Raw genomic sequence first — 72089 nt, 5'->3', positions numbered from 1 at the left:
ACAGCTGGTTAATGGCTATTATTATTATCACTGTTATCAAGCCCATGTTTATTGCTCAAACACTTCTGAATACCCGACAACGTTTTGCGATTCGGCTCCAACGAATCATTCCAGCGCTCGGTTCAGAAGAAAGACTCGGACGCGATTCAGCGTCACATAGCGGGTCTGAGACTGAGCCGAATGGGCGATGGCTCGAACCGACAGCCATCACGACGAAGCGGACTATCGCTGACTATTGTGTCGATGAATGTAAACGCGTCAAGCGCGTAATGACACCGCGGCGAGGTGACGTCATTGTCGCGTCTTTACTGTATTGTTTGCTGGACTCGTGAAGGATCTGATTGGTCTTCTGATGCGCATTGATCTCTATTGATCAGCTGTTCAATGTTTCTTGCGCGTTATAACTACAAGTAGAGCTAAAGGCCTTTTGCGTTTCAGTTTCAGATCAGTGTTGCACTTGAGAACTAGTATGCTGCTTGAAATGTGTTGACAGAGATTTGGCTGGGGGTCCGAGTGTGTCCGACACCCAGCCACCCTACAGAGTGTCTGATCCAGAGAGAGAGAGAGACAGTGTGTGTGTGAGACCCGTCCATGCCCGTGTCCTGCTGCGGCTCACTCCATCACGGGTCCTCCCCGAGGAGGAGACTGGTCCAGACTTCAGGATTCAGGCCCTGTGTGATCCAGCCGTGTGCCGGCGTCTTCTCTGCTGGCCTCAGGATGATCCGGACTGCTCAGAGTTTGGGAGGGGTTGAGGACAGAGATGAGGAACAAGAGGACGAGGGGGAAGATTTGAGGGATGGTGGGATTCCCTGCATTATTAATCGGGGCGGTCTGCCCATCAATGAGGAGACCTGGGAGCAGATGTGGAGGCACGTCGCCCGGATCCATCCCGATGGAGAGAATGTGGGGAAGAGGATCTGGGCATCCAACGACCTTCCCAAGGTGAAGCGAAATCCCAATCTATGATCTTTAGTCATTTGAATAAAAAACGACAGTTCAGAATGTATTGACTCTGTTTGCTACTATGGGAAAATATTCTTTGTGTAGCATAACAGTATATACAAAATATAAATGTGGTGTCCCAAAGAAACTTTTTTGTCTGGTGCACACAGCGGCCTGTATCACACGCATATACATACAAACTTCTCTGTATTTTTAATCTACAGATTCCAGTACCAAGTGTGCCTACATTCCAGCCCAACATCAGTATTCCTCAGCGTCTGGAAGCCATACAAAAATACATCAGGGATCTACAGTATCCTCCTCTGCTCTTTGAACTTTGTCAATGCATCATGTGTACATTATGCTTTTAGTAGAAATGCTTAAAAGTATAACATCTCTCATTTTTTGTTGTGAGTTTTTGTAGTTGATTAACTTCAATGTATATGGTATATGGTATCAAGTACTTGGTGTGTAGTAGTTGACTGTATGTAATGCCCTATTTGTTGTAGTGTACTTAACAGTGTCTCCCAGATACAATCACACTGGAACACAGTTTTTTGAGATAAAGAAGAGCCGACCCCTCACAGCGTAAGATCAAGTGCACTCAAACATGCATGCTTGAATTGTACCTAGTCACAATTTGAAGCCATCGCTTTCATGCAAACACAGCTCTCGCGGTATGTGATTATGAATATGTGCGAGAGGAATCACGGTTTGGCATCATCATGTTCTTTTCGTGTAGTTACACCAGATCAAGTTATGCTATCCTCCACAGATTAATGGACATTGCCAAGGAAATGACACGAGAGTCTCTGCCAATCAAATGTTTGGAAGCCGTGATCCTCGCAATGTATCCTTCACTTGCACCTGGATAACAAGCACTATCGACTTACAGTGAGTCATCCGCCAGTGTGCGCGCTAATACATTTAGGGTCGCTTTCCCGGAAAGGGATTATCTCAATCAGGATATGTGAGTCGTACAAAACATATTATTACTGGTGTGTATCTCTAGACTAAACAATTGCACTGATATATTTTCAGATACAGTATGTCAGTGCTTTTTGTTTTACATCAAGACACCTCTAACATTTAAGTTGCGTCTAGGCTGAAGCCGTGTCCGGGAAAACCACCTCCATGTGTTATAGTTATCAGTCATATTGTGAATAGGCCTTTATTTAGTTCAGGTGGATTTTATGTTACTCTCCAGGATTGAAGGCTCATACAGATCTGTTATGATTTAAGATCAGTCGAGCTCTTAGGGGAGTCTAGAGGGAGAGACCACACACTTAATGAGGTTGCTACAGTCCACAATACACATGACATTCAGTATTCATTTCTCGACAGAGTTCTCCTGGGGAAAATGAGAATACGGTAAGAACTACAGAGAACTACAATAAAACCTATAGTAAAAACTACAGTGAGAACAAGAGTAAAACTAGACTTAGAACTAGAGTTAAACTCACATTAACAACTAAAGAAAAACAAGAACTACAGAAAACTACTGTACTGCAGAGTTAACAAGACTTAGCAATGCAGTAAAAAAACTAAAGAAAGACAGTAAGAACTACTGAGAAACTTGCGTGAGGATCCACAGAAAACTACAATATAACCTTTAGTAAGAACTACAGTGAGAGCAAGTAAAAACTACTCTTAAAAACTACAATAAAACTCACATTAAGAACTACAGAAAACTACTGTACTGCAGAGTTAACAAGACTTAGCAATGCAGTAAAAAAACTAAAGAAAGACAGTAAGAACTACTGAGAAACTTGCGTGAGGATCCACAGAAAACTACAATAAAACTCACATTAAGAACTACAGAAAAACTACTGAACAACAGAAAACTACTGTACTACACTTAACTAAAGTAAGACAGTAAGAAACTTAAGATTTTCCAAAGTAAGAACTACAGTAAAACTTGCATGTAGAACTTCAGAAAACTACAATGAATCCTGTAGTAAGAACTACTGTGAGAACAAGACTTAGAACTCCAGTAAAAACTGCGCTTAGTATAACATCTATTTTGAACAACTTAAACCACACCAAACCAGATCCAAAGCTTCTGCCCACCACGTCTGTCAGTGCATTAAGTGTTGATCTTAACAGCGTCGACCGGTCAGTTACCTCACCAACGGTTTGCCGAGCGTGGAGCGGTTTCCTCTCAGCTTTAAGACGCGCTTCTCAGGGAGTCACTTCCGTCACATCGTGCTCGGGGTCCACAGCGGCGGACGCTTCGGCGCCCTCGGGATCAGCCGGCGCCAGGACCTGATGTACAAACCGCTGGAGTATAAAACACTCGCCGACCTCGTGCAGGACTTCCAGGTGGCTTATCAGGGCTACTGGCACACGCTGTGTAAGGTGAAGATCGGCCATTACGTGTCACACGACCCTCACAGCGTGGAGCAGATCGAGTGGAAACATTCGGTGCTGGACGTGGACAAACTGTCCAAAGAGGAGCTGAAGAAAGAGCTGGACAGATACACTCGTGATATGAGGTTAAAGGTAACTCTGGCCTGAATGCATTCTTCAACATCAAACTGTTCTTCTGTTCTTTCAAAATGAGATGTTTGTGTTTCAGATCGGTAAAGCTGCTCCGTCATCGCCCACTAAAGACAGAAAGAAGGATGTGGGATCTCCGCTGAGAAATCCTGCCAGTCCCATGCGGAAGAACAGTCAAAGTGACAGACGGTACATCCCGGGATTTATCAGAAACCCATTTAACATGTGTTAGCCTCCTCTTTCAATCCTGAGCTTAAGGCACAAACAGAAATCAAGTGTCATTTTATTGACCGGAAAGACATAAATGATGAGTTTCTGAAACACTCCTCCACAGACAGGGCTGAAATCAGGCTGTAATTTCTATTTTTTGTAAATATGTTGCTCTTTGTTCATTTAAGTCAAATGTTTCCACAAGCAAACATGAAGCATCAGTGTGTCTGTTGAGAATCTTATTCATACATGAATTATAATAATAATAATATGTGACCCTGGACAATCAATCTCAATTTAGTAAAATTGACCATAATCTGACAGCTGAATAAATAAACGTTTCATTGATGAATGGTTTGCTAGGATAGGTATTTGGTCGAGATACAACTATTTGAAAATAGGGAATCTGAACTTCAGGCGTTTTTGTTTGCGATTTTGATGCATTCACTCGCAAAAATTACGTTTTGATATATATTTACGGTTGGAAATGTATAAAATATCTTCATGGAACATGATCTTTACTTAATATCCTAATGACTTTTTGTGTCCGCGTACGGTATAGACACGGTGTAGGACTGGCTCTGTGCTCCAGGGTCACATTAAATAATCATACATGACTATCAAGTATATTTAAATGTTCTTTTAATTGTACTTGAAATTGAAGTAAATGATGTGAGAAGAGACTACTCAATCAAAAGAGTAAAGTATACTTAGAATTCATCATGATACTTTTATAGAGTATACTTCAGTCTCTTGTTGGAGATAGTGTATTTTGTGGAGAAGTGTATTTTTCTGTCTTTATAAGTCAAGTATACTCAAGTGTCATGTTAAGAACATAAAAAGTAGACTCTCTTATTTTTAGTTTTTAAAGCAAATAAAGGAGAGCGTTAAACTCTTTGTTGTGTTTTCTTTCACAGGTCATCCATGGAGAGAAAGCCTTCACAGTCAGGACCTGCAGCAGATGTTAATGGTTATCAGATCAGGGTGTGATACGATATCAACGTTTATGAACGGAGAAAGAGTTACAGCGAGACTCAATTCTGAAACTCAACCACGAGGATAACGTCTTGCACTTGTGCAGTATTCCACTTAAGAGAATGTGGTCTCTTTCGAGGGGACACCCCTAAAAATTTTCATTTATACCACCTGAAGTGATCTGTTCAGTAGAATAGAGACACATCATATTTATATATTATTCAGCCCGAGCTGTTTATCTGTAAATACAGTAGATTCAACTTTTAACTCAACTAGCCAGACTTATGTGGAAATGAGTTTCTAATCCAGTTATCGGTGCCTTTGTATGAACCGAGGGTTTTTGGTGGCGATAAAAACTCTGATCTGATGAGACTCAACACACTGTATTATTTGCACTTCAAGGTTTTTTTGGCCATCATGAGGTTTCATGAATGATCTGGATGTGACCGGGACTACAACAGACCAAATATTTGTAGAGGACTGTAGTCTGTATGTTTCAGGGTTTGACGATGAATCCGCTCATGTTTTTTAGATGTGATGGTGGTTACAGGGTTCAGTATACACAGCCTGCAGGTCCCCTTTTATTTTGATATGATTTTAGATTTTCATACGATTACCGTTGTTATCGTGCTCGAATCATCAGTGCGCATTATTCCAAAGAAAAGCTATATTCATCATTAAAGATTAATTGGTTTATTAACGTTCATGCACATACTAATGTAATACTCTCTTTGTAGAAGTCCAATTCCTGCATGTTTTTTTGGGCGATTTTACCGATTAAGACAAAAGCTCACGTGTTTTGATAATTTCGATATAACTTCTAGTATTCTGTTATCAGAAAAATATATATTTTTTATAGTAACATTAGGATCTCCACAGCGGACCCTATGAAGTGCTCACTACATGTGTAATAATCGGTGCTGTTCAATGATCTTCTGTAAATCTGTGTTATGAGAAGCATCAATTCCTCACACAATCTTTCTTCACTGAAACACACACGAGATCATCTACACTGGATGTCTCTCCTGTCTTCTGTTCATTATCATAATGTAGACGTAAACTATGATGTCACAGCACTGTAATGTCACTCTTGTATTTAACAGAATTTGTGACACTTGAAACACATTAAAACCTCCATAAAAGCTCCAGTTTTATGTGTTTACATGCAGCTACGGTTCTGACAATTTCAAACATCATCTTGTATTGTTTTTCTTCATTTCATAACTTCAGAAATTAGCTTGAGACGTCTGCCATCTTAATTTTTTAGATAATGCGTCAGTATGTATAAATAGCATAACACCAACCGGACATGTAGTCATTTATTTTGCTTCATTCACAATTGAAATGAAAAGAGAAAACAACAATGTTCAGAATAATTCAATACAAAAATGAGCAAATGTATCATAACCACATTTTGCATTTTCATAAAAAATGGAAAAGAAATGTTGTTTTTCATCCAACTTAAGTTTCGCTTCCAATAATTTCCAGTATTGAAAATGTGAAATAAATGTCTCTTAATCTATTATCATATACTACAGTCACTTAATACTACAATCAGATGTGTTAAATGTATAAAGTGTGTGACATACACAGTGCCTGTTTTTAACCATCAAATAACCAACAGAGGTGAAAAATACTCAACAGAGCCGAGACATACCAGAGAATAACAGAGAATCCTCATCACTCCTCAAGAGACCCGAGTAATACTCATCACAGCCGAAACATAGTCAAAAGAGCCGAGAGCTACTAAAAAGTGCAGAGAAATACAGAAGTGTCAAGAAATAGCGCAAAGCGAAGACAAATACTCAAAAGTGCATGTCAAGGAATACTCAGCAGAGCAAAGAAATACTAAGTAGAAATGAGCCATTGAGGACTCGACAGTGCAGAGAAATACTCATGAGAGCTGAAATTTGGCGAGAAGGCTGAGGTGGTCGGAAGGAAACGTTTCATTGGGAAGTCCCTTGAATGACAAGAGATCCGTTTCAGACAGCAATGACAGACGGCCGAGTAGCTTCAAACCGCCGCCTCTCTCTGTGGAGACAAAACATGAGCAATGATATCATGGGTCATGTGACAGTCCAATATGACATGATGACTGTGTATGATGAACATCAGAAGAAGAGTGAGTAAAGACAAAAGCCATATCTGAAGACACTGAAGAAAAAAACGACAGCATATATGTGCATTACACCTTTCACGTGAGTGGAGTAGAAGATGTAGTCCACCATGGCTCCTCCCTCTGAGTTCAGTGTGGTGAGCACACAGTTGTGAGTGACGGAATGGGCGTGAGGGTACGCTGACGTCAGTTTCAGACCGTGAAATAAAGTGTGTCCGAACCTGGCAAAAGTACAGTTGTGTGTTCTCCCACGATAACTTGTGTCAGTACAGTGAACGTCATCTCAGATGAAACTCACCTTACACGGAACATCTGGATCTCATCAGGGTCTGAAAGAAAAAACCGCATGTTTAAGAAGCGCACATGTGATTCCTCACATTACTGATCTATTGTTCACAATAACTCTCTAAAGCAATAGAAATGGAGAAAATGGATTTGGATGAGTCCCGGGCACTAAAGTGTACTGTACCTGGTGTATTGTCTGTGACTCCGGGTATAAAGTCCAGGTCTGGTGGTCGCACACATGACGCCTGACAGAATTGCAGCCGACGAAGAAAATCATGACTGTACTGCAGTTTGTTTTCTACGGAAAGAATGAGTGACGCACAGAACTTGCTCTCGAGTTATTACATTAACATATCTAAGACAAACGAAATCAGATCTAAATGTCTTTTTTGGGTAACACTTTACAGTAAGGTGCTATTTGTTAATGCATTAGCTAACAGAGATCAATAAATGCTTTAGAAGTATTGTTCATAGTTCATGTTCATTTCAGCATTGACCAAAACATTATTCCACACGAATAATCAAGTTATCCAAAACGAAAACAATATTCGTCCGAAGTTTGCTGTTGGCTCCTGTGACACTCACCTGGGCCGCTGGTCCTCGAGTCAGAATGAACCGCATACTGACAGTATTCATTGATGCCGAGTTTGTCCGGCCACAGCGGCTCGAGAAGCCTACTTTGATGAAATTTACCGGACAAATCCACCTGACCTGACACCTGTCGACACACAAACCAAAGATTATTCCTAAGACATAAATGGTGAATCTGACTGGATGAGACACATTTTAAGCCGTTTTAATAACTGACATGCACACACCGTGAGGCTACATTGACACTGCACATCTTGTTTATCTGACATGAAATTAATGTGAACCTCACCATCCAGGCAGGTAAGCCGTGGTAGTAGAGCCGACCGCCGGTGATGAACTTCAGCAGAAGCGCGTTGGGTAATGCGTTAAAATCTCCACACAGAACAACCTCACAGCTTCTACCTTGACTTTGACATTTCTTCATCATCGTGTCAATCTCAGCCAACACGATGGCCAGCTGTGCCAGCTTCACATCCCCTCTCCTGGGGTTAAACAGCAGGTGCGTGTTGGCCACACATATGGGACTGAGAGCTTCCCCCTGCTCTGTGATTGGCTGAAGGAGCAACACAATGCCCACATTGTCACGGTCCAGCAGCTCGCAGTCCGATCTGTAAAACTCGAGCAGGTTGACGGAGAGCTGAGTAAAACGCTCGCTCTGGTAACACACAGCGCAGCCGTCCGTTCTGCTGCCGGTGCGTTGCTTATAGATGCAGGTGTATCCTGAGAAAACACAATCCACTTCCATAAAGGAACACATGACGGCATGAAGCCGTGATTTTAAAACATCAATTCTGAATGTAACTCATGAAAAAGGGCATTCACATCTCCATTGACATAAAAATTTCATTTTGTTTTTAGTTAATTCTACTGTAGCTGTCATTTCATTAACTGATGTCACAACAGAATCACTGTTGAGTTTCCAGAAGAAGGGCGTCACCTCACCCATCTCAGTAAGGACAGGATACATCTGCTCCTGAAAGTGATTCTCCTGAACCTCTTGAAGACACAGAATCTGTACACATCAAGACAAGAACCAAAACTGCATATAAAGTTAATTTGCATATAAATTATTAAAAAAAGAGCGTCACAAATATTATAGCGTGGAAGTCTTACAATAAGTTAACATGTTAGCTAACGTGCGATCGCTAATTCCGTTTGACACATCACACGCTAATACACAGGTACGTACATGAGAATGCGAAGCGCTTGTAACACAAAGTTTATTGAATAGATAAATTGTAACGTTACCTCATGAGAAGGTGAATATAATCATTAAAAGAGATATGAACTTCCTATCATTTTTCTTAAAGCCCCTGTGATCCGGACATACTTATACTTATTTTGTATTTGACTGGGACTTTAAGAACAATCTTCTATTTTTTCTAAAGAGCAGTTTCATCAATCTGGCTACAGGTTAACAAAATCACTCTGAAAGCTATTCTGAATCTTTTTGTTGGGGTACCAGAATCTAGAACAATCTTTATAATTATTGTTATTGTCACTGGTGTGAGTGGCACAGTAGAAAAAACAAAAATGTAAATGTAAACATAATAAACCCATTATCATAAGTCTCGGTGCGACGCGACACGTGCCTCGTTCTTAAATGGATTGGATCATCTTTGAGTATGTCGCGTCGCTCACGTCCGCTGTACATGAATGAGTTTGTATTGACGTACATCAGGCATCCAGCCGTGCAGCTCCCGCAGGAGGAGATGAAATCTGTATTCCCACACCAACACCTTCTCCTGACAGTGTGTGTAGAGTTCCGGATGAGCCTCCAGCAGATCCTGAGCCAGAATGTTGTAAGACATGAGGCTGAATTCAAAGATGTCCGCGCACGGCTCACCACAGGCTTCACTCAGGTCCTCCCATAGCCTCCACGTCACTGGAAAAGAGAAATAAACACACAAATGATGTCACATGCAGAACCTTGTCTTCCCAATCTTTAGCCATCAGAACTATTAAAAACCACAAAAATATGTTGGCATGCAAAATTGTCTTTCTTTTTTATGTTGGCATGCAAAACTCTCTGTTCACTAGAAGGTGTTTTTCTGACGATCTCACCTTCAATATTGTTATCGTCTTGAAATGCAGGATAGTAGCTGAGCGCCGGAAACTGCGCATAAGGGCAAAAACACACGTCTGAGAGTCCCAAACCTGTTGGAAAATGCCAACCGACGGGCTCTTCTGCTGTCTGAACGCAATGAGAATCTGCAAGTAACGACCTCAAATCAAACACGGGATGGCTGGTCATGAACTGAGCTTGACTCTCAACGTCCGAATCGAAACCCAGCAGTGTTTCAGAGTAACGTGTGCTGGGATGTTCTTCTTCTTCATCATCATCATCTTCACGCATGTTGGAGTCTGTTTCAGCAGGCGCCTCTGTTCCTTTATCACGGTCCGGTCTGCTCTCGGCTGGGGTCGTGTCATCCAGGCTGGACTCTAGGACCATTCCCTGACCCCTGTCCGCTGATGATGCCGTGAGCTCCACTTCTGTTGCCACTAAATCCACATCCTCGATGTCCTCCGTCAGTTCTGAGCGGCGCTCGTGTTCACTTGTGTTTTCCTCCGTCACTGGCTGTGTGTCGTCACACATCACCTCCTCATCCAGCTCGTCCTCTCGCCTCCTCTGCGTTTCCCCTATCGCCTCCCCGCTGTCCGGAGGAGCTCGTCCCTGCGCCACTGCACAGGTGTGTTCCTGTCTCTCCGTGTCTTCTGGGCCGGGAATGCTGCTTGTTGTGCCGTGGCAGTGCTGTAACAGATCCGTCTGAAGCTCTGGAAGCCGTCTGGAAGGAGCTCCACCAACATCCCCAAACTCTCTGCCATTAATGTATGCACACGGTGTCGTCCTCCACAGTCCTGTGAGAGAAAAACAAACATTTACATTTATATATCTGCCAGAAGCTTTTATCTGAAGCAACTTACATTACATTTGTTTCTGACTACATCCGATCCCCTGGGATCAACCCCATGAGCTTGGCATTGCTTGCACTGAGCCATGTGTATTTCAGACAACCACTATATAGAAATAACACCATAGTCTGTGAATAAAATGATTGACAGCCATTGCATGTATCATGAATGAATGAATGACTGCCACTCATCTCTTTGTTTATGTTTATCTGCATGTAACAAAACAAGCCACTTAAGATAAACAAACAGATACATGACATCTGAACTGCTCTATGATCTCTTCAAACAACGCCCATAACAGAATGTGACGAAAGCGCACTTTATTATTATTATTATTATTATGGGGTAAAATACATGACGTATGCTAATTGAAATCAGCTGTAGCGGTTGCTGGCTTGCGTTTCTATGGTTACCGGCTATATTCGTCGTCGTTTCAGTATATGAAACGATTCATTTTAATCGCTCATGTTAAATGATAAAAAACTCAAAACTTGTCTTATTTTGTCTAAAGACTCTCTCTCTCTCTCTCTCTCTCTCTCTCTCTCTCTCTCTCTCTCTCTCTCTCTCTCTCTCTCACACGAGTGCAGTGGATCTTTCTCAACACAAACAAGCGATATGAAGTTCACGACACGTGTGTTTTACCTGAGACGCGTCCGATCAGCCTCGTCAACGGAAGCAGCGCGAAATAGATCAGACTCGCAATCATGTTTCACGTTCCTCTCTTTAAAACTTTAATCGGACGCTGCGGTGACGCCATCGGCGTGACGTCAACACGCGCGCGCGGACCCACACCGGCGGGATGACGTCAGAGCGTCTAGTGTAGTAGGCTATAGATTGAAATATGAATAGAAACGAGCTGTACATCATTGATTCGTTTCGTATTTGGTTTATTTTGTCTTTTCTTTTCAACTTTGATTATATATGATGTTCTAAAGAAAGAAAACGGAAGATTATGGCTGCCAAAAATGAGGTTGGTGGCAGGGTTTAGGCCTAAAAAAGTTTACTATTTTGTGTTTCTTGATGAACTTGACATTTCCAACTAGACATACACAATTTAGGGATTATTTATAATGGTCAACAAATAAGAATGAACGTGGCTTTTAACCTCAGTGTCAGAAGAGATGACTTCAGGAGGTCGGCCACGCCCCCTTACACATCAACAGATCTGCTGTAGAAAGAGTCAATAGCATCAAGGTCTTTGGTCTCTACAAACTGCATCATGGGCCGTTTCAGAAAGGAGGTTTAGTGAAAACTCTGAGTATATGAAACCTGGGAAACTCTGGGTTTTCCGTTTTAAAATGTGAGGTAACTCAAGCCCATTTCTAAAAGAGAGGTCACTTATACTCAGACTCAGTAACCATAGTTACTTACTCTGTGAACCTCACCTGGTCTGGAGCAGCTTTTTCTTTGGTTAACCCAGAGTTTCTTTCCATCTCCTCCCCTTTTTAAAGCGCAGGCGTTGTACCTCATTCATTCATTAATACAGTCATTCATGGCACACATTTTGATCACACAGAGACCATCTCAGTGACTTATATGTCATATTTGCATTTACAGAGCATTCAGTATGAGGAGGCTGCATTAATGCATAGAATGTACTTTGATTTCAGGAGAGAAATTTAGGACCCGTGTGGAATTTGATCATTTCCCTGTGAATTTTAATTAAAACTGTACCGATTTTCTTTACAGTGAATTGGAAATATAAATATACGGTATATTTTCCATCATTACATCAATAACATCAGCCACCGTATGTATATTACATCAGAGCATCATTTTCTATTGACAATGACAAAGTATAAAGTGCATGAATAAAGAAATGAATAAATACAGACATATATGCAGAAATTAAGTGATAAAGGTAATAAACAATTTAAATTGACGTGAAGCCATTCAACCTCAAATCTGAACCGGGAGTCAGTCTGAATATGACCGAGAGTCTAAACTCTATAGACCATATGACGTCTTCAGTGCATAATGACAGAACTGATCGTCAATGAGAAAACACGAATTTCTGCTATTTCATTCATTTATTGATTAATTCATTTAGTATAAATTAATAAATGTACCAATAAACAAAGTCATTTTCAGGACTTCATTAAATCCACTGTAGAGTGGAGAGTGTGCCTCGTTCTCAAGTGCTTTCTGCCGCCATGTTGTTTTTTGGTGCCGTTGCCATGGTGAATCGTAATATCAGAGCTCCATTGACCATGGCTTGCCGTTGCCGTGGCGCAAGTGCTTAACTCAAGGTAAACCTACCCAGAGTTGATAGAACTGACTCAAATCAGATGTTCTGAAACTGAAGACTCAAACGGCCCCAGGAATACAATATGCTCATCAGCGGCTCTGTTTCTTATGACGACTCGATGGGTTTGTTCTCCCTCACAGAGTCCTCACCAATCCAGATGCACTATTGAGGGCATTCTGACCGGGTGCTTGACTGTCTGGCTATGGCAGCTGTTCTCTTCTCGACCGCAGCTGAACTCATCATAATTTATAGCATTTTATGAACAGTGTCTACACTTACATTAGTACCTCAGATCGCCATTACATACATTGACTGGCATAGTCCTGTTAAGATGTGTGACACTGCGAATAAATTCAGTTTTTAGTTTACCCCATCACATTTAAGCTTAGTCTATGAATTTCAATGAGAATTTAACTAAAACTGAGTAGAAACCGGCAAGTGCCTCTTTCTGTGTCCACTCTGGGCATCAAACTGCCAGTCACTTTTATTGCTCCCTCCTTTTTAAACCAAACAATATAATTCAAGGTTATATACTGGATATGTGATGTCCGAAAGACACAGTGTTAAGTGTATCTGAGTATTGACATTTTATCATGTTTTACACTATAGAATTGGAACCAATGTGGTGGAATTTCTTCAACAGACAGAACTGAAGAAACCCTTTCCTCTAGTCTTCGCGACGGGAAACATTCAGCATATATCTCAGGCTTTTGTCATTTTGAATGGATAAGCTCTGGTTCAAATGCCATGCTGCTTTCAGCTGTTGATGTTTCAGAGCATTTGACATGTCTGATTAATACATAAAATGAATTACTTAACCTAAAGTAGTTTAACATCCTTTGGACCTCTGTTTTTCCCCAGAACGCAAACTAAGGTAGTTTGTGTCATATAAATACAGTCAAAAGAAAACATTTATACATGAATGTTTTTACTGATTCAGAATTAAAATTGTAACTGTTTATGAATGATTTTAATAATTTACTGATGATGGTTCTAATTGACATGTGACATATGTCTGTTGCAACATGTAATTGTGTAGAATTTTATTCACGAATGTTATTTATATTGCTAATGGTGTATAATAGATATATTTTTATGTATTTGTTATTTTAAAACTGTTTAAGCCAATGTGCTGGGTTCTGTCCAATATTTACCAAGCGCTGGGTTGTCAATTGGGTTGTTTTTAACCCAGTCATGTTTAGAGTGTTGCACACTTATACAAATATTCTAAAAATGATTTTGTCGAGTGAGAGAGATTCTTGACCCTGGAACATCATATTGTATAATAGTAAAAAAAGGTATATTCCCACCCCAAACTATGACTTAATCATAATAATGGTGGTGAATCGTAACAGTAAATTATCTGAGAGAAATCGTGATCCAAGAACTTCTCTAAACATGTATACATGCAACTAAAAGGTGGGCCAATGTATTTGAAAGTAGTATTAAAATAGTACACTTAAAGTAAACTACTTGTACATTCTATTTGAATACTTATTGGATAAAGTAAAAATAGTTTTTCATATATATGAATTCATATCTTGCTCATTCTAATTAATTAATTTACCGTCCATCTACTGATTTATGCATGAATTATTTATGTAACCATCTATATACTGTATGTGTAAAAGAAAAATGTATTATTCGTTTTCTTAATTAGGGGACTTTTGTCTGAAATATGGAGTTTGCTAGAAATCATTCAGTACAACAGGATCAGGCAATCATTTTAAAATCAAATAAAACATTTGAAAGTCATTCAACAGTGTGTGACTCCTGAAGATCATGTGCTGCTGCTGTGATTCGTTAAAAGAAATGTGTTCATTTCATCTCTTCGTGGTGTGGTAGCCTGAGATACCAACACCAAACACCATTCAGTGTGATGTTAAAAATAAAAAAAACATGTTACTTTACCGTTCTGTTTGATAGTCTGCACTATAAGCTTCAGTCATGTCATAAATCATGACCACATGAGAATAAAATACAGTCTTGACTTTACATCTGTAAGCAAACACTGAAAGTGTGAATGTAGTGAAATTTGTATCCATCACTTAGTAGCAGACACAATGATGTTTGCTTAGTTATTTATGGTCATTTAAATTTGGCTTTAGTTTACAGGTAGGTCTTTTGTTGGAATGGGAATAGCTACTAGTGATTGGTCGAAACACCTTTTAATCAAGATATCCAGGACGCTCACTATGAGGAAAAACATTCATATGTAATACAGAATATATTCATTGATTAACTTTAAAAGGCCACATTTTTAAACAGGCTCATCTTGCATTAGGAGTAGATGCATTATTTGCTTGTATTGTATTGCATTGTAATAAAGTGGCCAGTCACGTGTGAGGAGAGTGATTGCAGATGCGTTTTACCTCGAGCAGGGGGAGCTGACGGGAGTTTATTAAGGGGATGGACAAGCAGGCGACAGGGCTCGATGTGACACTGAGCTAACATCCTGTACGTTCTGTGTGACGGAGGAACAGAGAGACTGAGCTAACATCCTGTGTGACGTCCACACGTCAGTGTGTCCACATTCTGACGTCCAACTGAAGCTGGCGTGATCTATAGTTACCCCGGGATGGGCATGTGACGTTCAACCGGAGATAACATGATCCTCAGGTTGGGCAAGTGACGTCCATGCAGGAGCGGGAGCGCTCATTCGTCCATGCAGAGGAGATACGTGAACCTGGCTAGAATGGACGAATCTTGTCCCCTGCCAAATAAAGAGAAGATCTCAAATGTCTGAAACAGAAGTTTCGTGAAATCTGCAGCCCTACAAAATAAAACAATGGAAAGACACTACTTAAGAAATCAGAAAGAAAGTGAGACATTTATCAGTGTTTTCAGGATTAAGGCTAAAAGTTGTCGTTTTGGAGAGCTGACAGATGAGCTGATCTGTGACAGGATAGTATGTGTCATTAACAGAAAGTTTAAGGGGATCACTGTTAAGGGACAGCGACCTAACTCTCGCTAAAGCCATCTCGATTTGTCCCATACACGAGATGACACGTTGGCCACACCACAGACAGTAACACAGAAAGTCAGTTCAGCATTGTAGGAATGATCATGCTGATATGTTGTATATAAATGTACGGGGCCCTTTAAGAAAGGGAGCCTGTTGTCTGCTTCCGGTTTGAGTGTGCTAGGTCACTGTTTTGTTCCTAACACGCTGGAGCACCTGGTAATAAAGTATCTACAGTTAACCATGATTATCATTTTTGTCCAGTGACTGTTGAACTTCCCTCAGGAGTGACATAAAGTCATCAAACAGCAATTTAAAAGACTGACAGAATGACAAGACACGTGAAAACTGTGAGAAAAATCCAGTTTATCACATACAAAATAGTTTTCATTTTCCCGCAAATAAATGCAAATATTTTTACTATATTTTTAAATCAAAATTTGTATTTGACATATTGTTAGTAGTTCACAGAACGAAACAAAAATGATCACAAATCTAACATATATCTGGAATTCTACAATATCTGTAATGTGATAATATGTGGTTATTTGTCTATATAATATCATATACAATTGAATGTTTTTAATAATGTTTTCTCAAGCAGCATTAATCAAATGAAAGTTTTTGTAAGAAATCTAAACAGTCTGAAGAGACTTTAGTAAGTTGAGCATCTCACTGTCATACATGTTTGATGAGTTTCTCTCTCTCAGTTCAGTATCACATGTTCACCCGTTGCTAAGACACAACCGGCCTAAAACAGAGCCGAAAGCACTGAAGAACACAAAACACATTGAGTAAGTGTAGCTGAAGGATGAGATGTGATGATATGAATGTTAATCTTCTCTCTTTGGATTCTCTCAGTTTGATTGAAGATTCAGATCATGTGATGGCGGATGATGAATGGGACGCAGATGCTGGAGGTAACGTGAACGTTTGGATCAAATCCTCTTTTTCAAGTGTTGTAATATGTGAAGTCCACTTGTGTTTTTCTGTCAGAGGTGAAGCACAGCGTGACGGATGTGTTGTCTACTGGAGAATTATACCTGCAGGCGTGTAAACTGGTGCGTGTGGTGCCCGTCAGATATTTTCTCAGACATCTGGGCTGTGACACCATTAATATGAATCATCATGGACTGGGTCCTCTGGGAGGGAAAGCTCTGGCCATCGCTCTTGTGGTGAGACGGAGTGTTGTTGTTTTATTTTTGGTGTTGATGTTGTTCTGATCTTTTATATTTGTGTGTTTATAGACAGACATGAACATCACGACCCTACAGCTTGCTGACAACTGTCTGTTGGCTGAAGGAGCCAGATATCTCACACAGATGCTGAGGGCCAATTTCACTATCCAACATCTTGTAAGTGTGTCAGCTTGTTTTCTTCTCAGACTTTACAAAACATTCAAATCTACTTTTCATCTGCTCGCAGGATCTCTCCAACAATAACATGCGGTCTGCCGGCGCTGAATGTGTGGCTAAAATGCTCCTGGAAAACACTTCCATCAAGTCATTGAAACTTTCAGGTATTTTGTGTATCTTCTCGTCTCATCTGCTCTGACCGTGATGTTTAGTGTGATGACGGGTGTTTATTGTAACAGGGAATACATTTGATGAAGATGACGCCAGATGGTTCGCAGACGCTTTTGCTGTGAGTTTAAATACAAATCTTCCATCTTGTCATTGTGACCAAATAAAGCACAATGTCTGTGTGTTTTCAGAGCAACTATAGAGTCAAGGAGCTGGATTTGAGTCACAATCACTTCAGTGGTCGAGGAGGAGAACATCTAGGTCTAATGATAGGTGAGAATATCGAAAATATACTTGTGAATGTATAACATGTGACAAATGTTACAATGAAGATAATGAGAGATATGTTTATTCAGCCAACAATGACGGTTTAGAGGTTCTTGATCTCAGCTGGAATCGTCTGAGAATGAAGGGAGCTGTAGCTTTCTGTGCCGGACTAAAGGTGAACAAACTGTTGTGGAATTTTCTTATTCCTTAATCAAAGTGAGTTTTTTAAACACTTTAGACAAATGCAACACACAGAGAGCATGAGTTACCTTGCAAGGCATTTTATATTTTATTGTCATTCAGTCTGCATCACAAGCATGGTGCAGACAGAAGGCCCCCTCCTGCTCATTTACAGGGGCTTTTATATCATCCATACATGACCCCCCCCCCCTTCTTCTCCCCTCCCTTGAGCAAGAACGTATCTTTGGTAACAAAAATGTGTCGCCATTTCTTATCTTCACCAGAACCTCTTGGTCTTTGCTCAAGGGCAGAGGAGCTGAGTGGTCTGCCACGTAGCACAACATTTCTCAGAAATTTAAGAACAACAAGATAGACAGTCTTGAAACAATTTTTACAGAGATTAGCATGAAGAAACCCACGTCATGAAAATTTCCATCACATTCCCATCTTTTATCATATATGATAACCAAAATCTTTATGCCTCAACCTGTAAGATGAGCACTGCCCTTTCTCCTACAGATTTCATAGGCCGTTGTCATCGTACTCAATAAATTCTCCTTCCATGAGATTCATGGCCTGTAGCCATGCTCCCTATCATCATTCTATTTAAACAGTTCTAAGAACAGTAAATTAAACATGGTAACATAATTATAAGAAATAACAATCCCACTAGAAGTGGCAATGCCACCTGCCTCACCCACGCCCCTCAACCTTGGCTATTCCACCATTTCAACAGACTGTTAGTCATATCATCCGGCTCCCTTATAGCATTCTTCCTGTGCGTTATGATGTCTATTACATTATCAGCATAATCCAGAATGTAGAAACAACAACTGAGCATTTTGCACACACACAGCTTTTCTCTGCGGTGAGCACATCTAAAACTAACCTACTCTGCAATCCTACTTTCCTACTTCCAAACTGTTCAATTTTGTACTTTACTTACCACCTGGTTCTCTGCACTCTGTCTTTTCTTCGGCCTTGTTGGTGCTGTTTGCAACTGTCAACAGGGTTGTGACTTTGCAGGGTAATTGACCCTTTAGCCTCTTCCGGTCCTCTAATTTCAGAAGACTAACTTTCCATGCCTGCTCGAGTCGCATACACCACCAACAACTGTCATTCACTCCAACCTCTTTCTTTTCTATCAGTGCCAATGTACATGCCTTATTGCCTTTTTGCAGTGGGAGGCGTGTCTTTCCTACGACTTCCTGGAAGCTGTGTAATGATTTGTCAGCTCCATTTGCTCCTGCTCTTCTGACCTGCACAAACATTTTGAGAGCAAAAACACAAAAACACATTGCCTTGTAACATCCCCCCTTTTGACGCGTGGTCTAGGCCATGCGTCAAAATTGCAAAAGCAGAGAAAAAATGTTTGGCAAACAGGTAAGGCCATTTGGGCCCCCCCAAACATTGTCTGTGTATTCACATGAGCACTCCTTCCAAAATGCACGCTTAGCTGGTTCTGCAAAATGTTTGCATCTCTGCAAGAGAAAGAATTTTGTTAGTGATTTCTGGAGACAATCTGTCTGTGGCTCCGATGTTGCTTGCTTTGCTGCAAGGTCAGCTCGTCGGCTTCCTGCAAAAAATAGTTTCAGATACAAAAGTGTGTGTGGCATAGTCACACACAACAATGGCTGCTGGTAGAAGAATGGCAGATAGCATATCAGCAACCTGTGTGTAAGAATCTTTTTACCATCAGCTTTCAAAACGTTCCTGTGTTTCCAAAGTGTGCCAAAATCATGAGTTACACCAAATGCATATCTACTATCTGTGTGAATGTCTACATTTTTATTCTTTGATAATTTGCATGCGCGTGCTCTGCTGTCTGAGCAGAGAAATGGTCCCTAAAAATGATATCAATTGCTTCTTTGCTTTTGGACTTGCGATGTCTGTAATTGCAGACACGCTTTGCGGACAGCTGTCTGCCACGGTCAGTCATTTCGTGACCCAAAAAACGAACAAATTGTTTTTTGCCAGCTGGACTTTGGAGACATTTTACTTTGTGTTCTTTTCTCTTATCTTTTAAACTGGAAACAAAGGCCTGCGCACCGGTAAATTTGGACATGGCACAACTATGCCTTTATTTTTTTAATCTTTTTAAACTCATTAAAAATTGGCCTTATGCCATTGAGGGCTTCTGATTTGAGGCTTCTGTTTTGAGGGGGTATTGCTGTTTGCGTGGATGAAAATTACCCTTCGGCGTTATCACAACAGGCTCACAATTCCTAATTAACCCAACATAATATTTTTCCTGTTACCAACAGTTGAACGGGCACCTTTCCCAAAATTTCTTCATTAATCTTTTTGTGTGTGAAAACACTTCAAGTCCCCTTGTTGCTGACAGACAGGCATGATTCTCACGATGGGCGTGCAACAAATTTGAATATTGCACGTCATCCCTTTTAACCCATTCTATGGCGTGCGCATATTTGTCAGCAAAACACCCACATCTCCCCACACCATTGTAATCAACGTCATGAGGCTCAGTGAGGCAAAACTTTCTACATCATATTTACGTAATTCAAAACTACATCGTACAGCTGTACGAGCGCTGCACTCGGGTCGTGTTGGTATCATGCTCAATCTGTCATCATACACATTATGACTCTGCCCAGCAAATGAATCGGGCAGCAGTCAGACATGAGAAACCTGTGTTGAAATTTGACACTCCCCAACTCACATTGCACCCTTTTGACATCAATTATTTTACATTAGAGCCACTAGCATTTAGGGAAAACACAGCTAGTTTAGACTCTGGCAAATTTAAACACTTCTTGTGAATCACAGTAGGCTATTTGTTGCCCCTGAATCTATCAAAAATTCAAGCGGTTTGTTGCACACAAGCATTGTGCATTTTAGCAAAGTTCAGAAAGCAGTTTTCATTCATCATGGAATGTGAGCTAAGCAGATCTTCGTTGCATACAGTAGGAAAAAGCATTTCTTCATTGCATATGCTAAGGGAAATTATACTCACCACCCTCGGAATGATGCCTCACCTCCTCACTTCCATCTACCTTTTCTCTTGACCTCCGCGCTCCTCGAGGCTCAGGACAATCATTGCGCCAGTGCCCCGTCTTTCTGCAATTGAAACATTTCTCTGGATCATAGGTGCTAGAGGGTTTAAAACCTCCTCTTCCTTGAGCACGTCCACGCCACTGACCTCCTCTCCTCCCGTTTCCTCTTCCTCCGTGCTGTACTCCGATATTCATTAGAGCCATGTGGAGTTCTTTATCTTGGGTGTTTTTCTTTTGAAACTGTTTCTTGTCCGTTTGTCTTTCGGCGTGCACAGCGTGACGGACGATCTCGCTCATTCTCGCGCGATCTGGCTCGATGCATGATTTTTCCACTTCTCGTCTCAGCTCTCCTCTGAGGTTCCGCAGAAAAGTGGATCTGAGATGTCCTTCGAACGGACCAATGTCTGGTCCGTCTGAATCAGGCTGAAGTCCAGAATGTTCTTTAAACACTTCCTCCAGTCTGGCTAAGAAATCCTCCACTCTTTCATCAGTCTTTTGCACACAAGCAGCGATCTTATCCAGATTCAGAGCTTTGGGAAAAGTAGATTTTAGTCCTTCTAAAAATTCTTCCAGAATTCTCCTGTACTCAGCATTGCTTGCGTGCGACCAATCGACATGTTCCCTTCTCTTATCCTCCACAGGCCATTTACCCTGTAGCTTTCTTAAGTCAGATGGTTTTAGTTTGACTTTCAACAGTCTCTCTAATTCTCTCGTTGAGGGGGAGAATTCCTTGCAAAATGTCAACAGTTCGTCAGCCATCAAAACTCCCCCTTTCTCTGCTGAACTTAGATGTTCCGCTGCCTCTTTCATTTCGGCTTTGGTCCAGGGTCTAAAAACCAGTTCGGGTCCCTCTGGACCTGCCACCTCGACCATAGGGAACTGCTGTCCATCTTCATCGAAAGATTCTTTGCGATAAAGGTCGTTAGACGTATTCTGCCATGCGGGTGAAGTATCCGTCTGTGTCTGTCTTTTTACCGCTCCTCTCGTCACGGGAACTCTGGCGACCAGAGGGGCTGGATGGTCTTTATCCTGCTTTGGGGTTACCACGGGCTGTGGCATGTGTGGCACTGGTGCTGGTGGGGGCACTGGCGCTGCCTCGATCGGGTTCAGATGTCGGTGAGGAGGGACACAATCATCCTCCGGTTGGTTTTTGTAACAAGTCATAGATGGGGGTAAAGGAGACAGAGGGGTTAAATCAATATACTCAGGCAAAACAGGGTACAATGGAGCATGCGGCGGTGGGGGTGTATGACACGGCGGTGGAAGTTCTTCCAAAGCCTTCTTTTTAAAAACATGGTCACGTCTATTTGCTTCCTTTTCCCATAATTCTAAACATTTACACGCTTCGTCATATTTTTCCCTTTCTTTTGTAGACATTTTAAATATGTCTTTTTTCCCCATGTGTTCTCTTATTTTCCCTAATTTTGTGGTACTAAATGTACCGTTTTCTGGAAAGTTAGCTTTTTCTATTAAATAGGGTACACCTTGTAAACTTCCCGTTCCCCACCTTTTCCTCATTTCTCTGTATGTTGGTTTATCCATATCCATATGGGACCTTCCTTGTCCCATTTTTAATTTAGAGTAGTCACTTCTCTTTTCAGACTCTTTAAAATCTATCTCGATTTAGAGTAGTCACTTCTCTTTTCAGACTCTTTAAAATCTATCTCGATTTAGAGTAGTCACTTCTCTTTTCAGACTCTTTAAAATCTATCTTCAACTCACCGTTTTTCACTTTTGTGCCTTGCACTGAGTTCTTTTGGGATCACGTCAGCTTGGGGTCCGGAGTAGAGTTCTCTCGTCCCTGTATGGGGTTAGAGCTGGATTTGCTATGTCCAGGATGATCAGTCAACTCTAGTCCGTTCTCCGTCAGCCTTGTGATCCCATACCTCGTCGCCAAATTGTTGTGGAATTTTCTTATTCCTTAATCAAAGTGAGTTTTTTAAACACTTTAGACAAATGCAACACACAGAGAGCATGAGTTACCTTGCAAGGCATTTTATATTTTATTGTCATTCAGTCTGCATCACAAGCATGGTGCAGACAGAAGGCCCCTACCTGTTCATTTACAGGGGCTTTTATATCATCCATACATGACCCCCCCCCCCTTCTTCTCCCCTCCCTTGAGCAAGAACGTATCTTTGGTAACAAAAATGTGTCGCCATTTCTTATCTTCACCAGAACCTCTTGGTCTTTGCTCAAGGGCAGAGGAGCTGAGTGGTTTGCCACGTAGCACAACATTTCTCAGAAATTTAAGAACAACAAGATAGACAGTCTTGAAACAATTTTTACAGAGATTAGCATGAAGAAACCCACGTCATGAAAATTTCCATCACAAAACACACAAACACAGCAACACAACACACATCATATCAGAGGCGACATCATTTTTTTAAATCAGCTTCAGTCATTTCATTGTAGCCTGTATGTCTTGACACGGACAGATGTGTCAAAACCAAGGAAAAGGCCCTATTCATCATGTATTTCCTCCACGTCTTCTAGTTTCTCTTTCGGGTTAGGGGAAAAATGGTTATGGCATGATGCACAGAGTGGAAGGTACTCTAATCTCAAATGGAAAGTCTTCTGCCAAGAAGCTCTGATGCACGACACCGAACTTGCACATCACACACCCAAAGTCAATTTCGAGAGGCTGACTCCTGTAGTGAATCAAGATGGGGAGAGAGGCTGACTCCTTTTTGATACAAGATGGCGTCAAGCATGGCGGAATAAACCTTGCAGTTTTTAGTCTGTTTTATTTGTTAATTTAGTGTTTTTTTGTGCTGGACGCTGTTAGTCTTATTGTATATGACAAACGCACACCTCTAGAAATTGGCTCATTTGTTGCTGACCGCACACCGGACATGGAGTTCAGAAACGGTTGTTTACAAACACGGCAACAGAACCCTTTGTCTGCGGCCGCAGCCATGAAAGCACAAAAACGAGTGAAGACAGCCGGCAGGAAGACAGAGGGAAGACAGCCGGCGTCCTCATCAGACAACAACCTCCGCTACCCACTATTCTGCTGGCTTATGCCCATCGCTGCATTATCTGCTTAACAGAGACCTGGATGTCTGTGGAGGTACCAGATTCAGCCATAAGGCCCATCGTTCTCTGTAAACATTGCGGACAGAACAAAAGAGCTCACAGGGAAAAGTAAGTGGAGTTAGTGCACTTACTCCACAATTGGAAAAATGGACCAAATCTCAAATAATTCGTTCTCTGCATAATAGAGAAGGGTTAAAAGATTCAGTTGTCGGACGCTGTCCGTCCTCCGAAATTCAGAGGGGTGTTTTCCTCCAACGTCCATCCTAAACAAGCTTGGGTGCTAGAAAAATAAGAATGATTTTGGTCTTCTGCATACGAGACCCTTACAATGGTGGATTTTCCCAGAGAGGCAACCTGTTTCATATTATCAGGGTTACGTGCTGATGACTCTGTGCCCTGATTATATGTAATAGATCTTGGTTTCTGAATCAAGGTATGAAATTGGGGGCAGAATGTTAATGGAAGGCAACAGATTAGTGACAACAGATGCATCTCTCTGGGTGGGGAGCAGTAGTGGAAGGCATTTATCACTGCAATCGCCTGATAGTCTAACAATCTATTTCAGGTGCTGCTGGCCTTCCCAATAAAGTCATTCCATGAGGCAGTGTCTTATTCCCTATCTCATTGAACCATGGCTACAGGTGAAACCTGAGACGTTTATTCGGTTTTATTATTTTGTTATAATGTAAGAAAGTATTTTGGTTTCAGGTCAACAGCACTCTGAAACATCTGGATCTGTCCTGGAACGGCTTTGCCAATGAAGGGGCTTTAGCTTTAGGTGAAGCCCTGAAATTCAACAACACATTAGTGCATCTGAACCTTAACAACAACCGCATAACAGATGAGGGTGTGAACATGCTCTGCAAGGGTCTGGAGGCCAATGACACGCTGCGAGTGCTGAAGGTCCGTCTGACGGATCTCTACTCTGTCTGACAGCACTTACTCTCATACACATTTCTCTTCATCAGTCTTTACAACAACATTAGTTTGTGTAGTTTTAATACTGTAGTGTTTGTGAGCATAAAGACTATATCATGTCAATGATATTCCAGCTAATAATACCTTAATTGGAATTTTGAGTTGAGTTGTGGCATTTTTTCAGCTGGCGTATAACTCATTGACAGTGGAGGGCGCTTTAACTCTCATTAATGTCCTCAAGAACACATCCAAAAGTGCCATTGAGGAGATCAACATATGTGTGAGTCATTTACAACACCGCACCAACACAATCTACAACTTACACACAATCTTTCGTGTGTATTGATATTTCAGCAGTAAAGATATGTGAATGATGTCCCGTCGGTGAGATTTCTCTATGTGTTTGTGTAGAACGTGCTGGTGAATGAGAACTTTGTGCAGTTGTTAGAGTTGATCTGTCAAGAGCGTCTCAGTCTAGAGGTACAGTATGGAGGTGTCGGGGGATTCATCGCCAAGAAACCCCGCAAGCGCACGGACCCCATGAAGATAATTCAGGTACTACACTCCACCTGAACACCTTTTATTTCTTTAGTGTCTTACATTCATGTGACGTGATGTTTTCTCAGGATTATCTTGATCAGCGGAAGCTTCGTCTGTGGGATTTCTTCCGTCACATTGATAAGGACGGAACCATGAGAGTGTCTGTGGTGGACTTCAGAAAGGCTGTTCAGGTTTACATCTGTGTCATCAAACATTCATTCTGACAAGAGATCAATATTTACTCAATGCCTGTATGAAGCAGCATTTATGTGTAGTTTTTCTGTTTCCGTCAGCAATCCAGCATCCCGCTTGAGAAATTTCAGATTGAGGAACTGATTCAAAGGCTGGACAGAGACGGCACAGGCATGGTGGATTACAGGTGTGATCTCTCTTACATCGCAAGTGGACTCTTTTTATCTAAACTCTACTTTTATGATGATGTCATAAATCATGAGCTCTGATGTCTCAGACAGACTGATTTCTGTCTTCCAGAGGCCTTGCGGACACACGGAAACAGATGATGCGAGATCACCGCCGGCAGCTGAGGAAAGTGGAGTCTCGACAGAAGAAGGAGAAACAGAAGAGCGACAGAATCCTGAAGACCTTCGAGAGCGCCGTGGGGGCCGTGACCCCTCGCAGCTCCATGATAATCTCACCTAGTGGTGCCAGAGAGGACTGGACCGGCCCGCAGCACTTCTCTGCCACCCCACTGAGCTCCTGGCATCACATCATCATGTCCAACAGCAGCCGTTACTCCGTCCAGAACATGAGTAGCGAGCACGTCCACCTGCCCATGATTGGGGGCGCCACGTCTTACAAACCTCCCAGCTCTGCGGACGTCCGCTCGTATTCCCAACCCAACCTCTCCTCCAGCGGCACCAAACCAGCTGTCAGCAAACCGACATCAGCTCAGAGGATTCACTCCACATCTAACCCTAGTGTGATGAGTCCCACAGCTAACCTGACCCACTCCAGACCCGCACTAAACACTCAAGACGACGGTAAAGCGGGAGTTAAGAGCAAGAAGAAGAAGACAAAGAAAAGGAAAGATGTCAATTCAAAAGGAAAAAGTCAAACTAATACATGAAAGCTGTTCAGATCAGAATACATTCATGTCTTTTCATTTCAAGATGAGTGTGAGAAACAGTCTGCATCATTTCATAACATCTGGATATTAAAAGAGCACGCTGGATGCATTCTAGCAGTATGCTATATCTTCAAATAAATCATTTGAAATAAGGTTTCGGTGCACATACTTTGTGACAAACACACATTTGTTTTACGCAATTGCTGTTACATTAGACAATATCAAATCAATAAGCAATTATTGTTGATTATACAGAGTGATTACCAGATAAAATTGTTCACCTACCTACATAACACGCCAGCAAATATTAAAAAAATATATATTAAAACTAGTCCGTTCTACTTACATAATTTTTTTGTTTTAATGCAGGTACATACAGTGTGCTACAGTAAAAATGTATGTTTTTTGGCTAGGTGGTAGTCAATGATACTGGGTATAACCCCTGTGTGTAACTTTTAACGCACCCTTAAATGTTTTCGAGATGTAGCACCTCAAAATGTCCCATAGGTGCAACGGCCCATTGAAGAGTACTGTGAAATATGCCAACTTCAGGGGTCAATAATTCCAAAATGCTACAGTAAAATTGTCTGTTTTTTGGCTAGGTGGTAGTCAAGGATACTGGGTATAACCCCTATGTGGACATTTCAATGCACCCTTAAAGGTTTTCGAGATGTAGCACCTCAAAATGTCCCATAAGTGCACTGGCCCATTGAAGAGTACTGTGAAATATGCCAAGTTCACGGGTCCATAACTTTAAAATGCTACAGTAAATAGATCTGCTTTTTGTCTAGATGTTAGTCGCAAATACTGGGTATAACTCCAATGTAGAACTTCGGACGCACCCTCAAAGAAAGTCGAGATATGGCACCCCAAATTGTCCCAATAACCCCATAATGCTACAGTAAAACTGTTTTCTTGCATGACGGTAGACATCAAGACAAGGTATAACCTAGCTGTGGAACCTTTAACGCACCATCAAAGACATACTTGTACAAAAACACATTTTCTGTACATACAACAAGTGACATGAAATCTATATACATGTAACTGCATAGCAGTAATATACGCAATGGCTTAGACCAACAAGAGTAGGCCTATAATAAATTGTATAAGAGTAAAAATTCGAATAAGCTTTATTTTCCAATCGTGCACACACAGACAAGCAACGTGTTGTGATTTCAGGAGCTCAGAATGAAAAAATACAGTATAGACAAACACAGGAAATGGAAAAAATAAATATATAAAATAAAAATAAAATACATCAATGATGAAAATTTATTAATTTACATAAGAGGTGAGAGGGACAGTTAATTATTGATATGCAAAGTATAACAAAACGGTGTATACTATGCCTTTTACAAATATACACATCATTTACTTAATTATGCATAAACCGTATTGCAGGCTCTTCACTAGAATATTGCACTTAGAAACATGTAGGTACTTTTGGATATGATTAATATTCTTTGTGGAGATAGGCTGCCTAAAAAACTGTTCTATCAAAGTAATATAGAGAATGGTAAGGGGAGTGGGTGATGGAGGTTCCACGTGAAGTTCACGTTCATCTCAAGGGGGATTCAGCATGTCATGACTTAGACAGCAAGCAGCATCTCTCTCTCTCTCTCTCTCTCTCTCTCTCTCTCTCTCTCTCTCTCACACACACATGCATGCATGCATACACACATACATACATACATACAGACACGCCCACAGACAAACACGCGGACACACACACACAAACAGACACGCCAACAGACACACACACACGCACATACAAAGTTTTTATTTTAAAAACGTAAAAGAAGAGAACACGAGATGGTCGTGAATAAGAAACTGGACAAGCGGATGCTTCGCGTTTTTAAGGTGGAACGGAAAGTGTCAATAAGAAACTGCGAATAAGAAACTGGATTCAGCCTCGTGACGTCATGATAATCCTCGAGCTCATCTGGATCTTCAACATGTCGTCGGTTTTAAATAAGCGTTCAGATCGACGAACACGACAAGTATGGGATGAATTTCGACTCAAAATGATTAACAAATGCACGCACAGTCATCCGTGAACGTGATACACGTTTCATTTGTATTTTACGATTCACAAACAAATGCCTTATGATTAGATTCTGTGAAATTTAGATTTGAATAAACACGAAGCGATTTGTACAAATAGAGGCAGATTTCTGATCGCAATGTTTTATTTTGTGTTCATGTATATTGTTTTTGCGCATACCAATGAGAAGTTGCGCATTTGTGGATCCTGTGACGCGCGTTCATACATCCTGTTCGGTTCATTTGGATTTTGAGACTTTCTTTACACGGTTTTGCATTGGACAATCCACACACACACAACTGCAGATCCATGCGCAACCGTGCAGAAAATAAGAACTACCACTAGATGGCAGGCTTATGGAAACCATAGGTGCTGGTCATATCTTTAGAATATTATCAAAAAGTTGATGCATTTCACTATTTCCATTAAAAAAGTCAAACTTGTAAATAATATGAATTCATTACACGCAGACTGATATATTTCAAATGTTTATTTATTTTAACTGTGATCATTAAAACTGACAACTAATTAAAATACCAAATTGATAAGGCGTTTTAATCTCAAAGACAAAGCATTTTCTCATAAAGTTAATAGATGCAGTTATTACAGTTACAGTGCAGTGGATGAGTCAATGCAGTTATTACAGTTACAGTGCAGTAGATGAGTTAATGCAGTTATTACAGTTACAGTGCAGTTAATGCAGTTATTGCATTAGTCTGACTTTATTACAAAAATCTAAGAAATTAGTAAAGTTTGATCAGAAAACTTTGGCATCTTAAGTCCTCAACATGCAACCTGGACACACTCCCCACATCCTTTTTCAAAAAAATGTTTAAATGTTTAGAGCCAGATCTTTTAAAAATAGTAAATACTTTATTTCTCTCAGAAACTTTCTCAGAGTCCCTAAAAACTGCATTTGTCAAGCCTTTACTAAAATAAGAGCAATCTAGACAAAAACTTACTGTCTAACTACAGACCATCAAATCTTCCTTCATAGGCAAGATCATTGAAAAGGTTGTCTTCAATCAGCTGAACAAATTCCTAAACTCAAATGGCAATCTGGACAATTATCAGTCTGGTTTCCGTCAGCATCACAGCACAGAAAAAGTAAATGATATAATATAAATTAAATTCTGATTCAGGCAAGATATACATACACACACTGCATCATCTGCACTACAGAACTGTGTACTGGTACTGCATTAACTCATCTACTGCACTGTAACTGTAATAACTGCATTAACTCATCTACTGCACTGTAACTGTAATAACTGCATTAACTCATCTACTGCACTGTAACTGTAATAACTGCATTAACTCATCTACTGCACTGTAACTATAATAACTGCATTGACTCATCCACTGCACTGTAACTATAATAACTGCATTGACTCATCCACTGGACTGTAACTATAATAACTGCATTGACTCATCCACTGCACTGTAACTATAATAACTGCATTGACTCATCCACTGCACTGTAACTATAATAACTGCATTGACTCATCCACTGCACTGTAACTATAATAACTGCATTGACTCATCCACTGCACTGTAACTATAATAACTGCATTGACTCATCCACTGCACTGTAACTATAATAACTGCATTGACTCATCTACTGCACTGTAACTTTAATAACTGCATTAACTCATCTACTGCACTGTAACTGTAATAATTGCATTGACTCATCTACTGCACTGTAACTGTAATAACTGCATTGACTCATCTACTGCACTGTAACTATAATAACTGCATTGACTCATCCACTGCACTGTAACTATAATAACTGCATTGACTCATCCACTGGACTGTAACTATAATAACTGCATTGACTCATCCACTGCACTGTAACTATAATAACTGCATTGACTCATCCACTGCACTGTAACTATAATAACTGCATTGACTCATCCACTGCACTGTAACTATAATAACTGCATTGACTCATCCACTGCACTGTAACTATAATAACTGCATTGACTCATCCACTGCACTGTAACTATAATAACTGCATTGACTCATCCACTGCACTGTAACTATAATAACTGCATTGACTCATCCACTGCACTGTAACTATAATAACTGCATTGACTCATCCACTGCACTGTAACTATAATAACTGCATTGACTCATCCACTGCACTGTAACTATAATAACTGCATTGACTCATCCACTGCACTGTAACTTTAATAACTGCATTAACTCATCTACTGCACTGTAACTGTAATAATTGCATTGACTCATCTACTGCACTGTAACTGTAATAACTGCATTGACTCATCTACTGCACTGTAACTATAATAACTGCATTGACTCATCCACTGCACTGTAACTATAATAACTGCATTGACTCATCCACTGGACTGTAACTATAATAACTGCATTGACTCATCCACTGCACTGTAACTATAATAACTGCATTGACTCATCCACTGCACTGTAACTATAATAACTGCATTGACTCATCTACTGCACTGTAACTTTAATAACTGCATTAACTCATCTACTGCACTGTAACTGTAATAACTGCATTAACTCATCTACTGCACTGTAACTGTAATAACTGCATTAACTCATCTACTGCACTGTAACTATAATAACTGCATTGACTCATCTACTGCACTGTAACTTTAATAACTGCATTTACTTATCTACCGCACTGTAACTGTAATAACTGCATTGACTCATCTACTGCACTGTAACTATAATAACGGCATTGACTCATCCACTGCACTGTAACTATAATAACTGCATTGACTCATCCACTGCACTGTAACTATAATAACTGCATTGACTCATCTACTGCACTGTAACTTTAATAACTGCATTAACTCATCTACTGCACTGTAACTATAATAACTGCATTAACTCATCTACTGCACTGTAACTGTAATAACTGCATTGACTCATCCACTGCACTGTAACTGTAATAACTGCATTAACTCATCTACTGCACTGTAACTTTAATAACTGCATTAACTCATCTACTGCACTGTAACTGTAATAACTGCATTAACTCATCTACTGCACTGTAACTGTAATAACTGCATTAACTCATCTACTGCACTGTAACTGTAATAACTGCATTAACTCATCTACTGCACTGTAACTATAATAACTGCATTGACTCATCTACTGCACTGTAACTTTAATAATTGCATTAACTCATCTACTGCACTGTAACTGTAATAACTGCATTTACTTATCTACTGCACTGTAACTGTAATAACTGCATTAACTCATCTACTGCACTGTAACTATAATAACTGCATTGACTCATCTACTGCACTGTAACTTTAATAATTGCATTGACTCATCTACTGCACTGTAACTTTAATAACTGCATTAACTCATCTACTGCACTGTAACTTTAATAATTGCATTAACTCATCTACTGCACTGTAACTATAATAACTGCATTAACTCATCTACTGCACTGTAACTTTAATAATTGCATTAACTCATCTACTGCACTGTAACTTTAATAATTGCATTAACTCATCTACTGCACTGTAACTTTAATAACTGCATTAACTCATCTACTGCACTGTAACTTTAATAATTGCATTAACTCATCTACTGCACTGTAACTGTAATAACTGCATGACTCATCTACTGCACTGTAACTTTAATAATTGCATTAACTCATCTACTGCACTGTAACTGTAATAACTGCATTGACTCATCTACTGCACTGTAACTTTAATAATTGCATTAACTCATCTACTGCACTGTAACTGTAATAACTGCATTAACTTATCTACTGCACTGTAACTGTAATAACTGCATTAACTCATCTACTGCACTGTAACTATAATAACTGCATTGACTCATCTACTGCACTGTAACTTTAATAATTGCATTAACTCATCTACTGCACTGTAACTGTAATAACTGCATTAACTTATCTACTGCACTGTAACTGTAATAACTGCATTAACTCATCTACTGCACTGTAACTATAATAACTGCATTGACTCATCTACTGCACTGTAACTTTAATAATTGCATTGACTCATCTACTGCACTGTAACTGTAATAATTGCATTAACTCATCTACTGCACTGTAACTTTAATAACTGCATTAACTCATCTACTGCACTGTAACTTTAATAATTGCATTAACTCATCTACTGCACTGTAACTGTAATAACTGCATTGACTCATCTACTGCACTGTAACTTTAATAATTGCATTAACTCATCTACTGCACTGTAACTGTAATAACTGCATTGACTCATCTACTGCACTGTAACTTTAATAATTGCATTAACTCATCTACTGCACTGTAACTTTAATAACTGCATTGACTGATCTACTGCACTGTAACTTTAATAACTGCATTGACTCATCTACTGCACTGTAACTTTAATAACTGCATTAACTCATCTACTGCACTGTAACTTTAATAACTGCATTAACTCATCTAATGCACTGTAACTGTAATAACTGCATTGACTCATCTACTGCACTGTAACTTTAATAATTGCATTAACTCATCTACTGCACTGTAACTTTAATAACTGCATTAACTCATCTACTGCACTGTAATAACTGCATTAACTCATCTACTGCACTGTAACTTTAATAACTGCATTGACTCATCTACTGCACTGTAACTGTAATAACTGCATTAACTCATCTACCGCACTGTAACTGTAATAACTGCATTGACTCATCTACTGCACTGTAACTGTAATAACTGCATTAACTCATCTACTGCACTGTAACTGTAATAACTGCATTGACTCATCTACTGCACTGTAACTGTAATAACTGCATTGACTCATCTACTGCACTGTAACTGTAATAACTGCATTAACTCATCTACTGCACTGTAACTGTAATAACTGCATCTATTAACTTTATGAGAAAATGCTTTGTCTTTGAGATTAAAACGCCTTATCAATTTGGTATTTTAATTAGTTGTCAGTTTTAATGATCACAGTTAAAATAAATAAACATTTGAAATATATCAGTCTGCGTGTAATGAATTCATATTATTTACAAGTTTGACTTTTTTAATGGAAATAGTGAAATGCATCAACTTTTTGATAATATTCTAAAGATATGACCAGCACCTATGGTTTCCATAAGCCTGCCATCTAGTGGTAGTTCTTATTTTCTGCACGGTTGCGCATGGATCTGCAGTTGCGTGTGTGTGTCCAATGCAAAACCGTGTAAAGAAAGTCTCAAAATCCAAATGAACCGAACAGGATGTATGAACGCGCGTCACAGGATCCACAAATGCGCAACTTCTCATTGGTATGCGCAAAAACAATATACATGAACACAAAATAAAACATTGCGATCAGAAATCTGCCTCTATTTGTACAAATCGCTTCGTGTTTATTCAAATCTAAATTTCACAGAATCTAATCATAAGGCATTTGTTTGTGAATCGTAAAATACAAATGAAACGTGTATCACGTTCACGGATGACTGTGCGTGCATTTGTTAATCATTTTGAGTCGAAATTCATCCCATAGACAAGAAGTGAAATAAAAACATGATCACATAAAGACATTATATCAGAAGCTGAAGCGAAGATGATCGTTTAGTTCTTACCGTGTAGTTTGTGTTAGTTTGTGGCTTTATTCTTTCGAGTCGAACTAATTTTCTTCTTGTTGTTTAATGGCCTTTCACTCCTTATGAGTATTACCGCCACCTTCTGTAGGATAAAGGTAATGTCCCCTGTTAACACCGCCTTACATATATATGATTATTTAACACTCAAACCCTTTTCCAGAAGGTCCACAACACTCACTGCGCATTTAGTTGTGTGACCCATCCTTATCTATAGATCATTACTTCTTCCTCCCTATGTCTTCTATAAGACTGCTCTCTTTTCCCTACTGATTTAACAATATTATAATACCACTACCTGTGCTCTTGCCATCATAACTTTCCTGTTATCACTGATCTGAACCCATTTCTTCCCAGAGATGCTTCAAGTTTTTCTTTAATGCTTCGTTTGCTAATTTATCTACTGCTTCATTCCCTACTATCCAGATATGAGCCAACAAAACCACTGTTGTACACTCTCCTTCCAATCTGTACAGTAATGTTTTACATAGATTTCCTCTTACAAAGCACATTTACCAGCCAAAGTTGCTCATGTTATTGTGAGACATGACATAACACCTTTTATTATATCCATCCTTGTTGGTTTACCATCTAACCTACCCATTATCCCACATCTGTATTCCTGATACCTCATAAACCATTATGTTTATTAAACCCCCATTTACATTTCTTTATTCTGCTGAACCCACAGGAAGATATTTGGAAGAATGTCAGTAACAAAACAGATCTCATCCCCCATTTCCTGCAGGGAAAATAAATACTATGGGAGTCGATGGGGATTCAAAACAAAATGTATACAGGTTCGGTTTGCAACAATCTGAGGGTTAGTAAATTATGACGGAAGTTTCATTTTTGGGAGAACTATTCCTTTAAACTACGTGAAGAGACGGCAGACCTGGGACATCAGCTTTACGGCTCTGTTGTTTATTATGTGTCCAGCAGGGAAAGTTGAATCACAAAATACAATGTTTACAACCTAATAAATACTGAAGAATTAATTATATATTTAAGATTAAAAGTAAATATATCATTTAAACTGAAAGAAGAAGTGCTTCTGCACCAGTGTTTATCCCTTAAGAAACCTGACCATGGTAAAAAAAAATTTTTGGAATAGTGATTATTTTTGCTAAAACCAGTTTCACTATAGTAACCATGTTTCAACCAACTCACTTACACATTATCAGCTGCCCCATCCAGACACATTGACTTATTGTATTTTTGTGTGTGAATTTATCTATTGTAAATGTGATATCTTAATGTAATGATGTGCACAACAGGTTAAATATCTGTAGATATCTACTGATGGTCTTCATACATGATCACAGGAGACAATTGATTTACTACAATTTTGTGAACTGAAAAATGAATAATGCACATAGCTGGATCATATATATATATATATATATATATATATATATATACAGCAATGATATATAATCTAATGTATCCTAGTTATCTTCAAATATGCAGGAGACTTGAGTGTATGTTGTGAATGCATAGGCATATATAAAGTTAGACAGACATGATTCATCCCTTTATGAATTTCTAGGGGGGGAAAATGACATGTTTCTTGTGAAAACATTATTAATCAAGACACTTTTATCAAAAACAGGATGGCTTCTGCTAATGACTCCTATGGGCTGACACGCTTCTTCAAATATATTCCTAATACTCCAGTCAAACTGCTCCACTCACTGATAAAAGAAAGTTTAAAATTGTAGTGAAAATTGTTATTGGAAATAATGCCAGGGTGTTATGTGTCATGATTCTTGAGTGGTGAGACAAGAACAGAGGACCCAGGTGCACACAGCGGGTAAGGGGTTAACAGATATTTAATAAATAATGAAACAAAGACCCACGTGGGGGTAACATAACATGACATGACATGGGTACAATAACAAGACAGGACTAAGACTACCTACACTTAAACAAGACTAAAATAAATTATAAACATGAACATCAAAACTACACATTCTCCTCAGCCTCCAGCATGGTCAGATTTTCAAAAGCAGCCACAGCACAGATGATGGACTACCAAAGAAAGAGTTAAGATGGGTCACGCCCTAAATACGCAGCTTCATTTTAATACCAAATTTATTTTTGTCAATAAACTAGATTAAAAACAATAAATCTGACACCAAGAAAGCTAACACAGGTCTCATCTCTGGACAAAAGGGCATCTATAATAAACTTGATTTTACATTTACATTTAGTGATTTTGCAGACTATTTTATCCAAAGCGACTTACAAAGAGTTCGGGAAGTAATAAGCGATATGTCATACAAAGAGCAATAGTACAATAGGTGCTAATACAAAGTTACTATCTTCCGCATCTCTTCCGTCAACATGTAGCTGATTGATTTTAACCTCTACCTGTTGAGAGAAGAGAGGGTTAGTGTGTTTATTTTTTAATTTGTCTTTTAAGTATTCACAGAAGAGATGGGTTTAGTTATTTGAAGGTTGTGAGAGATGTGGTTGACCGGACCGTGTTAGGAAGAATGTTCCACCAGGAAGGAGTTGTGAAGGAGATTTAGTGCCCTTATGAGAAGACATTACAAGGAGCCGCTCATTTGCTGAATGCAGGGTTTCCTGATGTTGGAGTGTAGTAGGGTGTGAAAGTATGCAGGTGCAGATCCAGTGATAGTCCTGTAGGCAAACATCAGTGACTTGAATCTGATCCGGTCTTCAACCGGTAGCCAGTGGAGAGAGATGAAAAGATGATGGCAGTGCAGTCTCAGTGGAGTGGTTTGCTTTGAAGCCAGACTGTTGGTCATCCAACATATTTATACCAATAAATAAAGAATCGCTCGATGTCATGACCAGGAAATTGGGCACTATTTTCTCTAATACATTAGAAGCTGTTGCACCTACGAAGTCAAAAAAGATTAATGAGAAAAATATTGCACCATGGTACAATAGCACCACTCGCGCCCTTAAAAGAGAAACTCGCAAACTAGAGCGCAAATGGATAAAATCGCAATTAGAGCTCTTTAAAATGGCGTGGAAAGAGAGTGCATATTGTTATAAAAAGGCACTAAAAGCAGCAAAGGCAGAGCACCTCCGTAACCTCATAGAAACCAACAAAAACAACCCAAGGTTTTTATTTAGCACAGTCGCTAAATTGACAAATAAACAGACATCGACTGACCTGGCTATTCCGCCGCACCTCGGTAGCAAAGAATTCATGATATTTTTTACAGAGAAAATCGAAAACATTCGTGACAAAATTTTAAAAACTCAACCTCCAAATCTGTCCTATGAATTAGCACCAACCATCGCTCCAAAACAAAGGCTCCAGCGTTTTTCACCTATTAAACAGGAGGATTTAATTCAACTTATTGCAACTTCTAAACCTACAACTTGCTTATTAGACCCCATACCAACTAAATTATTAAAAGAGCTACTACCTGTTGCAATTGAGCCCATTTATAACATTATCAACTCGTCAATTAATCTAGGCCATGTCCCAGGACACTTTAAGATGGCCGCCATTAAGCCTCTAATCAAGAAACCAAACTTAGATCCAAATGAACTATAGACCGATTTCAAATCTCCCATACCTGTCTAAAATACTAGAAAAAGTAGTGTCCACTCAGTTGTGCTCTTTCTTACAAAATAACGACATGCACGAAAAATTTCAGTCAGGCTTTAGATCGCATCATAGCACTGAAACTGCGCTCGTTAAAATTACACACGACCTGCTTATAGCATCAGATAAAGGCAACATCTCACTCCTGGTCCTGCTTGACCTTAGTGCTGCGTTCCATACCGTAGACCATAAGATACTTCTAGATCACTTACACAATTATACCGGTATTGAGGGACAGGCACTACAATGGTTTAGATCTTACTTGTCAGACAGACATCAATTTGTCCATTTAAATGGGGAATCATCCAATCTAACGCAAGTAAATTATGGTTTACCACAGGGATCGGTTCTGGGACCCGTGCTGTTCTCCATATACATGCTGCCCCTCTGAAACATTATTAAAAAACATGGAATTAGCTTCCATTGCTATGCAGATGATACTCAGCTATATATCTCATCAAGACCAGATGATTCCTCCCAGCTATCCAAATTGGCAGAGTGCATTAAAGATATAAAACATTGGATGACCTGTAATTCTAATAAAACAGAAATATTACTTATCGGACCAAAGACACGCAAACCGAATATTTTACAACCCATCACGCTCGCTAAGATCTCAAAACTCAGGACTTTTGATAATACCTAGAATAACTAAATCCACCAAAGGGGGTCGAGCTTTCTCATACGTAGCACCTAAACTCTGGAATAACCTTCCTGATATTATTCCAGGATCAGACACACTCGCCCAATTTAAATCTAGATTAAAGACACATCTTTTCAGCCAAGCATTCACTTAATGCAAAATATGCTAAATAAACCACCAGGAGATGCTGACATTAGATATTATTCATTAGAATAATTGGATTTATTATATAAAACACCATGTAGTGTGTTTTACCCTTTCTTGGGTTTTTCGTTTCTCCCCTGTAAAGCTGCTTTAGAACAATGCAAATTGTGAAAGGCGCTATATACATAAAATTGAATTGAATCCAGTAGTTTGTTCTCTAGTCACTGAGTGTCCTGCCCAGAACTGAAGTGAATGTGGATTCTTTTCCTGATCTTTCATGTAAACAGGCAGAAGGATTCCAAAACATGTCAAGGGACTTTGACTTCTTTTGGCGCATCATGATGGACTGTGCAGGGAAAATTGAGAATGTCATTAAAACACTGTCACGCATGTATGTGTAAGTCATGTATGTATTTATTAGGCAAGCAACAGGTTTAAGGTGATTTTAAAGTATCAATGTCATTTTGAATGTATGCTATCCAAAATAGAAATAAGTGTATTGTTGTGTGGTCATTTTATTGTGGTATAATGAGTGAACAGCACTCAACAATGCATTCCAGGGCCTCAGCTTTATGACCGGACCCCTCTCTAACTGTCATGATGGAGATATTGAGCTGGATGTTGGTGGGCTGACATTAACAAATGTCCAATCACAGCCTTGGAATGGAGAGGCACTAAATTTCAATATCCTCCGTTCCTGTAAGGTGCACCTACAACAGACACGAACACCAAAGTTGTGAGTCTCCCTCAGAGACTGTCAAGTTCTCCAGATGTTATAATTAGTTCAGCTCTGCCCAAACCTGAAAACGGATTGCTCAACACATAAAGGATACAAAGGGACAACTCAATTCCTTTTTAGTTATTTATTTTCCTTCCAGATGGTTTTTAAAGGATTAAGGACTAAGGGATAGGGAATAGGTTGATAACCTTAAACAGAAAATAAACATACATTACTTTTCACACTCAAAACACAGCAACAAAGCATGCTAACATTTCCATCAATTACTTTAACACATTATTGGGAAAAATTCACAATAAAAAGTGTCAGCCCTCCTAATACAATTAAACATAGATGCAACATAATAAATCATTAGAAACATAACATACCAGTTGCGTCTTTTGAGTTGAACATGAGCTGTGTTTTCTTATTTTTTAGATGGAGAGGAATTAAGTCAAAGCAAACATCAATCATTTTATACCCTGACAGGTGCGCAGGTAAAATTAGTCCCTCAAGCAACGCTGGCTCAATTTTTAGTTCCAGTTTAGGTTTTCTGCCCTCTTCAGGCCTGGAGTTCTTTAAAGGGAAAAATTGCTCGTGTCTTATGTTCTGTCCTGTGACTCGACAGAGACTGTTACAGTAACGCTGAAGTTCTGATCCTGAGAGACCATGATGTAAATGCAGCCGGTTTTTTGAATATATTTGAAAAAAGCACGTACTTTAATTTTGACATGCCGAAAACCAGAAGCAAGCCCCGTAACCAAAGCACAGAGACCAAGCGCACATGTAGCGGTGATGTTCCTGCTAGTTTAATTCTTTATTCTTTATACTTCATTCTCCGTGGTGTTTGTTACAACTGCATATAAGTTGAAGAATATATTTGACTGTGAAGATTGCTTCTGGGAAATGACTCTGCCGTTGGTTGAGAGGAAGGCTAAAGTGGTCAGTATTACTCTGTATTCTTTATTGTAATTTATGTAATGTTTGCAATATTTGATGTTGTCTTATATTTCGTTTACTTGAACTTTTAGTTCTACAATGTTAAGGTGTTAATAAACATCTGTATATGGAACCGGAGTCTCGCATTCAATCGATGGGCAGCATACTTGACATCAGTGTATTCTCTCAGTTTGTGTTCATCTTAGGCTTGCATTACTGTCTTTCATATGTCTCAGATAATTCTTGGCATAAATCTTTATTATATATACATTATCACACTACAGAGAACCTTCTGCTATACAGTTATCTTAGTCACTTGCATTTTCGATCTTTTGCTCTTTCCTTTAGAATTTTACTAACATTTAGTTGTTTGTTTTCTTGTGTATCTTTTGTTAATACATTTTATTTATATTACACCCGTGTCTTCCTTTATATATTTATCCAGTTATTTACATAATTGCTCTATTCCTATTTTTCTTAACATTTTATATTGTTTATAAATTCCGTATAGCTGGTACCCGCACGCACACACCCTATACAGTTGTTGCCTGTGTGAAGATCGCTTCAATCACATGGTCAACCCAATCACCTGATGATCGTTTATTGCATGTTTTACTGTGCTGTAATATCTCAGTTTGGTCAGTTATTGTCATTGGCATGAGGCTTGCATTGATCAAAAGTGAAATACCAAACTGATATGTAGAATATTGAACACGTACCCCTCTGTCTCAAACCACTCGATAACACCAATAAACAATAAGTTATATTACTTCAGACTTAAAATAAATACAATCAAATATGATTTATTTCAGAATGTACACTATAGGGGATCTTTAGTGTTAGACCGTTGGTCCAAATTCACTTGCATTGGTTTTGTGTCCATACAATTGAAGTCTTTCACAAACACCTTTCACAAACAACTTTGCATTTCGCAGAACAAAGAAAGTCATACAGGTCGAAATTGACAAGAGTGAGTGATGACAGAAAAGCTAAACATTTAGAAGTATTAAGTTGAAGAGAACATATAAAGACAGTGTAGTGTTTATTCTCCTCAATGCAAACTGATGATCTGTATTGACTTAAATGCTGCTGAAGAGCCTGTTGTCTCAAACACTGGAGCTAAAGACATATAAAATCCGTCAAACTTCACGACTGTCGACTGTCTGCTACCTGGAGGCACCAACCAAGGCTCCCATCCAAAGCGTGTTCGCCCTCACCATCACTGATGTCGAGGGCTTTCACTGCGGCATGTCAGCTGCCTCCACCCTTCATGCCATGGCCATCCTGCAGAGCCACAGAGTGGTTAGTCGAGGGAAGTGGTTAGACGAGGGAAAACTGGACCCAGTGGTTATGCAGGGCCTGCGCACCGCCACAGACCTCGCTCTCCGGGCGACCAAAGTGACGGCGCGCACACTGGGTCTGAAGATGTCCACTCTTGTGGTCCAAGAGAGACACCTCTGGCTCAATTCTGCGCAGATGGGAGGCGTCTAGAGAGTCCGTTTTCCTGATGCACCCATCGCACAGCGTGGGCTGCTTTGGCATCGTCGAAGACTTTCGAGTCTTTTGACGAAATAGCAGATGGAGGCCATACGCCTCTCCGCCGCGACCCGGCCCCTACTAGGGCGTAGTGGTCCCGGTTGGTGTCTGCTTCCCAACAGCCCCGTACCTCCACCCGTGGTTCTGGTGCCCCCTCCTCAGATGGCCCTCCGCGGACGGTGGTTTCTTCTGCGCAGATGGGAGACATCGGGAGAGTCCGCTTTCTTGATGTACCCCTCGCACAGCGTGGGCTGCTTGGGCATCGTCGAAAGACTTTCAAGTTTTTTGACGAAATAACAGACGGAAGCCATCAGCCTCTCCGCCGTGACCCGGCCCCCACTAGGGTCTCGAGGTCCAGGTTGGCGTCTGCATCTCAGCAGCCCCGCCCCTCCGTACCTCTGCCTGCGGTTCCAGTGTTGTGGAATTTTTCTTATTCCTTAATCAAGGTGAGTTTTAAACACTTCAGACAAATGCAACACACAGAGAGCATGAGTTACCTTGCAAGGTATTTTATATTTATTGACATTCAGTCTGCATCACAAGCATGGCGCAGAGAGAAGGTGCCCTCCTTCCCACTTACAGGGCTTTTATATGATCCAAACATGACACCCCTTCTTCTCCCCCACCCTTGAGCAAGAACGTATCTTTGGTAACAAAAAATGTGTCGCCATCTCCTATCTTCACCAGAACCTCTTGGTCTTTGCTCAAGGGCAAAGGAGCTGAGTGGTCTGCCACGTAGCAAAACATTTCTAAGGAATTTATGAACAACAAGATAGACATTCTTGAATCAATTTTTACAGAGATTAGCGTGAAGAAACCCACGTCATGAAAATTTCCATCACACCAGTCAGTTGGCACCCTGCGGACGGTGGTTTCAACAGAGGAGGTTAGCTCCTTGCCAGGAAATGGCTGGCAGGAGCCACCGGGGAGACCTAGGACATTGGGCGCAGCTACGGCCCCACGATCGCTGCCACCACAGAACCTCCCCCCACGAGGCAATGAAGCAGATCTCCCCGCTAGTTCCTCTGTCACAATGTCTCGGGGCCTGGTCATAGCTCCCCAGCGCGTCACGGTGCCTAATGAGGATGATCCGTCTCGGCCTCGCAATCGGTTGCCAGGCACTCGCCCAAGTCATGGGACATTCTCTATCCTCAGAGGTGACAGGCAAGCAACAGTCAGTGGTCGCCCTGAAACACCTCTTCTCGTCCTACTGCGCTTCCTGCAGCACAGAGTGCCTTGATCTGTGTCGTGCTGGGCAGCACAACCCGATCAGCAGATTCCTAATGGGCACACAGGGGGCTAATCCCCCCTGTCGTTATCTGTACCCTCCTGGGACCTTAACAAGGTCCTGGTGGCCCTGCTTTAAGCCTCGTTGGAGACCCTGGAGAACCCAACCTTTCTCAAAAGATGAAGGCGCTTCTCCTGTTGACGCTCCATGAGGAGGGTAGGGGATCAGCACGCACTCTCCATATCCAGGGTGAGCCTAGAGTTGGGGTACCCCACGTGGGCTAGACCCCAACCTGGCCACATGCCCAGAGTCCCACCACCCCCGTGCGGACTAGGTGGTGGGGAACCAACCCTTTCCCTGTCATGCCCAGTACGCGCCCTGTGCCTCTACTCGGCCCAAACACAGAGCTCTCGCTCTGAGCAGCTCTTTGTCTGTGTCAGGGGACAGCAGGGGGCTGTCTCCAAACAGAAACTGGTGCACTGCATCGTGGACGACATCCCTTGGCTTGCCGATCTCAGGCCCTGCCCACTGTAGTGACGCTCACAAGGTGAACCCTTGTACCTGGGCTAGTGCTCCACACGTAGTGACTCCCCTCCTTGGGTAGTCCCGTCTGACGCTTTCTCACTCTTGGTTCCCCTGTCGGCGAACCTGTGACATCCCCTAGGTGGTCTCCACCGCTTGCGTGCACCCCTGGGTTGGGCCTGTACTACTACTCCCATGAGTTCTGCCCACTGGTGAGACCGTGTAGGTATTCCACATATGATTTCCCTTCGGCAGATGTGGTCTCTGTAGCGCCCCCCCCCCCGCAGGCATGGGGTAGCGCTTCCCAGTGCTCCTTACGGTGTCTGGCGGCCTGCTCGCCTCCAGAGTAGCAAGGCCACCTGTACGGCCGGTAGTAAGAACCTCTCGTCGTGGTCACACGAATTGATCACCACAATACTGGATGGTTACGATTCGCAAGGATGTTCATTTGTGACTCGCAAGGATGTTCATTTGTGACTCGCCCAGGCAGGTCAGTGTCGTTTTACTGTAAATCGTGACGCGGTGCAGAACCTTGGCGTTTTCCAGGGTAACCCCATTCTGTCAGTCTCGACACAACGTCGAGAGACTGACAGAAAAAGAACGTCTTGGTTACGTATGTAACCTCAGTTCCTATCATGCCACGAGCGCTGCGCCGGCACGCTTCAGCGAACAAGAGTGCCTCTCAAGTTCCCTTAGCCCAAAAAGGTGAATGAATGAGCACACCATCTTCCCTTTTATACCTGTATGTACGGGGCGGAGTCTGGCGTGCCGTCCCATTCGCCAAGTTCATTGGCCTTTTCAAAGAGTCGGAGATGACTGGTTCTCAAGTCAAACCCCATTCTGTCAGTCTCGTCACAACGTCTCGTTCTCTCCATAATACATACGTAACCAAGTTTATTTATTTATTTCAGCTAACTACACGTTCATTTATTACAAGTATAATTTATCAGCTAACTACATGTTTGTTTATTTATTTCAGTAGTTTTTAAACCGAAAGTATACTTGTAGGTTTTTTAGGTGTACTAGTTCATAAGTTTTAGCACATTTGTCATTTATATAAGTACACTTGAAAGTTTACTCTCAGTAAACTACTCATTTATCTTAAGTATGCTGGTAAGCTTTCTTTAGGTAACCTTGCATATTTACTGATAGTAAACTATCAATACTTTTAGTACATTTGTAAGTGCACTTTAAGGTGTATTCTTAGTAAACTAGTTGAAGTATTTTTATGAACATACTATTTAAGATATTATTTTTGCGCTTGAAATACTTTTATTATACCTCTAACTGTGCATGTACAGATGACTTAATATCATAAAACACATTAACATATTAATGTTCACCTTACTAGGAAAATATTAGGAAACACATGCTAAACCAGCAAAATAAGCCAAATCAATTATATTCAGTTCAAATTTACAAAACACAGATTTACAAATACATATTAATATAAAAAGTAGTGACAGAAGTATAAAACATGAAATTATGCAATAGACATAATAAATAGAAATTTTTTTGTATTTACTATATAGAAAAGTTATGAAAGAGAGTCAAAACATTCCTTTGTGTTTACATGCAATAACTGTACAACATGTACATTTTAACTATATATATATATATATATATATGTATGTGTCTTATGCTAGTATGCAACAAACAATAAAATACAACTATTCTAAATAATCCAGAGAGTATGGAGTAATACTAAAAGATATTTATTAACCAAACATTTTGATTCTGGGTCATTGGAAAGGAGATGTAGGGTGGTTTCTAGGGTGCTCTAATAGATTGCTAGGGCATGGCTCAAAACTTCACCGCCATCAAACGCACGATCACCTTTACTGTATAAGCTGCTCAAATTTACACCTCATTTATGGGTCGACGACAAAAAGTGTCAAATTTTGTTCAGAAAAAAACAGAATAATAAGAAGAGCACCAGTAACTTTGAGAATAATGTTTAATAGGCTACTCAAGCATAAGAATAGACACACGTACAAGCCAAGTGTACTTAGTTAATATTTCTAAGAAGTAGAATAAAAGTCTACTTTCCTATTTTAAGTTTCAAATAAGTTTACTCATAGCACACTTGAATAAACTGACACTGAAAAACGCCAGTTTATGGTCAGATATAGACAATTATTATGTTATTATTATTATGTTATTCCAGTGCAGCAGATAAGATCAAGTATGTGACCTTTTGAATGAGATGGAAAAACAATAAACTGCTTCAGTTGAAAGCTGTCCAAGCATGATAAAAAAGACTTACTTTATCGCAGACCAGTATTACATTTGGAGAAATGGAACACAATCAATTTAGAAACACTGAAAGATCAATACAGAAATAAGTTTGACATTTGAGTGGACGGTAAATAGTAGTTATGATATTTGGTGTTTGTCCATTAACAAGTAACACCATAGATTCAAAAGCAGTTTTAAAAGACACTTTCTACGTATTAATATAAAGCGTTGCTAGAACCCCACCTCAAGCGTAGGCAAAACCAGGAGGAATGGTGTGATTCAGCTGAAAAAAAAAGACATTTTGTTTATGTTTTTTATTAATATTTATGTCTCCGTTAACGCTTTCCTCGCCAATGACAGTTATTTTATCAATTAGGAGATTTTACGGCAATCCATGTTTCCACTATTATGCAGTATGTGGTGATGTAACCGACCTTTACACAGTGCAGCATATACAGATCCAAAAGCATAAATACTCTGTATCATTGTTCTGAATCTTAAAACGCTGGTGTGGAATAAGTTGAGCAGAGAAAGTCAAACTTACAGTCTTTCAGTAGATCCCAAACCAGTGACGCTGTGTTGATAAATGAACGAATATTACATAATCCAAAGTGTTTGGAGTAGATTCAGCTATAATTGACTGGTCTAGATGAGCACAGAGTAATCCACAGTGAGATCGGATTTTCTTGAACGTAAAAAAGACGTAAACCAGAAACACTTTATGGCATTTGAATCATCCGGATTGATATTCAGTCTTGACCCGGGGTGACTCAAAAATGTCTGTGTGAAGGTGAAGATACAGAGACTCAAAAACCACACAGCACCGGCAGACTTGGGCACCACCGTATATTGAAGTACCGATGCAACAGGCAGGAATATTGTAGATAAAAGCAGGAGATCGCTGTGGGGACCAGCAGATCAATGCAGAAGCTAAGACATATCCGCTCTGTGTTGACCATATATATTTGGGTTCCCTTTCTGTCGGTCTCTCGACAGATGGGGTTCGCCCTTGAGAACCTATCATCTTCTGACTATTTTGAAAAGGCCAATGAAATTGGCGAATGAAATTTGCATGCCGGGCTCCGCCCCCGGATATCCGGGTATAAAGGGGAGCCGGCGTGCTCATTCATTCACCTTTTGTTCTTCGGAGCCTTCGCATCTGATGACATTCTTCGAATTGCCGAATTCTACGACGCGGTGCAGCAGAGATTCCCCTGGGCGTCCTGGCAGTTCCTGAGGTATTTTTCTAAAAAAAAATTTCCTGAGGTATTTCCTCAGCGTGGCATTGCCCGCTGATCTCTTGGGTGCAGTACACTCATCGAGGACGGAAACGGACACGGTGGTTGCCGCAGGTGTTCGGGGGTCCGACCACTGTGGCAGCCTCGTGGATTCGTCCTGCCCGCACTGCGCGCGGATGGCTATTCAGACGTTGCGTCACTGCGCGCGGATGGCTAGTCAGACGTTGCGTCACTGCGGGCGGATGGCTATTCAGACGTTGCGTCACGGTGGCTATGTTCTGTCAAGAGCAAGCCACCACCTCGTTTGCTTCCCGTTCTGTGACCGCAGCGGCTACGGCCCTGCCGTCAGCGGCGGCGTGCAGCGAGGGTGATGTGGGGATTATCGGGAGCGTTAATCCGTCAGCCGGCCGGCTCGCGGACTGCTCGCGCCCCGTCTCGCTTGTTTAGCAGTTCCCCGAGGATGGTCCTAAGCCATCTTATTCCTCAGCCATGCGCTCGGACACGAGCCGTGGAGATGAGGTGTCTCTTGCAACATCGGAGCGCAACCTGCTGGCATCAGACTCTGGCGATTCCCTGAAGCTCCCTCCCTCGGGAGGTCGAGCACAGGTGAGAGCAGACGTCAAGATGTCAGCCATGCTCGCTCGGACCGCCGTGAGCGTCGGTTTGCGGTGCGCCGCAGCCCTGGTGCTCGCGGCTGGGTACTTCGCACATTGGGCCCGGGCGCGACTCCAAGCCGTGCCCGGCTCAAGTGCCAAGTTTTACCGAGCTGCAAAAGGAGTTCAGTAAGACCTGGAGCGTCCCCTTCGGCGCGCTTCCGTCTAGCTGACTCTATCGCCCTCTCTTCCCTCGGGGCGGGGAGGCAGCTAGGGACTATGTCAATGCACCCTGGGTGGAGCATGCAGTCGCGGGTATCCGCAGACGGCGGCCACCTGGGGAGTTTGACCTAGACTCACCGTCCAGGGCATGTAAGGCCTGTGCAAGGTCTGGGAAGGGAGTATCAAGTGCCGCTAGTTGCGCCTTACGGGCCCAACTTCACTTGGTCCTCGGAGCTAATACTCCTGACGACAACTCCCCCTGGCCAAATCCCCCGGCGAAGGGCCCTACTCGCAGGGGATGGGCACGTTGCATTCGAGCCGGGCCTTTGGGTCTGGCTCCTGGACGGGACGAGGAGCTCCTGAATGATCTACCCCCCACAGTGGTGGAGACTATCACTCAGGCAAGGGCCATGCCCACAAGGCTGGATGCCTTTAAGTGGCGCCCCTTCTCGTCCTGGTGCTCTTCTCGAGGAGAAGACCCGCGGAATTGCTCGCTCAGGAACGTGCTGTCCTATGCAGGAGAGGCTGGGGAGTAATCTCCCCTTCCATATTGGAGCGGGGGTACCCGCTGTCGCGGTTATCACGTACCAGTTGCTGGTGAGCCTCTGGGGTGGCAACCTGATTATTAGGTTCCTCTAGGGCGCGAGGGGCTAAGGCCTCGTCCGCGCCCCGTACCCTCTTGGGACCTTAAAGCGGGCCTTTGGGTCCCCTTTTTCGGGCCCTGCGGAGAGCCCCCTTCCTCGTTCTGCGAGGGGGGGTTGGCTCTCCTGCTGGGGCTCGAGTCCGTCCAGAGGGTGAGGCACCTGCAAGCATTCCGTGTCCACCGATTGAAAAAATTCAGGCCCAGTGACTCTCACGTGATCCTGAGACCCCGGCCGACTTACGTGCCCAAAGTTCCGCCGCCCGCCTTTTGGGAAGTAGGTGGTGAACTTGCAGGCGCTCCCACACCGGGAGAAAGACCCAACCTGTACGTGGGGTATCCAGTAAGCACATTGCGCCTCTACTCGAACCACACGGAGGGCTCAAGGCCCTGAGCAGCTCTTGTCTGTTATGGAGGTCAGCAACGGGAGTGCTGTCTCCGAGGAGAGTTGTCGCGCTTGAGACCATGTTGGTGTCTCCACTGTATTCCCCCCTATGGTGGGAAGTGGTCTCCGTAGCGCACGTCCACATTGAGGGAACAGCGCTTACCCAGTAGCCCTACGGTACTGGACGGCTTCTCAGTTAGAGAACAAGGCTCCGTCTGTGGTGGCCGAGGGCAGGGGCTACTCATCTTTGCCAAAAGCTCTGGGAGCCCCTGCCTGCCCACTGGAAGGTTACAAATTTAGCGATAGCGCTCATGTGTGGCTCGCACAGGCCGGTCAACGTCGCTTCGCTAGAGATTGTGACGCGGCTTAGTGCTATGGCGTTTTCAATAGGAACCCCATCTGTCGGTTCGACACAACGTCGAGAGACCGACAGAAAGGGAACGTCTCGGTTACGTATGTAACCTCTGTTCCCTGATGGAGGGAACGAGACGTTGTGTCCCTCATGTCACAACACTAGCCGTCCGCTGCAGCGATCGTGAGATGCTCTCAGGCTCCTCAGCACAAAAGGTGAATGAATGAGCACGCCGGCTCCCCTTTATACCCGGATATCCGGGGGCGGAGCCCGGCATGCAAATTTCATTCGCCAATTTCATTAGCCTTTTCAAAATAGTCAGAAGATGATAGGTTCTCAAGGGCGAACCCCATCTGTCGGTTCGACACAACGTCTCGTTCCCTCCATCAGGGAACAGAGGTTACATACGTAACCGAGACGTTTCCCTGAGATGAGTGCTTGTAGTTTTAAGAACAAATTTCTGGCTTTTTATATAGTAAGTATTTTTTCCCTGTATGATCGGTAGAAAAGTCTTGTAGAATTAGACCGATCATCTGAAGTCGTAAAACTTCTCATTTTGAAACATTGTGATTAATGTTGCTTTCCCAGTGACACTGTTCATGCATGAACAGAGTGTTCTTATGCCGTCCACACTGGTTGAACTGTCATGTGTGATTTCTAAATATTGTTCCTGGTGAATTATTTTCTGCTGAAGCAGTTGATCAGCAACAATCTTAACATTGGGAACCCTCTGAATGAGATCTGCATAATTCTTATCAAAAAATGCTGCTTTATCCTCATCAGTACTCAGAAGCAGCTCATCTTTCTTTGGATCGAGTTCATCTTTCTCAATTGTTGCAGTCCACACAGTGTTTTGTTCCTCGTCTCTGAAGAGAGTCATTTCAAGATCCTTCCCCGAACGACCTTGACCTTGAAGAAATTTGGAATGACATCTCTTCTGAGTGTGATCCCTTCTTTGGGATGGACCGTGGCACCAGGAACTTTAAGAAAGTGTGTTGTTTTCATCCGGAAAGGCTTGTCAGGTCTGGGATACTTGACTGTATTGCTTGATATTTCTTCTTTCTCAACAGCATTTTTTAAATGATCATCAAATGGAAAAAAGTAGAGATGTAGAATGAGAGGATCTTTACGAGACATGTAGATAAGAAGATCACAGTGTTCTTCCCATGACATTATCCAACTTATAATTAATGTTTCAAGAGAGAATGATGGGTGGACAATTTTAGCATGAAATCGGGTCAACTGCACGGCCTCTTCATATATTCCTTCATCATTTATGCTGAGAGCTTTCACAGCATCTTTGAGAGAGGGATCAGAATTCCCTAAACAGAAACAATGGGGGAGATGAACTTCTTCCAGTTTCACTGAGATCACCGTCATATCAATCACTGGACCGATTCGGTTACACTGCAGATTCTCCAGCTGTGCGTTGAGGAACCGAGCATCTAAGACATGATACTGAAGGGTGACCTCACAGTCGCAGACCCATCACATTCTGGTCCTGATACACTCGTAGCTTCCTGGCTCAGTGCTGACAGTGAACTTTGACATGTCTTCATCTGTACAGATCAATGGTTCAGTCTGAACCCACTGATCAGAATCAACTATACTGATGCAAGACTGACAGTTCAGCAGTGGGTGAATATTCTGCTCAGTAGGTTTGAAGCTGTAGAACACAGAAAGAAGAAATAGTGAAATATAAACAGAGCAAAAGAGCACATAAGACTTCAACTGCACCAATGCAGGATATCATGCTCACATTTGAACAAGAATAAAGAGAAAGTTCACCCAAAAATCTACTTTGTGTTATTATTTACTCCCCCTCATGACGTTAAACATGTTTACAGAATTTCTGGCGTCTTCTGAACACAATAAAGATGTTCAGGTGACATCTGAGAGTTCCCTTTCTGTCGGTCTCTCGACGTTGTCTCGACAGAATGGGGTTTGACTTGAGAACCTACCTTCTCTGACTGACTTGAACAGGCCAATGAAAATTGGCGAATGAAATTTGCATGCCGGACTCCGCCCCCGGATATCCGGGTATAAAAGGGAGCCGGCGTGCCGCATTCATTCACCTTTTGTTCTTCAGAGCCTTCGCATCTCATACTGACGACTCCGCAGAAAATATCTACGTGTTGCTGGTCTTACGACGTGGTGCAGCGGACTGTCCCTGTTCCTGTGACTTCCCCTGGGCGTCTCAGCAACCTCCAAGGCATCTCTCTAAAGAGCGAGCCCTTTTCAGGGCTTAGAGTTTTTTCCAGCGCGGCATGTCCCGCTGTGCTCGTGGGTGCGGCGCACTCATCGAGGAAGGGGACGGACACGATGTCTGCCTCGTGTGTCTTGGACTCCAGCACGCTGAGGCAGCGTTTGTGGATACATCTTGCCCGCACTGCGGGCGGATGGTAATTCAGACGTTGCGTTCACGGATAGCTGCGTTCTTCCGAGAATCAGCCGCCACCTCGAGTGCTTCCCGTGCTGCGGCAGCAGTGGCATCAGCCCTGCCGTCCGCTTCGGCGAGCACCGAGGGTGATCGGGCAATTACCGTGAGCCTCAATCCGTCAGCCATCGGCTCGCGGACCGTTCACGCCCCGCCTCGCTCGTCTGACCGTCCCGGAAAAGGCGGTACGCCGCCTTGTTCCTCCGTCACGTACTCGGACACGGGGTGTGTATCGGAGGGCGACCTCTTGGCATCCGACCCCGACGAGTCCTTAGAGCTTCCCCCTCCGGGGGGTCGAGCTCAGGACGAAGCGGACGTTGAGATGTCAACCATGCTTTCCCGGGCCTCCGCGAGTATTGGGCTGCAGTGCACCGCACCGCCTCTTCCCCAACGCTCGCGGTTGGACACGTGGTATCTGGGGACCGGCCGTGACTCTAAGCCACAGTCGGCGCCGGTACCATTCTTCCCGGAGGTGCATGAGGAGCTCAGTCGGACCTGGAACGCCCCCTTCTCGGCGCGTGCACGTCAGACTAGCTCGGTCGCCCTGACTTCCCTCGATGACGGGGCAGCTAAGGGCTATGTCGACATCCCTCAGGTGGAACGTGCAGTCGCGGTGCACCTGTGCCCGCAGACAGCTGCCACCTGGAGAGATCGACCAAGGCTCCCTTCAAAGGCTTGTAAGTTTTCGGCATCGCTGGTGTCGAAGGCTTACAACGCTGCGGGTCAAGCTGCCTCGGCTCTTCACGCTATGGCCATCCTGCAGGTCCATCAGGCCAAGGCGTTGAAAGAGTTACACGAGGGAAAGTCCGACCCAGGGATTATGCAGGAACTCCGCACTGCCACTGACCTCGCTCTTCGGGCGACGAAGGTGACAGCGCGAGCCCTGGGTCGTACGATGTCCACATTAGTGGTCCAGGAGAGACACCTTTGGCTCAACCTTGCGCAGATGCGGGACGCTGAGAAGGTTCGCTTTCTCTACGCTCCCATCGCGCAGGGTGGGCTGTTTGGTGATACGGTCGAGGACTTCTCCCAGCAGTTCTCGACTGTAAAGAAGCAGACGGAGGCGATAAAACATATCCTGCCCCGCCGCGACCCGGCCGCCTATCGTCCGTCGAGGTCCCGCGCGGCGTCTGCTCCCCAGCAGCCCCGCCCCTCGCCGACTCAGACTCCGGCTCCAGCGCCCCCTGCACAGGCGGCCTCCCGGAGAAGGACGTCGTCGAGGAGAGCACCATCCCGTCACCAACCTCCCCGGTGAACCCAGGGAGATCGAGGTCACCGGGCCCGACCCTGGCAACTACATCGCTAGAGGGTCGGACTGGGACGGTGCCTGCCCCGTCCCAGCAACACCAGCCGGGCCCTTTTCAGGACCTGGCGCCCACATTCTCACAGAAAGAGCTTTCTCTCTCCCTGGGTCTTTCTCACAGCCGCTCTCACCCTCCGCAGGACGGTGCTCGGCAACCCCACGTTGTGTTCCGGCGAGACACACGGTTGGGTATAACTCTCAGTGGCCACCAGCACCCTCAGTCAGACGGTGCGGTATGCCGCGATGTCGCCCGACAGGCACCTCGGCAGAGCCGCTCTCCTCCCCGGGGTTTCCCCCACGGCGAGGGAGCCGTACTGCCAGCCATCGAACCACCCCCCACGGGGGCAATGAATCAGATCGAACCTTTGGTCCCCCTGTCTCGGTCCCTGGGAGCCTGGTTGGCTCTTCTCAGACCAGCACGGTGGCTAGAGAGAACGATCCGTCTCGGCTATGCGATTCAGTTCGCCAAGCGCCCACCCAAGTTTCGGGGCATCCTCTTCACATCAGTGGGAGTAGATGCTCCCGTGCTTCGGGCCGAGGTCGCTACCCTTCTGGCGAAGGGGGCGATCGAGCTCGTCCCTCTGGCCGAGATGTACTCCGGGTTTTACAGCCCGTATTTCATTGTCCCCAAGAAAAGTGGCGGGTTGCGCCCCATCTTGGACCTGCGTACCCTGAACAAGCACCTACACAAGCTGCCGTTCAGGATGCTAACGCAGAAGCGCATCCTGACGTCCGTCAGGATGCAGAGCATCCTTTTCCTCGGTATGGAACTCGACTCTGTCTCCATGATGGCACGTCTTTCTTCCGAGCGTGCCCAGTCGGTGCTGACCTGCCTGAGGAGCTTCAGCCAGCAGCCAGCGGTCCCCCTGAAACGTTTTCAGAGGCTCCTGGGACACATGGCGTCCTCGGCGGGGGTGGTCCCCCTCGGGTTGATGCACATGAGACCGCTACAGCACTGGCTACAGAGCAGAGTTCCTTGGAGTGCGTGGCACACCGGCAGCAGGCGGGTCCCGATCACGCCCTTCTGCCGGCGCACCCTAACCCCATGGTCTTCAATGACCTTTTTGCGGACAGGGGTCCCTCTTGGGCAGGTTTCGAGGCGCGTCGTGGTGACGACCGACGCCTCCCTGCAGGGTTGGGGTGATGTGTGCAACGGGCATGCAGTGTCGGGTCTCTGGACGGGCCCCCTCCTGCGCTGGCATATCAATCGCCTAGAGTTGTTGGCGGTGCTGCTTGCACTGAGGAGGTTCCTTCCCCTCGTGCAGGACAAGCACGTGCTGGTCCGGTCGGACAGCACGACTGCTGTGGCGTATATCAACCGACAGGGTGGTATTCGTTCACGGCAGCTATCGCAACTCGCCCGACGCCTCCTCCTGTGGAGCCAGCAGGTGACGAAGTCCCTGTTAGCCACTCACATCCCGGGCGACCTGAACCAGACAGCCGATGCGCTCTCTCGTCAGTCGACGCCCCGTGGAGAGTGGCGGCTCCACCCCCGCGCAGTCCAGCTCATTTGGGTGCAGTTCGGGCAGGCACAGGTGGACCTGTTCGCCTCCCTGGACACCACCCATTGCCCGCTTTGGTACTCCCTGACCGAGGGCCCCCTCGGCACGGATGCCTTGGCGCACAGCTGGCCGCGGGACAAGCGGAAGTACGCCTTCCCCCCAGTGAGCCTCATTGCACACCTCCTGTGCAAGGTCAGGGAAGAGGAGCATAAAGTGCTACTAGTTGCACCTTACTGGCCCAACCGGACTTGGTTCTCGGAGCTAATGCTCCTGACGACAACTCCCCCCTGGCCGATTCCCCTGACGAAGGACCTTCTTTCTCAGGGGAAGGGCACGTTGTGGCATCCGAGACCAGACCTCTGGAACCTCCATGTCTGGCCCCTGGACGGGACGAGGAGATCCTGAGTGGTCTACCCCCAGCGGTGGTAGAGACCATTGTTCAGGCAAGGGCCCCGGCCACGAGGCGGTTATACGCTTTTAAGTGGCGCCTCTTCTCGTCCTGGTGTTCTTCTCGTGGAGAAGACCCACGGATATGCTCGATCGGGAGCGTGCTGTCCTTCCTGCAGTCGAGACTCGAGAACAATCTCTCCCCTTCCACGCTGAAAGTGTATGTAGCCGCAATTGCCGCTCATCACGAACCAGTTAGTGGGAAGTCTCTGGGACAGCACGACCTGGTCATTAGGTTCCTGAGGGGCGCGAGAAGGCTGAATCCGGCCCGTCCGCGCTCCGTTCCCTCTTGGGACCTCAATGTGGTCCTGGCGGGCCTCCAGAGGCCCCCCTTCGAGCCCCTCGGAGTTGCCGCTCTTTCTCATCTCTCGATGAAGACGGCTCTCCTAGTGGCGCTCGCTTACATCAAGTGGGTAGGGGACAAGCATTTTCCGTGGCCGCGGATTGCCTAGAGTTCGGGCCTGGTCAATCTCACGTTATCCTGAGACCTCGGCCTGGCTACGTGCCCAAAGTTCCCACCACTCCCTTCCGGGACAAGGTGGTGAACCTGCATGCGCTCCCTTCTGGGGAGGAAGACCCAACCCCTTCCGTGTTGTGTCCAGTACGCGCGCTGCGCCTCTACTTGGACCGCACGCAGAGCTTCAGGAGCTCTGACCAGCTCTTTGTCTGTTTTGGAGGTCAGCACAAGGGGAGGGCTGTCTCCAAACAGAGGTTGGCGCACTGGATCGTGGACGCCATCACTATGGCTTACCGATCGCAGGATCTCCCGTGCCCGCTTGCAGTGAGGGCACACTCCACCAGGGGTGTGGCCTCCTCGTGGGCACTGGCGCAGGGCGCCCCTCTGGCAGACATATGTAGAGCTGCGGGTTGGGCTACGCCAAGCACCTTCGCGAGGTTTTACAGCCTCCGCGTGGAACCGGTATCTGCCAGAGTCTTACGAGACACCGCCAGGTAAGTCCGGCAGCCGGTGGGCGTACGCCTGCGATAGCACCCCTCCACAGGTGAGACGTGGTGCTATCCAGCCTCCCCTCTTCCCTCCACGGGGGCGAAGAGTAGGCATTCCATCCATCACTAAGCACTCCTCGGCGGCGGGCTCGGCGGAGCGGCCCTGCCCCCCTTGACCTGTTTCTGAGCCCTAGCAGTGACTTAAACAAGGCCTAGTGCTCCACACGTAGTAACCCCCCCACAGGGCGGTTCCGTCTGTTGTCTTCTCATGAATGGCTCTCAATCGATGGCCCATGACCTCTCCCAGGTTTACTTCACCTGCTCGCGACACCCTCTCGTGTCTGCATGTTCCCACGTGCTCTCCCCTATCTGGTGAGACCGTGTGTGGGTCTCCACTAAACTCCTCCCTGCGGTAGGAAGTGGTCTCCGTAGCGCGTTCCCTCAGGGGGGAATGACGCTTCCCAGTGGCCCTTACAGTGCCGGGCGGCTTCTCGCTGTTAAGAGAACTAGGCCGCCGTCTGTGACGGCCGGAGGAAGGGGCTCCCATCTTGTAGGTAAGCTCTGGACCCCTTCCCTTCCACTGGAAGGTTGCAATTCATGCTAGCGCCCACGTTTGACACGCCCAGGCCAGTCAACGTCGCTTCGCGAGGAATTGTGACGCGGCACAGCGCTGTGGCGTTTTCCGAGGAACCCCATTCGGTCGACACAACGTCGAGAGACCGACAGAAAGGGAACGTCTCGGTTACGTATGTAACCTCCGTTCCCTGATGGAGGGAACGAGACGTTGTGTCCTTCATGCCACAACGCTGGCCGCCCGCTGCAGCAGTCGGGGCAAGATCCTCAGGCTCCTCAGCACAAAAGGTGAATGAATGCGGCACGCCGGCTCCCTTTTATACCCGGATATCCGGGGGCGGAGTTCGGCATGCAAATTTCATTCGCCAATTTTCATTGGCCTGTTCAAGTCAGTCAGAGAAGGTATTTTCTCAAGTCAAACCCCATTCTGTCGACACAACGTCTCATTCCCTCCATCAGGGAACGGAGGTTACATACGTAACCGAGACGATTTCCAGGCCTCTGTCAGGATTTGGTCAGGGTTGTTCCGGTTTTTGGCCACTAGAGGCCCCCATTGTGCCTTTTGACCCTTTTGTTTCCACTTGGCACCCAGCCTCAGTGAAGCTGTGAACGTTTGTTGCTCCAGTTGGACTCTCTTGGGGTACTCTGTTTTTGTTCTCGTTTATTTATTTATTTTTTGGTTATCTTTTGAGGCTTTTTCTACTGTACCTACTACCTTGGGGATTTACTTTTTGACTAGGAGGATTACCTTTTTTCTCTTTGATTTACTTTGGACGTTGTGGATTTATATTTTAGCCTAAAGAACTTTACTTTTTATTTTATTAAAACTCCGTCTCAAATATTGCTATGTTTGCCTCATCTTTTGGGTTCTGACAACTATCAGTGGCTCAGTTTAAGTGACTGTTCTCACACCGGAGACCCGAGTTCGAAACCGGGTCCTGACAGAAACACAGAGCCAATATGAACCAAGAGGCAGCCAGTTCCCAGGACCTTTTTGCCACACTGTCCCACCACGAGGGGACTGTGCAACGCCATGAAGCTGCTCTGGTTCAGCAAGAGGCCTTGATGGCCAGACATTCTCAACTTCTGTCGGAGATGCTGACTTTCATAAAGCAGATATCTGATCGACTTTCCCCGGCAACCGCCCCTGCCCCAGTACCTCAGATTCAGGTACCCGTGGCAGTTAACTCCCTGGCTAAACGCCTCCTAGACAGCCATTTGTACGTTAAGCCGGAGAAGTGTGAATTCCATTCCTCCAGAGTACAATTCATGGGATTTGTAGTGGAACCCGGTCGAGTTCAAATGGACTCCAGGAAGGTAGGGGAGGTAGCAGATTGGCCCACCCCCAAGTCCATTAAGGAAGTTCAGCGTTTCCTGGGCTTCACAAACTTTTACCGCAAGTTCATCAAGAACTTCAGCTCAGTGGCAGCTCCTCTCTCAGCTTTAACCAAGGGTGGCAACGCAAGGTTTCTGTGGGAAAAAGAAGCCGAGATGGCCTTCCAAGGACTGAAGCAGCGCATCCTCTCTGCCCCCATCCTGACAATACCGACTGCGGATGAACCTTTTGTGGTGGAGGTAGATGCATCAGAGGTTGGTGTTGGAGCTGTCCTGTCTCAAAGGGGTGAAGACAAGAAGCTCCACCCTTGCGCCTTCTCACACCGGCTTACCCCGACTGAGAGGAACTATGATGTGGGGGATCGTGAACTCAGCGGTTCTCTCTTAGCGGTTAAGATGGCATTGGAGGAATGGAGACACTGGCTCGAAGGGGCTTCTCAACCGTTTCAAGAGCTTACGGACCACAAAAATCTGGAGTATATCCAGCAGGCGAAGCTGTTGAACTCCAGACAAGCTCGATTGTCTCTTTTCTTCAGTCGATTCCAGTTCATCCTCACCTATCGGCCCGGGTCAAAGAATCTTAAACCGGACGCCTTTGTCCCGAGTCTACGCTCCCGCCATTCGAGAGGATTGTAATGGAAATTTTCTAGTCTAGCTTCTTGATGTGTCTATCTATATGTTTATGAAGTTTCTATCTATGTTTTCTTCTCTATGTTATCATGTTTTTCTCTATACGCGTCATACCACTCTGCCTTTGCCCTCGAGCAGAGGCCAAGATGTTCTGTTTGGAATAACGGGCATCACTTCTCGGAAACCAGCTCGGGATTCTGGCTAGGGGGCAAAGGGAGGGGGTTTTCACGTTTTAATATATAAACTCTGGGTGCAGAAGGAAAGAGTGCCTTTGCTCTGCACCATGCTCATTGCTTATGATGCAGATTAAACGACAATAAAATACTTTGCAAAGTACCTGATGTCTCTGTGTGTTGCGTTTGTCAAAATTGACTCACCTTGATTAAGGAATAAGAAAATTCCACAACAATTTGGCGACGAGGATGGGATCACAAGGCTGACGGAGAACGGACTAGAGTTGACTGATCATCCTGGACATAGCAAATCCAGCTCTAACCCCATACAGGGACGAGAGAACTCTACTCCGGACCCCAAGCTGACGTGATCCCAAAAGAACTCAGTGCAAGGCACAAAAAGGAAAAGTGGTGAGTCAGATACATTTCTAAAAAGTCTGTAGAGCAGGGACTACTCTGAAATAGTAGATTTCTAAAAGGTCTGTAGAGCAGGGACTACTCTGAAATAGTAAATTTCTAAAAAATCTGTAGAGCAGGGACTACTCTGAATTAATAGATTTCTAAACAGTCTGTAGAGCAGGGATTACTCTGAAATAAAATAGAATTCTAAAAAGTCTGTAGAGCAGGGACTACTCTGAAATAGAAAGAACATTTCTAAACAGTCTGTAGAGGGGGACTACTCTGAATCGTGAAAAATGGGACAAGGAAGATCCCATATGAATATGGATAAACCAACATACAGAGAAATGAGGAAAAGGTGGGGAACGGGAAGTTTACAAGGCGTACCCTATTTAATAGAAAAAGCTTACTTTCCAGAAAACGGTACATTTAGTACCACAAAATTAGAGAAAATAAGAGAACACATGGGGAAAAAAGACATATTTAAAATGTCCAAAAGAGAAAGGGAAAAATATGATGAAGCGTGTAAATGTTTAGAGTTATGGGAGAGGGAAGCTAATAGACGTGACTATGTTTTTAAAGGAATGGCATTGGAAGAACTGCCACCACCGAAAACTCCATTGTACCCTGTTTTGCTTGAATATAATGATTTAACCCCTCTGTCTTCTTTACCCCCATCTATGACTGAGTACAAACACCAACCGGAGGATGATTGTGTCCCTCCTCACCGACATCTGAACCCGATCGAGGCAGCTCCAGTGCCCCCACCAGTATCTCCACCAGCACCAGTGCCGCACATGCCACAGCCCGCGGTGCGTCAAAAGCAAGAAAGAGTGCATCTAGCACCAACAGACAAAGAACTTTTGACCTTTTGCAAAGAATTCTCACCCTCAATGAAAGAATTAGAGAGACTGTTGAAAGTCAAACTGAAACCATCTGACCTAAGAAAGCTACAGTGTAAATGGCCTGTGGAGGAAGTATTTAAAGAACATTCTGGACTTCAACCTGATTCAGACGGACCGGACATTGGTCCGTTCGAAGGACATCTCAGATCCGCTTTTCTGCGGAACCTCAGAGAAGAGCTGAGACGAGAAGTGGAAAAATCATGCATCGAGCCAGATCGCGCGAGAATGAGTGAGATTGTCCGTCATGCTGTACACGCCGAAAGACAAACAGGCAAGAAAGAGCTTCAGAAGAAAAACACACAAGATAAAGAACTCCACATGGCTCTAATGAATATCGGAGGAGAACACAGAAGAATAGGAAGATGGCGAGGAGGTTTTAAACCCTCTAGTAATTATGATCCAGAGAAGTGTTTCAATTGTGGAAAAACGGGGCACTGGCGAAATGATTGTCCTGAGCCTCCAGGAGCACGGAGGTCGAAGAAAAGGTAGATGGAAGTGAGGAGGTGAGGCATCATTCCGAGGGTGGTGAGTATGATTTCACTTAGCATATGCAATGAAGAAATGCTTTTTCCTACTGTATGCAATGAAGATCTGCTTAGCTCACATTCCATGATGAATGAAAACGCTTTCTGAACTTTGCTAAAATGCACAATGCTTGTGTGCAACAAACCGCTTGAATTTTTGATAGATTCAGGGGCAACAAATAGCCTACTGTGATTCACAAGAAGTGTTTAAATTTGCCAGAGTCTAAACTAGCTGTGTTTTCCCTAAATGCTAGTGGCTCTAATGTAAAATAATTTATGTCAAAAGGGTGCAATGTGAGTTGGGGAGTGTCAAATTTCAACACAGGTCTCTCATGTCTGACTGCTGCCCGATTCATTTGCTGGGCAGAGTCATAATGTGTATGATGACAGATTGAGCATGATACCAACACGACCCGAGTGCAGCGCTCGTACAGCTGTACGATGTAATATTGAATTACGTAAATATGATGTAGAAAGTTCTGCCTCACAGAGCCTCATGACGTTGATTACAATGGTGTGGGGAGATGTGGGTGTTTTGCTGACAAATATGCGCACGCCATAGAATGGGTTAAAAGGGATGACGTGCAATATTCAAATTTGTTGCACGCCCATCGTGAGAATCATGCCTGTCTGTCAGCAACAAGGGGACTTGAAGTGTTTTCACACACAAAAAGATTAATGATGAGTATTGACATACCATACATTTTGGGAAAGGTGCCCTTTCAACTGTTGATAACAGGAAAATATTATGTTTGGTTGATTAGGAACTGTGAACCTGTTGTGTGATAAAGCCCAAGGGTAATTTTCGTCCACGCAAACAGCAATACCCCCTCAAAACAGAAGCCTAAAATCAGAAGACCTTAATGGCATAAGGCCAATATTTAATGAGTTTAAAAAGATTAAAAAATAAAGGCATAGTTGTGCCATGCCCAAATTTACCGGTGCGCAGGCCTTTGTGTTCTTTTCTCTTATCTTTTAAACTGGAAACAAAGTAAATGTCTCCAAAGTCCAGCTGGCAAAACAATTTGTTCGGTTTTTGGGTCACGAAATTACTGACCGCGGCAGACAGCTGTCCGCAAAGCGTGTCTGCAATTACAGACATCGCAAGTCCAAAAGCAAAGAAGCAATTGATATCATTTTTAGGGACCAGTTCTCTGCTCAGACAGCAGAGCTCATTGCACTCACACGCGCATGCGAATTAGCAAAGAATAAAAATGTAGACATTCACACAGAGAGTAGAAATGCATTTGGTGTAGCTCATGATTTTGGCACACTGTGTAAACACAGAAACTTTTTAAAAGCTGATGGTAAAAACATTCTTAATCAGACACCGGTTGCTGATATGCTATCTGCCATTCTTCTCCCACCAGCCATTGTTGTGTGTGACTATGCCACACACACTTTTGTATCTGAAACAATTTCTACAGGAAGCCGACAAGCTGACCTTGCAGCAAAGCAAGCAACATCGGAGCCACAGACAGATTTTCTCCAGAAATCACTAACAAAACTCTTTCTCTTGCAGAGATGCAAACATTTTGCAGAACCAGCTGAGCGTGCACTCTGGAAGGAGTGCTCATGTAAATACACAGACAATGTTTGGGGGGGCCCAAATGGCCTCACCTGTTTGCCAAAACATTTTTTCTCTGCTTTTGCGATTTTGACGCATGGCCTAGACCACGCATCAAAAGGGGGGATGTTACAAGGCAATGTGTTTTTGTGTTTTTGCTCTCAAAATGTTTGTGCAGGTCAAAAGAGCAGGAGCAAATGGAGCTGACAAATCATTACACAGCTTCCAGGAAGTCGTAGGAAAGACATGCCTCCCACTGCAAAAAGGTGTCCAAGGAGTGGCAACTCCAAATGGCCATCAAAATGGCATCCACAATGGCTCTTCGCAATGGTCGTGCAAGCGACAGGAGGAGCGACACTGCTGGTGCTCACAAAGGGAATCCACAGTTCGAGAATTATAAATTAGAGATTATAGAATTTTGTTTCTGTGCAACACTATATTCCAAGTTTAATAAAATGGTATGGGGAGGGACAGTGTTACCCTAATTCTGATAGGTACTGGGGAACAAATATGTATTTGTGTAGAGGTACGTGTACCTCAGGTGATGTGGTGGATAAGGCAACAAAATTTGAAAATGTGGGCCATTATGTCCCCTGGGACGGCCAAATAAAAAGGAAAAAGAGAAAGTTTTAGACTAGCTCTAACTCAGAAAAATTTTAGTTATGAGGGAACGGGAGCAACTTCCCAAATAAGACTGGAAATATGGAAAGTGACGAAGGCTGAAGCAGGTGGTGTTACCAATTCTAGTGGGATTTTAAGAACTGTTTAGATAGAAGAATGAAACCTGTAAGAGAAAGGGCGTTGCTCATCTTACGGGTCAAAGTATAAAGATTTTGGTTACCATAATATGGTAAAAGGGGGGAATGTAATGGAAATTTTCTAGTCTAGCTTCTTGATGTGTCTATCTATATGTTTATGAAGTTTCTATCTATGTTTTCTTCTCTATGTTATCATGTTTTTCTCTATACGCGTCATACCACTCTGCCTTTGCCCTCGAGCAGAGGCCAAGATGTTCTGTTTGGAATAACGGGCATCACTTCTCGGAAACCAGCTCGGGATTCTGGCTAGGGGGCAAAGGGAGGGGGTTTTCACGTTTTAATATATAAACTCTGGGTGCAGAAGGAAAGAGTGCCTTTGCTCTGCACCATGCTCATTGCTTATGATGCAGATTAAACGACAATAAAATACTTTGCAAAGTACCTGATGTCTCTGTGTGTTGCGTTTGTCAAAATTGACTCACCTTGATTAAGGAATAAGAAAATTCCACAACAGGATTCTCACATGTCTGTCCTTCCAGTCGCTAAGATCGTGGCCCCGATCTCGTGGCAAGTTGAGGATACCGTGAGACGAGCTCAAGCTACCGAGCCGGGCCCAAAAGGAGGTCCCGCCAAACGGTTGTTTGTTCCCAAGACAGCAAGGACCCAGGTCCTTCTGTGGGGTCACTCCTCTCGCCTCACCTGTCACCCGGGCATAGGCCGCACCTTGGAGTTCATCCAGCGAAAGTTCTGGTGGCCCACCATAAAAGAAGACATTGACACTTTCGTCAAGGCCTGTTCCGTATGCTGCCAGGGCAAATCTTCTCACCTCCGCCCTCAAGGACTCCTTCACCCTTTATCTATACCCCACCGACCCTGGTCCCACATCTCATTGGACTTTATTACTGGCCTCCCTCCGTCCCATGGTAATACTACTATCCTAGTCATCATCGACCGGTTTTCTAAGGCGGCCAGGTTCGTTCCCTTGACTAAGTTACCTTCTGCCAAGGAAACGGCTGAGCTGGTAATTAACCATGTGTTCCGAGTCTTTGGCATTCCTCAGGATATGGTTTGCGACAGAGAAACTCTGTGTGCCTCATCTTTTGGGTTCTGACGGCTCAGTTTGTTAAGTGACTTTTTCTCACACCGGAGACCAGAGTTCGAAACCGGGTCCTGACAGCCTCCTCATAGACATCATGGTTTCAGTTTTTGTCAAGGTCCAGAAAAGTACTAAAGACATCATTACATTGGTCCATCCGCGCATAGTGGATCATTTAAATTTAGAAGTGACAAGAATACTTTATGTGCGAAAAACAAACCAAAATACTGAATTTAATCGATATATTCTCCTCTGTCATGTCAGTGTATGTCACGTGTTCACAAGCTGTGACGTGCAGGACGAGGCGTGGTGAAAGCTGTGAGGGAACAGCGCGAGCCTGGTGATGTGAGTGATAATGACCCCCGGAAGCATAAATGGAGGAGCGACAACTGTAAGGGCGAGAGAGGACCAGGCCTGGACTTTATGTTAAGTTTTGTTATGTTTGTGTGTCATTTTACTTTTGTTTGTTTATTTGATTAAAAGTGTGTTTTACGTTCGCTGGTTCTCGCCTCCTTCCATTGAACCGTGTTACTCAAACATATATAAATGACGCAAATACAGGTTAATGGCTGTTTTGATCTATATATTTACTCATTATTGATAGTTATATTGATTTAATTGCTCATTTTCAGACACACACAGATAAAAAGAGCATAATGTACACATGAAACTAACAATAACAGAAGGATTTGACAGTATTTATGCTTAATAATCACCTGGTTATGTTTTATTATCTCTTTTTTTTAACAGGAGGCTTCTTATAGAGGCTGTTTATGTCACACAGAGACATTGAGGAGTTATGATACACACTAAATCCAGCACAGAGAGGTTCAGTGAATGTTGTGTTGAATGTGTGTATGTGTGTGAGTGTGTGAATGTCAGAGACGCTGTAGAAGGACAGAGTGCCGGCTGACTGGTCCACATACACTCCTATTCTCTTACACACACCTGAAGAGACATCAAGTTCTGTTTTTGTATTATTGTGATGTGCAGTGAATCTGTTGTGAGAGCAGAACAGACTCCATGATTTAACATTGAGTCCAAACAAACTGTCACGACTCAAGTCTTTCCTGTTGATGCTTTTATATGACACTGATATATAAACATCTGATCCGCTCCATTCAGCCTCCCAGTAACAGCGTTCAGTCAGACTCTCTCTACACAAAACCTGAAGAACATCATCAAATCTGTCTGGATGATCAGGATACGACTGAAGTTCTTCCTCACGTGTGATCTTTCTGTTCTCTTCAGACAGTTTGAGTTCAGTGTTTGCTGTGTTTGGATCCAGTGTGAGATCACAGACATCTGAACACAAGAAAACACATTTATAACACAACAAAACAACAAATACTGAATCAATCTGTGTGTGTTTGTGTAGACTTATACTTGCATGTCAGGTGTGTGTGTAGACTTAAACTTGCGTGTGTCAGGTGTGTGTGTAGACTTAAACTTGTGTGTGTGTGTGTGTGTGTGTGTCAATTTACACTTGTGTAGTCCTGCTGTAATTCTTCTCTCTCCTCCATGGCTCACACTACACAGACACACAAACACATTAAACACAGAAACATGATGTGACGTTCTGCTGGTGTGTGTGAATCATGTGTATGTTGTGTGTCATACTTGAGTTTGTTGAGTGTGTAGTTTGGATCATTGAGTCTTTCAGAGAGCAGCTGAACACTGAAGGGTCCAGGATGATTGTAGCTCAGGTCCAGCTCTCTCAGACTCAGAGCTGAAGCCAAATAACAACAACCTTCATCTGTCACCATACAACCTGATAACCTACAAACACACACATCAACACGTCAACACACTCTTCAGTGTTCTTAGAATAATGCTTTTGTGTATCTAGAGAGAAACACCTCAGTGTGTGTAGTAGACAGTTGTGAGTCTTGAGAGCATCAGAGATCAGCTTCACTCCTGAATCCTTCAGATCATTGTTACTCAGGTCCAGCTCTCTCAGAGACTTTGATGATTGTAGATATGAAGACAAACTTTCACAACACTCAACAGTCACATTACACCCAGACAATCTAAACACAACCAAAACAAAATGATACAAAAGTCACAAATGTCAGTTTGTAAAGAACATCTACTGTATGACAGACACTCTCATTTATTATTGTTTTTTGTGAAGTAAAGCGTCACTATTGTTCTCCTGCTGGCTTCTTCTTCTTCTGTTTATTTCAGTGGTGTAACTCATCTGCTCATAGACCCTTGAATGAGGGTTTAAACGGTGTGGTTTACTGAGGAGAGGTGTGATATGACCATTATAAGCCATCGATCGGGCGTACGATGTTCAGCAGGCGGGTGGAAAATCACAAAGATTTAACATTATGATGAACTTTGATGAGTCGGAACTCAGAGCTACTGGTGATGTCGCTCTATTTTTTAAACAGTAGTATTGTGAGTCACGTTGCGGACCTTCTGCATTAAAGAGTACGTAACATTGGATTTATAAGGTACTACTTTGGTTTATGGAGTGTCCAACAACAAGTTTATGTACATAAAAGGTGTAAAAACACTATTATGTCGTAATAATAGGCAGTTATTCTTAATTTACTTCTTGACTGACTATCAAATGATTCGTACCGCATTGGTCGCACAAGGGTCCCAGTCACACTCGTGCATTGGTCACGCAACGCGCATTGGTCACACAAGGGTCCCAGTCACACTCGTGCATTGGTCACGCAACGCACATTGGTCGCACAAGGGTCCCAGTCACACTCGAGCATTGGTCTCGCAACGCGCATTGGTCGCACAAGGGCCCCAGCCACTCAACGTTCATCGGTCACGCAACGCGCATTGGTCACACAAGGGTCCCAGTCACACTCGTGCATTGGTCACGCAACGCGCATTGGTCGCACAAGGGTCCAAGTCACACTCGTGTGTTGGTCACGCAACGCACATTGGTTGCACAAGGGTCCCAGTCACACTCGTGCATTGGTCACGAAACGCGCATTGATCACACAAGGGTCCCAGTCACACTCGTGCATTGGTCACGCAATGCACATTGGTCGCAAAAGGGTCCCAGTCACACTCGTGCATTGGTCACGCAACGCGCATTGGTTGCACAAGGGTCCCAGTCACACTCGTGCATTGGTCACGAAACGCGCATTGGTCGCAAAAGGGTCCCAGTCACACTCGTGTATTGGTCACGCAACGCGCATTGGTCGCACAAGGTTTCCTGTCACACTCGAGCATTGGTCTCGTAACGCGCATTGGTCGCACAAGGGCATCACCCTCACTACGTGCATTGGTCAAGCAAGGCGCATTGTCGCACAAGGGTCCCAGTCACACTCGTGCATTGGTCGCACAAGGGTCCCATTCACACTCGTGTATTGGTCACGCAACGCGCATTGGTCGCACAAGGTTTCCTGTCACACTCGTGCATTGGTCTCGCAACGCGCATTGGTCGCACAAGGTTTCCTGTCACACTCGAGCATTGGTCTCGCAACGCGCATTGGTCGCACAAGGTTTCCTGTCACACTCGAACATTGGTCTTGCAACGCGCATTGGTCGCACAAGGGTCCCAGTCACACTCGTGCATTGGTCACGCAACGCGCATTGGGTCCCATTCAAGGGTCCCATTCAAACTCGTGTATTGGTCACGCAACGCGCATTGGTCGCACAAGGGTCCCAGTCACACTCGAGCATTGGTCACGCAACGCGCATTGGTCGCACAAGGTTTCCTGTCACACTCGAGCATTGGTCTCGCAACGCGCATTGGTCGCACAAGGGTCCCAGTCACACTCGTGCATTGGTCACGCAACGCGCATTGATCACACAAGGGTCCCAGCTACACTCGTGCATTGGTCACGCAACGCGCATTGGTCGCACAAGGGTCCCAGTCACACTCGTGCATTGGTCACGCAACGCACATTGGTCGCACAAGGGTCCCAGTCACACTCGTGCATTGGTCACGCAACGCGCATTGGTCGCACAAGGGTCCCAGTCACACTCGTGCATTGGTCACGCAACGCGCATTGGTCACACAAGGGTCCCAGTCACACTCGTGCATTGGTCACGCAACGCGCATTGGTCGCACAAGGGTCCCAGTCACACTCGTGCATTGGTCACGCAACGCGCATTGGTCGCACAAGGGTCCCAGTCACACTCGTGCATTGGTCACGCAACGCGCATTGGTCACACAAGGGTCCCAGTCACACTCGTGCATTGGTCACGCAACGCACATTGGTCGCACAAGGGTCCCAGTCACACTCGTGCATTGGTCACGCAACGCACATTGGTCGCACAAGGGTCCCAGTCACACTCGTGCATTGGTCACGAAACGCGCATTGATCACACAAGGGTCCCAGTCACACTCGTGCATTGGTCACGCAATGCACATTGGTCGCACAAGGGTCCCAGTCACACTCGTGTATTGGTCACGCAACGCGCATTGGTCGCACAAGGTTTCCTGTCACACTCGAGCATTGGTCTCGCAACGCGCATTGGTCGCACAAGGGCATCACCCTCACTACGTGCATTGGTCAAGCAAGGCGCATTGTCGCACAAGGGTCCCAGTCACACTCGTGCATTGGTCGCACAAGGGTCCCATTCACAACATTATGATGAACTTTGATGAGTCGGAACTCAGAGCTACTGGTGATGTCGCTCTATTTTTTAAACAGTAGTATTGTGAGTCACGTTGCGGACCTTCTGCATTAAAGAGTACGTAACATTGGATTTATAAGGTACTACTTTGGTTTATGGAGTGTCCAAAAACAAGTTTATGTACATAAAAGGTGTAAAAACACTATTATGTCGTAATAATAGGCAGTTATTCTTAATTTACTTCTTGACTGACTATCAAATGATTCGTACCGCATTGGTCGCACAAGGGTCCCAGTCACACTCGTGCATTGGTCACGCAACGCGCATTGGTCACACAAGGGTCCCAGTCACACTCGTGCATTGGTCACGCAACGCACATTGGTCGCACAAGGGTCCCAGTCACACTCGAGCATTGGTCTCGCAACGCGCATTGGTCGCACAAGGGCCCCAGCCACTCAACGTTCATCGGTCACGCAACGCGCATTGGTCACACAAGGGTCCCAGTCACACTCGTGCATTGGTCACGCAACGCGCATTGGTCGCACAAGGGTCCCAGTCACACTCGTGCATTGGTCACGAAACGCGCATTGATCACACAAGGGTCCCAGTCACACTCGTGCATTGGTCACGCAATGCACATTGGTCGCACAAGGGTCCCAGTCACACTCGTGTATTGGTCACGCAATGCACATTGGTCGCACAAGGGTCCCAGTCACACTCGTGTATTGGTCACGCAACGCGCATTGGTCGCACAAGGGTCCCAGTCACACTCGTGCATTGGTCACGCAATGCACATTGGTCGCACAAGGGTCCCAGTCACACTCGTGTATTGGTCACGCAATGCACATTGGTCGCACAAGGGTCCCAGTCACACTCGTGTATTGGTCACGCAACGCGCATTGGTCGCACAAGGGTCCCAGTCACACTCGTGCATTGGTCACGCAATGCACATTGGTCGCACAAGGGTCCCAGTCACACTCGTGCATTGGTCACGCAATGCACATTGGTCGCACAAGGGTCCCAGTCACACTCGTGCATTGGTCACGCAATGCACATTGGTCGCACAAGGGTCCCAGTCACACTCGTGTATTGGTCACGCAATGCGCATTGGTCGCACAAGGGTCCCAGTCACACTCGTGTATTGGTCACGAAACGCGCATTGATCACACAAGGGTCCCAGTCACACTCGTGCATTGGTCACGCAATGCACATTGGTCGCACAAGGGTCCCAGTCACACTCGTGTATTAGTCACGCAATGCACATTGGTCGCACAAGGGTCCCAGTAACACTCGTGCATTGGTCACGCAATGCACATTGGTCGCACAAGGGTCCCAGTCACACTCGTGTATTGGTCACGCAACGCGCATTGGTCGCACAAGGTTTCCTGTCACACTCGAGCATTGGTCTCGCAACGCGCATTGGTCGCACAAGGGCATCACCCTCACTACGTGCATTGGTCAAGCAAGGCGCATTGTCGCACAAGGGTCCCAGTCACACTCGTGCATTGGTCGCACAAGGGTCCCATTCACACTCGTGTATTGGTCACGCAACGCGCATTGGTCGCACAAGGTTTCCTGTCACACTCGAGCATCGGTCTCGCAACGCGCATTGGTCGCACAAGGTTTCCTGTCACACTCGAGCATTGGTCTCGCAACGCGCATTGGTCGCACAAGGGTCCCAGTCACACTCGTGCATTGGTCACGCAACGCGCATTGGTCACACAAGGGTCCCAGTCACACTCGTGCATTGGTCACGCAACGCACATTGGTCGCACAAGGGTCCCAGTCACACTCGTGTATTGGTCACGCAACGCGCATTGGTCGCACAAGGTTTCCTGTCACACTCGAGCATTGGTCTCGCAACACGCATTGGTCGCACAAGGGCCCCAGTCACACTCGTGCATTGGTCACGCAACGCGCATTGGTCACACAAGGGTCCCAGTCACACTCGTGCATTGGTCACGCAACGCACATTGGTCGCACAAGGGTCCCAGTCACACTCGTGTATTGGTCACGCAACGCGCATTGGTCGCACAAGGTTTCCTGTCACACTCGAGCATTGGTCTCGCAACACGCATTGGTCGCACAAGGGCCCCAGCCACTCAACGTTCATCGGTCAGGCAACGCGCATTGGTCACACAAGGGTCCCAGTCACACTCGTGCATTGGTCACGCAATGTGCATTGGTCGCACAAGGGTCCCAGTCACACTCGTGCATTGGTCACGCAACGCACATTGGTCGCACAAGGGTCCCAGTCACACTCGTGCATTGGTCTCGCAACGCGCATTGATCACACAAGGGTCCCAGTCACACTCGTGCATTGGTCACGCAATGCACATTGGTCGCACAAGGGTCCCAGTCACACTCGTGTATTGGTCACGCAACGCGCATTGGTCGCACAAGGTTTCCTGTCACACTCGAGCATTGGTCACGCAACGCGCATTGGTCGCACAAGGGCATCACCCTCACTACGTGCATTGGTCAAGCAAGGCGCATTGTCGCACAAGGGTCCCAGTCACACTCGTGCATTGGTCACACAACGCACATTGGTCGCACAAGGGTCCCATTCACACTCGTGTATTGGTCACGCAACGCGCATTGGTCGCACAAGGTTTCCTGTCACACTCGAGCATTGGTCTCGCAACGCGCATTGGTCGCACAAGGGTCCCAGTCACACTCGTGCATTGGTCACGCAACGCGCATTGGTCACACAAGGGTCCCAGTCACACTCGTGCATTGGTCACGCAACGCACATTGGTCGCACAAGGTTTCCTGTCACACTTGTGTATTGGTCTCGCAACGCGCATTGATCACACAAGGGTCCCAGTCACACTCGTGCATTGGTCTCGCAACGCGCATTGATCACACAAGGGTCCCAGTCACACTCGTGCATTGGTCACGCAATGCACATTGGTCGCACAAGGGTCCCAGTCACACTCGTGTATTGGTCACGCAACGCGCATTGGTCGCACAAGGTTTCCTGTCAAACTCGAGCATTGGTCACGCAACGCGCATTGGTCGCACAAGGGCATCACCCTCACTACGTGCATTAGTCAAGCAAGGCGCATTGTCGCACAAGGGTCCCAGTCACACTCGTGCATTGGTCACACAACGCACATTGGTCGCACAAGGGTCCCATTCACACTCGTGTATTGGTCACGCAACGCGCATTGGTCGCACAAGGTTTCCTGTCACACTCGAGCATTGGTCTCGCAACGCGCATTGGTCGCACAAGGTTTCCTGTCACACTCGAGCATTGGTCTCGCAACACGCATTGGTCGCACAAGGGTCCCAGTCACACTCGTGCATTGGTCACGCAACGCGCATTGATCACACAAGGGTCCCAGCTACACTCGTGCATTGGTCACGCAACGCGCATTGGTCGCACAAGGGTCCCAGTCACACTCGTGCATTGGTCACGCAACGCACATTGGTCGCACAAGGGTCCCAGTCACACTCGTGCATTGGTCACGCAACGCGCATTGGTCGCACAAGGGTCCCAGTCACACTCGTGCATTGGTCACGCAACGCGCATTGGTCACACAAGGGTCCCAGTCACACTCGTGCATTGGTCACGCAACGCGCATTGGTCGCACAAGGGTCCCAGTCACACTCGTGCATTGGTCACGCAACGCGCATTGGTCGCACAAGGGTCCCAGTCACACTCGTGCATTGGTCACGCAACGCGCATTGATCACACAAGGGTCCCAGTCACACTCGTGTATTGGTCTCGCAACGCGCATTGATCACACAAGGGTCCCAGTCACACTCGTGCATTGGTCTCGCAACGCGCATTGGTCGCACAAGGGCATCACCCTCACTACGTGCATTGGTCAAGCAAGGCGCATTGTCGCACAAGGGCTTCACTCTCACTTCGTGCATTAGTCACGCAATTAGTCACAGTTCCAAATAAAGTTGGTATTTCCCCTCTTTCAAGGATAGTCGTGTAACATATCCTGCAGTGAACGCGCCAAGATTATTGAAGCAATCTTCGGTAAAATGACGC

The 72089-nt window shown here is 44.3% G+C and overlaps 5 protein-coding genes across 5 annotated transcripts in view; 2 read left to right on the top strand and 3 right to left on the bottom strand.

Moving 5' to 3' along the window:
• The first annotated feature begins 137 nt into the window (after positions 1–137).
• vash1 (vasohibin 1) lies at positions 138–5773 on the top strand. The gene is made up of 7 exons (XM_079458954.1): positions 138–942; positions 1167–1255; positions 1474–1530; positions 1718–1792; positions 3063–3444; positions 3521–3630; positions 4569–5773. The coding sequence occupies exons 1-7, from the start codon at positions 592–594 to the stop codon at positions 4639–4641; spliced, it is 1137 nt and encodes a 378-aa protein (XP_079315080.1). The 5' UTR covers positions 138–591; the 3' UTR covers positions 4642–5773.
• Positions 5729–11256, bottom strand: angel1 (angel homolog 1). Its single transcript, XM_079458953.1, has 10 exons — positions 11174–11256; positions 9683–10477; positions 9295–9503; positions 8561–8630; positions 7908–8338; positions 7613–7745; positions 7212–7325; positions 7041–7071; positions 6818–6963; positions 5729–6657 (listed from the first exon to the last, which is right to left on the bottom strand). Exons 1-10 carry the CDS (start codon positions 11235–11237, stop codon positions 6521–6523), a joined length of 2130 nt encoding a protein of 709 aa, XP_079315079.1. The 5' UTR covers positions 11238–11256; the 3' UTR covers positions 5729–6520.
• A 5169-nt stretch (positions 11257–16425) lies between these two features.
• On the top strand, positions 16426–26312 carry lrrc74a (leucine rich repeat containing 74A; the record flags this gene model as incomplete). The annotated part of the gene is made up of 14 exons (XM_079458611.1): positions 16426–16535; positions 16603–16661; positions 16738–16916; positions 16989–17096; positions 17167–17260; positions 17336–17385; positions 17456–17537; positions 17621–17706; positions 24476–24670; positions 24870–24965; positions 25097–25240; positions 25312–25416; positions 25519–25604; positions 25718–26312. 14 exons carry the CDS (start codon positions 16426–16428, stop codon positions 26310–26312), a joined length of 1989 nt encoding a protein of 662 aa, XP_079314737.1.
• Positions 26313–49811: 23499 nt separating this feature from the next.
• On the bottom strand, positions 49812–50827 carry LOC306895387 (NACHT, LRR and PYD domains-containing protein 1 homolog; the record flags this gene model as incomplete). Its single annotated transcript, XM_079458610.1, is given in 3 exon segments — positions 49812–50423; positions 50427–50601; positions 50781–50827. Coding segments are annotated over 3 exon segments (834 nt in total).
• A 13269-nt stretch (positions 50828–64096) lies between these two features.
• LOC306895615 (NACHT, LRR and PYD domains-containing protein 3-like) overlaps positions 64097–72089 on the bottom strand; it is a 29844-nt gene continuing 21851 nt past the window's right edge. The window contains exons 8-11 of the mRNA XM_079458986.1: positions 65389–65559; positions 65150–65308; positions 65014–65060; positions 64097–64834 (exon numbers count right to left, since the gene is read on the bottom strand). Of these exons, the coding sequence (XP_079315112.1) occupies positions 64260–64834; positions 65014–65060; positions 65150–65308; positions 65389–65559 (952 nt within the window). The 3' untranslated portion in view covers positions 64097–64259. The remainder of the gene's footprint in view (positions 64835–65013; positions 65061–65149; positions 65309–65388; positions 65560–72089) is intronic.

Source organism: Barbatula barbatula (genome assembly GCF_947034865.1).
Source record: "Barbatula barbatula genome assembly, chromosome: 6".
NCBI classification, from domain to species: domain Eukaryota; kingdom Metazoa; phylum Chordata; class Actinopteri; order Cypriniformes; family Nemacheilidae; genus Barbatula; species Barbatula barbatula.
Note: the sequence above shows the minus strand (reverse complement) of the source record. Positions and strands in the feature narration are given on the sequence as shown.

What these genes read in the sequence shown, in the direction of transcription:
- vash1 (XM_079458954.1), top strand. Translation starts at nt 592, where the DNA reads ATGCCCGTGTCCTGCTGCGGCTCACTCCATCACGGGTCCTCCCCGAGG. An exon ending in CTCGTGATATGAGGTTAAAG is followed by an intron (nt 3,445 to 3,520) that starts GTAACTCTGGCC and finishes TTTGTGTTTCAG; the next exon opens with ATCGGTAAAGCTGCTCCGTC. An exon ending in AACAGTCAAAGTGACAGACG is followed by an intron (nt 3,631 to 4,568) that starts GTACATCCCGGG and finishes TTTCTTTCACAG; the next exon opens with GTCATCCATGGAGAGAAAGC.
- angel1 (XM_079458953.1), bottom strand. Translation starts at nt 11,237, where the DNA reads ATGATTGCGAGTCTGATCTATTTCGCGCTGCTTCCGTTGACGAGGCTG. An exon ending in AGACGATAACAATATTGAAG is followed by an intron (nt 9,504 to 9,682) that starts GTGAGATCGTCA and finishes TCTCTTTTCCAG; the next exon opens with TGACGTGGAGGCTATGGGAG. An exon ending in CTCGAGGACCAGCGGCCCAG is followed by an intron (nt 7,326 to 7,612) that starts GTGAGTGTCACA and finishes TTCTTTCCGTAG; the next exon opens with AAAACAAACTGCAGTACAGT.